Consider the following 72,089-nt stretch of genomic DNA (forward strand, 5'->3'; position numbering starts at 1 on the left):
ATCATTTATTATTTGGATATTTGTACATAAAGTTATGTTCGACTAACCGAATCCTGGTACTGCAGTTTTCACTACAATTTCTGGTTGGCAAGTTGAAGTAGGTCGCATTTTAAAGATGCGACCTATTTTGGTAGAAGCTATATTTTGGGGTTTCAGCCATTTTAACATATTTAGAGCTATGGAGCTCGGATTGAAGTAATGTTTGAGGCGAGTTTCACCATATGGATTGAGGTAAGTGTTCTATATCCAAAAGTGATTATATTTCATAAATCCATGGTTATATTCATCATTTATTTCGGATTTAAATGGAAGAAATCAAGTTTTTTGCAAAACTTTTCAAGAACGAAACATTTATATTTGGATGTTGAGTTGTTATCGGAATTTGATAAAATTAGTATGAGTGGACTAGTAATTGAATGGGTTGTCGGATTTTGTGAGTTTCGTCGGATTCCGAGATGTGGGCCCCACGGGCGATTTTTGAGTTAAATTTCAGATTTTGTTGGAAAATTAGTATTTTCATATGGAATTAATTCCTATAGTTAATATTCACTGAATTGAATTAATTTGGTTAGATTTGAGCTATCCGGAGGTCAATTCAAGCAAGAAGGCGATTTTTAAATATCGGCCTAACTTCAAAAAGGTAAGTATCTTGCCTAGCCTTGAGTGGGGGAAATTTTCCTTAGGCATTGAGTCTTTTGTACAATTTGGGTAATTGAAAATCATGTACACGAGGTGACAAGTACGTACTTGGTTTATATGTGCAAATTACATTGGTTAAAATCCTTAGACGCCCTTATGTATTAAATTCGAAATTATTGGAACTTATTAAATCCTTTAATTGTCTTACCTAAATTCTTGTTTTGTTGGATTTGTTTTTATATTATGATTTGGTGTGATTGTCACCTTGATTTTTATATGAAATATTATTTTGTTGAGTTGTTCACTTCCGGATATATTTGTTAAAATTTTGTGCACATTATGGTCGAGCCATGGGCTCCTTATTGTGGAAAAGAATGTATTGTTGAATTTGGTGGCGAGTTGTAATATTTGAGCACTTGATATGCAATCTGTGATAAATTATAATATTTGAGCACTTGATGTGCAATCTGTGATAAATTATAATATTTGAGCACTTGATGTACAAATCTGTGATATGTTGTAATATTTGATCACTTCAAGTGCAATTTATGAGATGTGATATTGGCACGTTATATTGTTGGAAAGTTTTGTTCGGGTGTTTGCACGAGGTTTCTGCCGTACTATTATTACTATTGATTTATGCACATGCGGTGTGACAAGGCAGGCTTTCTCTCTCTATATATATATGGGTTGCGCATGTGGCGAGATAAGGTAAAAATATTATTATGCGCATGCGGCGAGACAAGGCGGGCATTTACATTATTATTGCGCACGTGGCGAGACAAGGTGGGCTATATCGAGAATTGAATTGCGATGACTTGTGATAGGCTGGGGGCATTGTTGTTGTTGCATATTTACTTTGGGACAACGAGGCGGTACCTCGGGAGATCCCCCTGTCTTGCATATTTACTTTTGGGACTACGAGGCGGTACCTCGGGATCTTCTGTTGAGCATTTACTTTTGGGACTACGAGACAGTATCTCGGAAGTGCCTTTTTGTTGACATCTCTCAATGGTTGTACTTGCCTTTGGTTATTTTGTATTTCCATGATAGGAAAATCCTTGTGATCTGCCGTGATATATTATTTAATTTAACTACGTGTTTGTATTCCTTGTTGTATTCTGTTGGCTTGGGCTTTTTAGTATGAGACTCTGAAGATTTATATTCCTGATTTTTATCTATTTTTGATAACTGAGTTGTTTAAATAAAAGAAGTTACTATTATGTTTTGAATTAATAAGTTTTACATCCGAAGCAATAGATTATCTGATATTTTATTTAAATTGAAATGTCATTTTTCTTCACTCCAACTATTTCTAAAATAAACTCATTCCTTTATTGAATTCTTACTCAGTTTAAAAATGATAACCTTACTTTATTGAAAATAAATTAATCGTGCGGATTTTATGTATAGACATATTTGGCACGAGAATTATCTGTGCAGTTGTGATAGAGATATGTGCACGAGGTGCCATAAAAATATGAAAGTGGGCTGAGACCCGTATTTTTATGATTATGAGATGAGGTGTCACAAGGTGACTTTTATTTGAAAGGATTATATTCAAAATATTATTGGAAAGAATTATATTCGAAAGATATCTATTTGAAGGAATTATATTAGAAACAGATTTATTTGAAAGAATTTTATTCTGATGAGTATTATTTGAGAAGCATATAGGCGAAAAAATTATATTTGAAGGACTTGATTTAATTGGATGTACTTGTATTTATTATTTGTTGAGCAATATTAATGGTGTTCTTATTGCCCTGTTGTGCATATCACTGGTTGATTTGTGTTGCCCTTATTGTTATTTGTTTCCTATTATTTTGTATACTATATTACACAGGTTATTAGACTAGTGAGTGTCTTGACTGTACCTCGTCTCTACCCCACTGAGGCTAGTCTTGATACTTACTGGGTACCGACTGTGGTGTGCTCATACTAGACTTCTACACATTTTTGTGCAGAGTCAGGTATTGGAGATATCGAATTCAGACAGAGTTAGAGTGTGATCGCAAGAATTCAAGGTAGAGCTGCTTGGTCGTTAATTATTAATCAAACAGTATTGAGTATTCGATCCTTGAGATTATTTCATGTTTTCAGTTAGAGTTTGTGACTCAGTATTACCAGTCTTGGGAGGTTGATAGAATTATTTGAATTATTTCCGCTATTGGTTTTGACACTAGTATTTAATTATATGCTTTAAAAAAATAATTGGCTTGAATTATAATTATAATCGGCTTACTTAGTCTTAGAGACTAAGTGCCATCACGACGCCTGTGTTGGGATTTTGGGTCGTGACATCGACCTTGAAGTCATCCCCCGTGGAATAGCCCACGGGTATGATGTTTTTCATTGGAGGCTTAGGGTGCACCTCGGTAGCATCCACCTCGACATCTGCGGCCGGGTGAGAAGATGAAGGGGCCGCTTCTGTGGTACTTATTTGGAGATTTTGACCATCGTGAATCTGGAAATGTATGAAGGTTTGAAGAAGACATATGAAGATTTGAAGGTTAGAAGTAAATATATGAAGTTTTGGGTTGAAAATCCAAGAAAATATATGAAGGTTTGAAGGTTGAAGATGAAGATGTGAAGGTTCAAGAGGCGGGCTATGGAGATTTGAGAAAGTTGAAAGCCTTTGTAAAGTTCTAAGGTAAGAGCTAGGATCAGAAAGTGAAAGAAGTGAAGGGGGATGAAACTTTTATTGGGGGAAATATAACTAATAGGTGATGTTTCACATTCGAAGGCAACCAGCCTATGATCGACACGTGTCCGAAGTCAGAACGACGCGACTGATGGGACGTTTCAGCTTATCCGTCATCTCGGTTGTAACGTGTGAAGGAAGGAACCGGGGTTCATTTATCGTTTTCCATCGTTTCGGCAAACCTACTCTCTGGGAAACGAGGGGACTATCGGTATACGGGTGAAACTGAAGGTAACATATACCTCAATTTCCTGGCGGGTCAAACGGAGCAAGGACATGATTACATGGGATTGGAACTGAAGTTGAGAATTTCTTGTACTAGGGCCCGAACAAAATGCTCGCCATCGGACTCCGTGAAACGATGCACCACGGACCCGGGGTTGGTTCTGAGACTTCGGGAAGCGCATGAACGGTTGCACACGACTAACGTAGGGTCGTGATATCTGCATCCAACCAGATATCACAGCGCAGTTCTCGCCCGATGTCGGTAACGGATAAGTAATTAACGAGAAAGGAAGATTTTTACCTTTTTAGATTTGTACTAGGGGTGAAACTCTCCTACTATATAAATGAGAGCTTTTATTTCAATAGGACATATTGTAACACGCATACCAAGGCAATACAAAATTATTTCTCTGCTATCTAGCTACTGCAAAATCTTTACCTTAATTTTGTTCTTGATTTGGCTTCGAACCCAAAACCCAACCGAGAACGGAAACTATTGCCCAATCCAAGTTCAAACTAGGCCATAACGTTACGACTTGTTTAATTATTCATTGCGTCTTTAACTCGTTTATCTAACATTCTTGATTATTTGTGTTGAATCAATCAACATATCTTTAAAATCGCGTATAAATTCAATTGTTATCCATTTTAAGGGTAAACACATATATTATATATACATAAAAAAAAAATATATAAGGTAGGAATAAGGTCTGCGTACATACTACCCTCCCCAAACCTCACTTGTGTGATTAATATACTGGTTTTTTTTGTTGTTATTGTTGAAGGTGAAATAATAATTGACACCCTTGGAGCTATGTGCTCCACCACTGGCTCCATGTTCAAATTCACATTTCCATAACTATTTTCCAAAAAACCTACACATAAGCACAAATAGTGGGCTCATTGTGAGACGTGAATATTATTAAAAGGGGACGAATTAGTTACAAAATCTTACGACTCCCTGTAATATTGAAATCATATTTTGCCGGTACTATAATGACTAATGAATACGGAAACACTTATTATTATTATAATAATTGCTATTATATTATTGTTATTGTGAGCACCTAATTTTTTATTATATTTAACTTTTTCATCACTTTTTAGTATGTAAATATATTTTAAGTTATATGTACATATTTTAGCTCTTATTTCTCCTTTTATATATTTTACTTAAGAAAATTGAAAACAATAAAAAAAAAAAAGTCACATTTTAAATATAAGCTTTATCTTCATTTACAAAGAAAGGAAATATTTTCCAAAATATATATTAGTTTGATAAGTAAATTTTGGGTGATTACTATTTTATCTTGCTCTTCAAGTTTAGGAGTAGTATTTTTATTTTTTCATCTATTAATCAATAAAAGAAAATTAAAATCACAAAAAAAAAAGATTTAATTTGGATTAGTTCTCCTAAAGTCTTGCTTTGTTCAACTGTCCAAGTCATGGCCCAAATTGGGTCAAACCTCAGCCCAATAGCCAAAAACCCATCAAATTTTCCCCCCTAAAATAACCTATATCATTAAAAGGCTCTTACTCTCTCATTCAAGGGATCAGCCGTAACTCCCCTTCCCCTTAACCCTAAAGATAGATCAGATCCCTTCCCCACCAAAATAACCTTCAACCACCAACCCTCTTCTTTCTCCATAAAACTCCAGTTTAAAACCATAAAAAAATCTCCATTAAAATACCACCAAAAGCGCAGCTGAACCAGCTCATACACTATCTTCAAATCCAGCAAAATCAGCCACGTAACGGCCTTAAAACTAGCTGCAAATAGCCATGAAATAGCTGCTCCAAAAACAACCTGAAACAACAGCTCCAAACGCTGAAACAACCACCCAAAACTAGCTGAAACGCAGCACCAAACCACCCCAAAAATAGTCATCATCGCACCATGTCTGCCGACGAACAGAGGTTCGTTTTAACTGTGTAAGGCCACCCACGTTCAGTAGAGTTTTTGAGTTGGGTTCAAGGTTTTCGGTGCCGACGTAGGTCTCGATCGGATCGTGGTTTGTTTATAATGAACATGAAGTTTGCTTGGTTGAGCTCCAGTCGAAGGCGTGAGCAGATTTTCATTTTTTGTTCGAGTTCATTGTTAGGTTTTGCTTCGGGTTGTAATCAAAGGCTTATTTTTGAATAAAGGTTCAGAAGGAATTTTGGCTGCAAAAGGTCCATTCTATCTTTTTTTTCTTTGCCATTTTAGCGCGACATCATGCATTAGTTAATTTGTTAGTCTTTTACTACTTGTTTATTGATTGTTTGAGCTAATATTTCATTGTTATATTTTGTGGATTATTTTATTTACTTGGAGCTTCTCATGAATGTGGATGTTACTGTTGCACTGAGATAAAGGAAACAGATTGGAGTGCTTGTGTGTTTTGCATGATAACTTGATAGTTTATGACGTTTTCTTTTCTAGTCTATTTGGGCATTGCTAAGTTTGATTAATAGATTAGGCCAAAATTATGTTACTTTGGTATGCTGGACATATAATGGATTCCTTTGGGCTATTAGCTTTGATTGAACTATCAGAGTAAGTAGGCCATTGTTGAATTCGTTGATTTGATCGTGAGGTGGTCTAATAAATTATATGGATTTGAGAATAGAAGTTGACCCAATTTTATTTTCCATAACTCGTTGTCTCACAATAATCTCAAAATTAGTTTAGAAAAAATAATTAACAATATCGCTAGGCAACTAGTAGGCGCACTTTTATTTTTTTATTCACGGACTCGCTTGCGCAGCGTGGTATTTAATATTTAGTAAATTAATTCTATAATTTTCATAGCTTAATTATTTCCTAATTTAATTTATCTCTTATTCTAATCGCGGATTCGCTTGCGTAGCGCGATAGTGGCATTTAATAATTAACTAAAACTAATTTTCTTATACACAAATGTAGTAACTTCTCAGAAGTACTACAACTAATTGATTGTCAGGATTTCGGATTGGCTTGCGAGGCGCAATTATGATAAGTTAATAAATTTTATTATTCGATCACGCACTCGCTTACGTAGCGTGGTTATGACAACATTATGTTATCCCAATCATTTTTTTAATAATTCTAATAATCAAGAAATAAAAGCGGATAGGTAAAACATAAAAATCATATAAAATATAGTTTTGTCCAAAATTAATTTAAGCCAAGTTTAAGTCAATAAAGCGATTGTGCTAGAACAACGGGGCTCAGGGAATGCCTTACACCTTCTTCCCGGTCAACATAATTTCTTACCCGAACTTTATTTTTGCAGACCAATAATAATAGAGTCAAATATTCGTTTGACTAGGAATTCAAATTAAAAGTGACTTGGAACACCCAAAAATTCAATTCCAAGTGGCGACTCTATAAATAAAATAATCCCTATTCACGTTTGTCACTTTAATTGGAGAAACTCTTTAACCCACAATCCATAAAACACATATCATTTGAGGGGGTAAAAAGGGGTGTGACAGCTCTGTCGACTATGCTGGGACTCTCAAAATTCGAGCTTGTACATTGACTTTATTTGACTTTATTAATTTTTGTATATACTGTGATTTATTTGTGCCTAATGTGCTATTTGTCCATTTTTTACCACTTTGATACTGTTGAATTGTACATATAAACTATCTTCTCTCGCACCCCTCTGAGTCTTCTTGAATTTAAATTGGACATTTGCTTGACATAACCCGCTTTCCTTGAGATAGCCGAGGTGCTTGTCACCCGATGAAGGATTTTAGTCACACATATTTTAGGCGGGGAGTACCACTAACTAAGCCGGAAAGCAATGCTACCGGTACGCTGACCCTCTTCGGCTCGAGTTGTCCGCTCGAATAAGCCAGTCTAGATACCTTCTCCACCAGGATTTAAACCTAGAAGAACAAACCTCACGACGGATCCCTAGTATGTACGTTTGTTTGCATCACGTGCATTTGACTTTGGAGACTCAACACATGGGTTGGGTTCGTCTAGGACAGGTATACCCAATTCAAAAAATTATCCTGATACATTTAACGTGCTACCTGTGCACTTATTTATTTCGGTTTGCATGTTGACCATCTTCTAGAATAGGGAAAGAAAATCAAGAAAAATCAAGAGTGAGGAGAGAGAAACTTACCCGGTTCTGAAAAATTCAGGTATTTAAAAAATCCCAAAACTCTGCCGAAATTTTGAAAAAAAAAAAAAGAAGAGTCATTTAAAAAATAAGCCAAATATTTTCAAAAAAAAAACCAAAAAAAGAAAAACAAAAAAAGTCATGTTTTTCTGTTATGTCAACACCCACCGAACTACGCGGATCTGATTCTCACTGGATGTGAGATACGTATGAAAACCTCATCGGTTCCGGCCCCCAATTTTCAAAAATCTAAAAAGATATTTTTCTTTAATTCCTTCTTTAGAAATTTTTTTTTGAGACCAAAAATCCAAAAATATTTTCTTCCTTTTTTTTTCTTCAAAAAAACGCCTTTCTCCCAAAATTAAAAAAAAAACAAAATCAAATTCCAAAAAACTATTTTCTTTCTTTTGAAATTTACAAAAAAAAAAATCAAATTTCAAAAATATTTTTTTTTCTTCTTTAAAAGTCTTTCTTTAACCAATTCCAAAAAAAAAAAATTGAAAATATTTTCTTTGCTATGAGATTATGTTGGATTAATTGTATATGAAAAAAAGAGTTAGTTTATCTATTTTATTTCTGATCCACCGAACTATGCGAGTGTGAGTCTCACCGGGTGTAAGATACGTAGGCAAACCTCATCGGTTCCGGCCCTCAATTTTTAAAAATTCAAAAAAATATTTTCCTTTAATTCCTTCTTTAGAAATCTTTCCTTAGAGAATCCCAAATATTTTTTTTTTAAAAACTAAAAATATTTTCTTTCTTTTTAGAAGTCTTTCATTTGAAATCAAAATCCAAAAATATGTTTTTCCTTCTTTAGAAGTCTTTCTCCCAAAAACAATCCAAAAAAAAAAAATAATCAATCAAAATCCAAAAAATATTTTATTTCTCCTTTAAGAAGTCTTCTTTTCAAACATTCCCAAAGAAAAAAAAAGAGTTAGCTTATGTATTTTGTTTTCGGTATTCCTGAACTATGTAATGATCTGATTTATGCGGCGACATAATACGTAGGTAACCCCAAAAGGTTCGATCAAAGTATGTTTCAACGATTCTAAGATGATGGATCAAAATGAAGCGTGAGTAAAAAGAATGGTGATAATGTTAGGAGTGTGGCATATTATGTGTGATTCATATCTATAAAATGCATAACCCTAACGCATTTGTTGTCTCTTATATAGTAAGCTTAAGGTGATTGGTTTATGGTGAAACTGGCAACACATCATTACTTCACCAGATCGAAGGGAACAGTAGTAATGGATAACAATGATGAAATCGAGTTGGTCAGTGATAATCCTCAGGGTCCGTCAGTTGAGCAAGAGTCGGAGGAAATAAGAAAATTAAGACAACAACTGTCTGATGTATATCAAGCTTGGGTTTTCGGTCAGCGTCCACCCCAGGGTCCCTCAGAGGGAACTTCCACCGTACCCCGGGCTACTCAACTACCACTTCATGCAGTAAGCGATCACATTCTACCGCCAGGGTATGTGCCAAACTACAGCCTCCATGCTGCCTCTGGTACCTCTAATATGCGACTTTCACTCGCACCGATTAGGAACACCCCACTCGTCGTGTCTGGCGCACTGGTACATACAATCCCGCCACCACCTCTTATGACGAGGCCAAACAACGAGCCACCACCTCAGGCTTGTGATGACCAATACAACTCTCCAAATATGGTTTTCAGGGTCTCGGGTCCATATAATCAGATTCCTCAGAATGAGTCACTAATGGAGAATGAAAATCCTGCCAAGACAGGTGAGCCACATGAGATGGCCAGGAAAATGAGAAGTCTTGAACAAAGCATAAAGAACATACAAGGACTAAGTGGTCACAAAAGTGTTTCGTTCAGTGATCTATGCATGTTCCCTCACATCCATTTGCCACCAGGGTTCAAAACCCTAAAATTTGATAAGTATGATGGACACGGCGACCCTATCGCCCACTTGAAAAGGTATTGCAACCAGCTAAGGGGTGCAGGTGGAAAAGAAGAATTATTGATGGCTTATTTTGGGGAAAGTCTTGTAGGGGTAGCCTCTGAATGGTTCATTGACCAAGATATCTCTCACTGGCATGTCTGGGATGACATGGCCTAGGCCTTCGTCAAACAATTTCAATACAACATTGATATTGCGTCGGATAGCATATCCCTGTCCAATTTGAAGAAAAAGCCGACATAAAGCTTTAGGGAGTATGCCATCAAGTGGAGGGAGCAAACGGCTAGAGTTAAGCCACCCATGGATAATCATGAGTTGATCACTATTTTTCTAGAGGCTCAAGAGCCTGATTATTTCCAGAACATGATGTCTGCTATGGGTAGACCATTCGCCGAGGCTAACTGTCACGACCCAAAATTTCACCACAAGCGTCGTGATGACACCTAATCTCTAAGACTAGGTAAGCCGATTTTCATTACATTTTTGAAGCTAATTTTTTTTGAAACTAACAACGGAAATAATTATAATATACAACTTCCCAAGACTGATAGTACTGAATCACGAACTCTAACTGAATACATGGAATAATCATGAAGACCGAATATACAATACTGTTTGATTACAAATTAACAGTACAATGAAATGAAAAGACTCCAAGGGACTACGACGGCCAAACAGCTCTACCTTGAATCTTTAAGATCGCGCTTTAACTCTGCTCAAATCCGATACCTACAATACCTGGCTCTGCACAAAAATGTGCAAAAGTGTAGAGTGAGCACACCACAGCGGTGCCCAGTAATTATCAAGACTAACCTCAACGGAGTAGAGATGAGGTACAGTCAAGACACTCACTAGTCTAATAACCTGTGCAATATAATATACAAAATACTAGGAAACAATAACAATAAGGGCACAATAAAACAACCAGTGATATGTACAACAGACAACAAGAATACCATTAATATCCCTCAACAATTAATAAACACAATTACACCCAATTAAATCAAGTCCTTCAAATAAATGTCTTTCACATATAATTCTTTCATATAATTCTTTTTGAATAAAAATCCTTCCAAATAAATATTTTAAATATAATTCTTTCAATTAAAAAGTCACCACGTGATACCTCATTTCATAATCATAAAAATAATATGGGTCTCAACCCATTTTCATATTTTTCGTAAACACGGGTCTCAGCCCATTTTTATATTTCCACGGCACCTCGTGCCCATAATTAAATTATCATATTTTTGTGGCACCTCGTGCCCTCAATACAGCCCTCAATGTATATAAGATCCACATGATCAATCTATTTCCACTAAAGTGATTTTAAATTTTTTAAATCAAGTAAGAAATCAATAAAGAATTGAATTTATTTTTAGAATTCATTTGGGTGAAGAAAGTAACATTTCACTTAAATTAAGGCATCAAATAAACTACTGATTTGGTTGTAAAACTATTTAATTTAAAATAAAATAATAATTCCTTTTTATTTAAATAAACTCAATCATCGAAAATCAGTAAGAAAACCCAGAAATATACTTCTTTATAGTCACCTGCTAAAAAGCCAAATCCAACACAATATAACTAGGAAAACAAAACACATGATAATAAAGTCAACTAGTACATCACGGAAGAAGACAAGAATTTACATATTCAATGAAACAAAATCACCAAGACATGGACATAAATAAAGAAATATCAATATGGCACTCCCGAGGTACCGCCTCGTAGCCCCAAATTATAAATAAATTCACAATATCTCATTTTCTTATATCAGCGCGGGAGCCTTCACATTTAATTTTCAAAGAAATCATTTTTACCGAAATGGCATCCCACGTTTTAGCCATCCTTATCACACCGCATGGCTTCTAGTAGTTTCCCTACTAGCCACGTGTTTCAAGCCACCCTTATCTCACCGCATGCGTTTCAACACCCTGACCTTATATCACCGCATGACTTCTAGTAGTTTCCCTACTAGCCATGCGTTTCAAGCCACCCTTATCTCACCGCATGCGTGTCAATATCACAATATTTTACAAATCGCACCTCAAGTGCCCAAATATCACAGCATAATACAACTTGCACCTCAAGTGCCCAAATATTACAACATATCACAAATTGCACATCAAGTGCTCAAATCTTACAACATATCACAAATTGCACATTAAGTGCTCAAATATTACAACATATCATAAATTGCACATCAATTGCTCAAATATTATAACATATCACAAATTGCACATCAAGCGCTCAAATATTATAATTTGCCACAAAAATCAACAACACATTATTTTTCCACAATAAGGAGCCATGATTCGATCATAATGTGCAAAATATCTTAACAAAATGTTCGGGAGTGAATAACTCAACCGAATAAAATTTCACAATTTGGCACTTTGCCTCAATATGATTCACGGCCTTTATAATTCAATACCAAATTTTCCACAACGTGAACTGAAAAGTAATTCATCTTATTAACTAAATTTTCCATTTTAATTATTTGTAGGTAAAATCAATAATGAAAGTATTTTCCATAAAAATAAATGGCAACTCAAACAAACACAGAGTTCACATAAAAGTCAAGTGACAATCATACCAATTTATCCTATAAAAACAACCTCGGCAAACAAAGAATGAGGCATGACAAATAAGGGATTTAATAAGTTACAACAATATTCCAACTTAATACTTAAGGGCGTCTACAAATTTCAACCGATATAATTTGCACATATCAACCAAGTACGTACTCGTCACCTCGCGTACATGATTTTCAATTACACAATTTTTACATAAGACTCAATGCCTAAGGGATAATTACCCCACTCGAGATTAGGCAAGATACTTACCTTTTTGAAGTTATGCCAATATTCCATAATCGCCTTTTTGTTTGAATTTGACCTCCAAACACCTCGAATCTAGCCACAAATAATTCGATTCAATAAATAAAATTTATTGAAATTAATTCCATAAGAAAATACTAATTTTCCAACAAATAAAATTCGAAATTAGCTCAAAAATCGTCCATGGGGCCCACATATCGGAATCCGACAAAAGTTATAAAATTCGAAAGCCCATTCAACCACGATTCTAACCATACCAATTTTACCAAAATCTGACCTTAACTCAACCTCCAAATCTTCAAATCTTAATTTCAAATCCCTAAGTTCAAACCCCCGATTTATACCTCAAAAACATGTAATCTAGTCGGATTAGTATTATGGAGTAGAAATGATCACAAGTGACTTACCTCAAGTTTTCCTTGAATTCTCTCTCAAAATCGCCCCAAAAACCGTGCTTGAAGGCCCAAAAATGGCAAAACTCGGAACCTCTCTGTTTTTAACATTCTGTCCAGGATTTTTGCACCCGCAGTGATTTCTTCGCACCCGCGGTGATTTCTTCGCACCTGCGGTCTTCGCACCCGCGATGATTTCTTCGTGCCTGCGGTCTTCGCAACCGCGATGATATCTTCGTGCCTGCGGTCTTCGCACCCACAACGATTTGTTTCGCACCCGCATCCTCTATCTGGACGACACGTTGTAATAATAGTTGAGCAACCCTAGCTCTCTTATAACCCCTCTATAGTATCACGAACCGTTGACGCATAGTTGATACCGAGTGCGCAATTTCATACACGAGCGGATGCAAAAGAACATAAGATATATGCTTCAAGCTGAATAATGTCGCACGATGAGGAATGAAAGAAGTGAAAATTTTTCCTACTAGCTCTGTAGCCTCTTGAAAATAAGTACAGACGTCTCTGTACTGATCTGCAAGACCCTACTTAACTCGTTCGTGACTCGTAGAACCTATGAACCTAGAGCTCTGATACCAACTTGTCACGACCCAAAATCCCACCACAAGCGCCGTGATGGCACCTAGTCTCTAAGACTAGGTAAGCCGATTTCTATTACATTTTTGAAACTATTTCTTTTTTAAACTAACAACGGAAACAATTACAATATACAACCTCCCAAGACTGGTAGTACTGAGTCACGAACTCTAACTGAATACATGGAATAATCACGAAGACCGAATATACAATACTATTTGATTACAAATTAACAGTACAATGAAATGAAAAGACTCCAAGGGACTGCGACGGCCAAGCAGCTCTACCTTGAATCTTTACGATCGCGCTTTAAATCTGCTCAAGTCCGATACCTCCAATACTTGGCTCTGCACAAAAATGTGTAGAAATGTAGAGTGAGCACACCACAGCGGTGCCCAGTAAGTATCAATACTAACTTTAATGGAGTAGAGACGAGGTACAATCAAGACACTCACTAGTCTAATAACATGTGCAATATAATATACAAAATACTAGGAAAAAATAAAAATAAGGGCAGAATAAAACAACCAGTGATATGCACAACAGACAACAAGAATACCATTAATATCCCTTAACAATTAATAAACACAATTACACCCAATTAAATCAAGTCATTCAAATAAATGTCTTTCACATATAATACCTTCATATAATTCTTTTTGAATAAAAATCCTTCCAAATAAATATTTTGAATATAATTCTTTCAATTAAAAAGTCACCATGTGACACCACATTTTATAATCATAAAAAAAATACGGGTCTTATCCCATTTTCATATTTTTCGTAAACGCGGGTCTCAGCCCATTTTCATATTTCCACGGCACCTCATGCCCATTATTAAATTATCATATTTCCCGGCACCTCATGCCCTCAATTCATATCTCAACTGCACGAACAACTCACGTGCCAAATATTCTCAATGTATATAAGATCCACATGATCAATCTATTTCCACTAAAGTAAATTTTTAAATCAAGTAAGAAATCAACAAAGAATTGAATTTATTTTTAGAATTCATTTGGGTGAAGAAAGTAAGATTTCACTTAAATTAAGGTATCAGATAAACTACTGATTTGGTTGTAAAACTATTTAATTTAAAATAAAATAATAATTTTTTTTTATTTAAATCAACTCAATCATCGAAAATCAGTAAGAAAACCCAGAAATATACTTGTTCAGAGTAACGTGCTAAAAAGCCAAAGCTAACACAATATAACTAGGAACACAAAACACATGATAATAAATTCAACTAGTACATCAGGGAAGAAGACAAGAATTTACATATTCAATGAAACAAAATCACCAAGACATGAACATAAATATAGAAATATCAACAGGGCACTCCCAAGGTATCGCCTCGTAGTCCCAAATCATAAATAAATTCACAATATCTCATTTTTTTATATCACCGCGGGAGCCTTCACATTTAATTTTTAAAGAAACCATTTTTTTCCGAAATGGCATCCCGTGTTTTAGCCATCCTTATCACACCGCATGGCTTCTAGTAGTTCCCATACTAGCCACGCGTTTCAAGCCACCCTTATCTCACCGCATGCGTTTCAACACCATGACCTTATATCACCGCATGACTTCTAGTAGTTCCCCTACTAGCCATGCATTTCAAGCCACCCTTATCTCACCGCATGCGTGTCAATATCACAATATTTAACAAATCGCACCTCAAGTGCCCAAATATCACAGCATAATACAACTTGCACCTCAAGTGCCCAAATATTACAACATATTACAAATTGCACATCAAGTGCTCAAATATTACAACATATCATAAATTGCACATCAAGCGCTCAAATATTACAACTTGCCACAGAAGTCAACAACACATTATTTTTCCATAATAAGGAGCTATGACTCGATCATAATGTGCATAATATCTTAACAAAATATTCGGGAGCAAACAACTCAACCGAATAATATTTCACAATTTGGCACTTTACCTCAATATGATTCACGGCCTTTATAATTCAATACCAAATTTTCCACAACGTGAACTGAAAAGTAATTCATCTTATTAACTAAATTTTCCATTTTAATTATTTATAGGTAAAACCAATAATGAAAGTGTTTTCCATAAAATTAAATGGCAACTCAAACAAACATAGAGTTCACATAAAAGTCAAGTGACAATCACACCAATTTATCGTATAAAAACAACCTCGGCAAACAAAGAATGAGGCATGACATAAGGGATTTAATAAGTTACAACTATTTTCCAACTTAATACTTAAGGGCGTTTACGAATTTCAATCGATATAATTTGCACATATAAACCAAGTACGTACTCGTCACCTCGCGTACATGGTTTTCAATTACATAATTTCCATATAAGACTCAATGCCTAAGGGATAATTCTACCACTCGAGGTTAGGCAAGATACTTACCTTTTAGAAGTCATGCCAATATTCCATAATCGCCTTCTTGCTTGAATTTGACCTCCAAACACCTCGAATCTAGCCACAAATAATTCGATTCAGTCAATAAAATTTATTGGAATTAATTCCATAAGAAAATACTAATTTTCCAACAAATAAAATTTGAAATTAGCAAAAAGATCGTCCGTAGGGCCCACATATCGGAACCCAACAAAAGTTACAAAATTCGAAAGCGCATTCAATCATGAGTCTAACCATACCAATTTGACCAAAATCCGGCCTTAACTCGACCTCCAAATCTTCAAATCTTATTTTCTAATCCCTAAGTTCAAACCCCCGATTTACACCTCAAACACATGTAATCTAGTCGGATTAGTCGATGATAGTTCAATATTATGGAGTAGAAATAATCACAAGTGACTTACCTCAAGTTTTCCTTGAATTCTCTCTCAAAATCGCCCCAAAACCCGTGTTTGAAGGCCCAAAAATGGCAAAACTCGGAACCCCTATGTTTTTAACATTCTGTCCAGGATTATCGCACCCGTGGTGATTTCTTCGCACCTGCGGTCTTCGCACTCGCGATGATTTCTTTGCACCTGCGGTCTACGCACCTGCGATGATATCTTCGCGCCTGCAGTCTTCGCACCCGCGATGATTTTTTTCGCACCCGCAGTCTTTGCACCCGCGATGATTTTTTCGCACCTGCGGTACCTGGACAGCCCATGCATTTTCTCTTCTGTGAGTCATTCCTCGCATCTGCGAGCTCGCACCTGCGGCCCTTTTTCGCACAGGTGCGATCACATCAGCAGCCCAGCTGCTTCAGCTCCTCCTCCAAATCCAAATTCGATCCGTTAAGCACCCGAAACTCACCCGAGGCCCTCGGGACCCCGTCTGAATATATCAACAAGTTCCATAACATAACACGGACCTACTCGAGGCCTCACATCATATCAAACAACATCAAAACGATGAATGGTACCTCAAATCAAAATCTATGAACTTTGAACTTTCAAATTCTATATCTTGTGCCGAAATATATCAAATCAATCCGCAATGACTTCAAATTTTGTACACAAGTCATAAATAACATAACGAAGCTATTCGAATTTCCAGAATAAGATTTCGACCCCGATATAAGAAAGTCAACTCCCCGGTCAAACTTTCCAAAATTTATTTTTTCGCCATTTCAAGCTTACTTCTACTACGAACCTCCAAATAATTTTTTGAACACGTCCCTAAGTCCAAAATCACCATACGGAGATATTGACATCATCAAAATTCCATTCTGAAGTCGTTTACTCAAAAGTCAACTTTCCAGTCAACTCTTTCCATTTAAGCTTCTAAATAAGGATTGTTCTTTTAATTTAATTCTGAATCTTCAGTAAATCAAACTTGACCACACCCGCGCGTCATAATACATATTGCGAAGCTGCTCAAGACCTTAAGTCACTGAACGGGGCGTAAATTCTTAAAATGACAAGTCGGGTCGTTACACTATCTAAATTGAGGAGATAGTCGAAACTAGTTTGAAAACAGGCCAAATCTTGAGTCGAGCTGCTTTTAAGACCACATCACATGCCGTTCAGAATAGTACAGGGGATTTGATGAACAGAAATGGGAAAGAAGAGAGAGCCATGAACGTGCAATCTTACACGCGACCACAATATTATACACAAAATCGAGCTCCACCTCCCAGAAATGTCCGTCCCTACCAAGCTCCATATAATCCCCAACCAAATATTCCCCAATACAATCCTCGCCCAAAAGAGCCCATCAGAAGGAATCAGTTCACCCTTATTGGTGAATCATACTCAAGTTTGTTCCAAAAGCTAGTCAGGCTAGGTCTGCTGCATCTAGTGGCCCTGAACCATCCAAACCCCGAGTCTCCATCGCACCGAGCTGATGCTAGATGTGAATACCATTTCGGAGTGGTGGGACATGATACTGAAGATTGTTGGACTCTCAAAAAAGTAGTGGAAGACCTCATCGAAGTCAAGGCAATAGTTCTTCAGGACGAGGAGGTTCATGATGTGACAAACAATCCCTTGCCTGCTAACAACACTGGGCCAATGGTCGGAATGATTTGCAAAGATAAGGAATTTGATCCGGCACTGAAGGCTTTGCAGCCATTGTCGAGACAGTAGAAAAGTCAAAAAAGTTCGCCAAACCTAAAAGTTCCCAATCAGACGAGAGTCTCAGTAGCCGATCTTGCTATCTTTTTCTCTTTTGGATTATTTCAGGGTGTGATCTGGATGTTTAATTTTGTTGTCTTACTTTACAATGTAAACCCTTCTATCTGTAAAATTAAAAAAAATAGTTTTGTTACTTTTCTAGGAATGTCTCTTTTCTCAATCTTGTCACCTTTCTTATTCTCTTTTCAGTTATGTTAATGCAGATTTTAATGACATGACATGCTTGCAGACTTCATGCCCAGATCCTAAAATGCTGTCAAACCCCGAAATAATGAATCAACAAAAAAAAATATTTTGAAGACAAAGCTTGTAAGAAAAATTAGAACGAAGTTGAGATTCCATCTCTTCATATCATTGTTGAAGCCGAGATTGAGGATAAAGATTGAGTCAAGAATCGATTGGAATAATTGACACTGATTGATAAAAAATGATTGGTCGCAATTTGCCACAGGCAGTTTGTACCAATAAAGAATGGCTCGTGTCTACAACAAGAAAATGCGGCCCAAGAAATTTGAAATAGGACAACTCATTCTGAGACGTATCCTCCCACCTCATGAAGAAGCTAAAGGAAAATTGGCTTCAAATTGGAAAAGGTCCATACATTGTAACGAGAGTACTGCCAAAAGCGAGCATTGTACCTGTGAAGCATCGAAGGAAATGTCCCTGAAATAATTGTCAACGCGGATGCATTCAAAATGTATTATGTTTTACCCTCTATGTAGCATTAGTGTTCTCTGATTGGGATGACAAAGTCTTTCATTCTCGCTACCCAAACACCATTAACCTTTTTGACAACCCTTTGAGCCGGTTACCTTTCTTTGATTACCCTCTTTGGAAGTTGAAGATGTTACTAAAAAAAATAATAAAAAAAGAGAAGAAAACCAAAACAAAGAAGACAAAAAATGGTAGAAGAAAACAAAAAAGAAGAAAGAAAGAAAAGACAAAAGAAAATAAAAAAGTAGTTACATTGAACTACATTCGACTTGATTCCGAAAGGGTATGTAGGCAGCCTCTCTCTAGGGTTCAGTCACACCAAAAACAAAAATCCACATCCCCCAAATGTTGAAACTGGGGCAAATGTTACAATGGTTCGGTGATGGTCTCTCCTGAGAGGTTCCAAAGTTGTAATTCAATCCAAACCCTTTTTATCCAATTCCTTTTCAAGTCCTTCCGATCAATCAACGAGAATGTTCAAAATTGGAGGACACAGTCACTTGAATCTGGTGCAACCAAAATGAGAGAAATAAAATGAGAGAGTCTTATTGGTGAAAACCCTCAGGGGCGCCGTAAGGCAATGGTGAGTAAAGAAACTAAAATGAGAGAGTCTTTTTAGTAAAAACTCGCAAGGAGCACTATAAGGAGATGGTGAGAAGATAGAGGTCAACTGATGAAAACCCACAAAGGGCGCCACTGATCGAAAAGAGGATCCTCACAACCATTGGCATCGACAAAGTCCGGGGTAAGGTTTCTCGATTTCGAGACAAAAGTTTTGATGAATTTCTGAGAGTCGGACAGTTTACACAGATCATGCATCCAGCCCAAAAGGTATGTCATGTTCATTGAAGTCTGCATGTACTCCAGATAAGTCCTTATTTCCTTTCTCCGAAAGGGATACCTCTTGTCTAAATTCATTCTCCATTCTACTGTTTATTTTTGCTTGAATCCCTTTTGGTCTAACTCTGTTTTGAAACAAAGGCAAAGAAGGGATAGCAAGACTAATTTACAGGACTCCGGTTTGATACAAGCGAATATGCAAAAAAGGCACCCAGACTCGGCAGGAGCATCAAGTTGACCCCGACTGGCCATGGCGGCCAATGCTTCGAAATCAAAAACTCTTGTAAGGATGAAATCAAATTGAAAGTGCCTACAAGGGCAAAATAAAGTTGAAAAGGTTAAGTCCCAAGTGGCTAACCATTTTGGCAAAGTTTGAAAAGCCAAAGGTTCCCCAATACTCTGAAATTGAAAGTTGTGGAGGAAAGAAGTAGAAAGTGAGATGCCACAAAGGCAAAATAAAAGTTGAAAAGGTTAAGTCCCACGCGACCAACCGTCATGTAAAAGTTTGAAAAGTCAAAGGCTCTCCGGGGCCAGAAATGCAAGTGGTATTAACGAAATATCTAGTGGCAGATTGAAATCATCATCAAAAGAAGATGGGAACAAAGCCAAGCTGCCAAAGATATCAAGGCCACAAACCGACAACCACTTTTGAAAACTCACAATTTTTCTTTGTTTGCAGCAGGAACAAAGCAGTGCAGAATGACGATTCCTAAAGAACGAATGTCACCAAAGGTAAGTTTCACAAAATCTCTATCTTTTTTATTTTTAGCATGCATCACTATTACGGGTTATTTTACGTAGCTTAACCCAGGTAGAACCTTTTTGCCTAGGGGGATCCAGCTCATAGTTCTGGGTAGAAGTACTCTTCGCCCAGGCTTGTTTTTCGTAGCTTAACCCAGGTAGAACCTTTTCGCCTAGGGGGACCAGCTCATAGTTCCGGGTAGAAGTACTCTTCGCCTATGTTATTTTTACGTAGCTTAACCCAGGTAAAACCTTTTTCGCCTAGGGGGATCCATCTCATATTTCCGGGTAAAAGTACTCTTCGCTTAGGTTGTTTTACGTAGCTTAACCCAAGTAGAACCTTTTCGCCTAGGGGAATCTAGCTCATAGATCCGGGTAGAAGTACTCTTCGCCCATTCTTGCTTTATGTAGCTTAACCCAGGTAGATCTTTTTCGCCTAGGGGATCCAGCTCATATTTTAGGATAGAAGTACTTTTCACCAAGGTTGTTTTGCGTAGCTTAACCCAGGTAGAACCTTTTCCCCTAGGGGGATCCAGCTTATAGTTCTGGGTAGAAGTACTCTTCGCCCATGCTTACTTTATGTAACTTAACCCAGGTAGAACCTTTTCGCCTAGGGAGATCTAGCTCATAGTTCCGGGTAGAAGTACTATTCGCTCAGGATGTTTTATGTTGCTCAAACCAAGTAGAACCTTTTCGCCTAGGGTGATCCAGCTCATAATTCTGGGTAGAAATACTCTTCGCTCAGGATGTTTTATGTAGCTTAACCCAAGTAGAACCTTTTCGCCTAGGGGGATCCAACTCATATTTTCGGGTAGAAGTACTCTTCGCCTATGTTGTTTTTACGTAGCTTTATATAGGTAGAACCTTTTCGCCTAGGGGGATCCAACTTATATTTTTGGGTAGATTTACTCTTCGCTTAGGTTGTTTTACATAACTTAACCCAGGTAGAACCTTTTTGCCTAAGGGGATCCAGCTCATAGTTTCAGGTAGAAGTACTCTTCGCCCAGGCTTGCTTTATGTAGCATAACCCAGGTAGAACCTTTTCGCCTAGGGGGATCCGGCTCATAGTTCCGGGTAGAAGTAGTATTCGCTCAGGATGTTTTACGTAGCTTAACCCAGGTAGAACCTTTTCGCCTAGGGTAATCCAGCTCATAGTTTCGGGTAGAAGTACTCTTCGCTCAGGATGTTTTACATAGCTTAACCCAGTAGAACCTTTTCGGTTAGGGGAATCCAGCTCATAGTTCCGGGTACTCTTCGCCCAGGCTTGCTTTTCGTAGCTTAACCAGGTAGAACCTTTTCGCCTAGGGGGGAATGATGTTACACCCTATATTTTTTTGTACGTAAAACTGCGTCGTGAGCAAACTAATGTAGGACCCAAAAAAATGAGATTATCTTTGAAAATATATAAAGCAATTTAATCATGTTACCTCGGAAGTTACAAATATTGAATATCATGAACAACAAGTACAAAGAGGGTTGGAAGGTTTAGAAGCTAAAGGAATTGAAGAAAATAATGTTTCGTCGAAAGCCGACAAATTGGGAATGTTATAGCATGTACTTTTGGGATGAGACCAGGGTGTTTTACATGATAAGGAGGTTATGTTACGAGTTATGTTATTCGTATGATAGTCGTATGTTATGTTTTGAAGTCAAGCGAGTGGTGGAACAAAAGTCGATGAAAGTCATCACAAGTTACGTTCATAAATTTTACTGAAACTTTGGGTCAAATGTAACTGCGATTTTCTCCCAATATACTTAGAGTTATGGGGTGTTCCACCCATCAAATTAAATATCTATGAGTCTACTTTCCAACTCATTAAACCGTTTGTCAATACGATATCTGAGTAGAGAGATATGGACATTTTTGCTAGACTGCGCAGACTGTCACCTACTTGCTTAAACGAGAATCCAAAACTGGGCATGTTCGGGTCATCCAAAAATGGGCCAGTTCGGGACGTCCAAAGAGGCCTTTTTAAAGTCCTATCCCCTTCATATATTAGTCTGATAATAGGGCAAAATAACCAGACTTATTCTCTGCAAAACTCCTCCCAAATATTTCCCCCAAACCCCAATTGATTTTCTCCCCCTTTCAAGTTCTAATCGAAGGTAAAGCCTAGAGTTTGAAGAACCAAGATAGGAGTCGAGTTATCCAACAAATAAGGTAAGTTTACTTCTCTCTTTCATCCATTTTTTCTGTTGTAGATGTATAGTAAGTCATTCTATATTTGTAAGAAATCATGGGACGGTGATCGGAAGCCGTGAGTTCGAATTATTCACTTGTAGCGGACTGTTTTGTGGACTATTTTGTGGACTGTTTTGTGATGCTATTGGGCTGCGTGTTTTACTACTATTTTGTGGAGTTTTGGAGGAGGAAGTGTGTGGATAAACACCACATAAATGCAGGATGTTGGGCTGGTCGTTTGTCGTAACATTTTCGGGTTGTTGACACTACTACGGTAGTCGTTTTGTGTATGAAGAGATTGGGGTGTGTTGGGCTATTTTGTAGTATTGTGTGGTGTGCATAAGGTTGGAAAATAATGTATATATGTTGTTATTGTTGTTTTTGGTGTTGTTGGTGTTATCTTGAATTTGGAGGAAGTAAGAATTATAGGGGAAATGCTGTCCGTTTTAATACAAAATAAGCATGTCGTTCGTTGTGCGATAGTTATACGTTTCATAACTTAATGATAGTATTATTATCGTTGTTGTAGATTAAGGTGAGAAGAGGCGAGTTCAACTTGGTGATTGAAAAGAGTGTGATAAGGTATGTTAAGGCTAAGCCTTCCTTCATTTTGGCATGATCTCGTAGCTACATGTGTTAGTAATGAGACAAAAAGAGAAGTTCATATTCATGAATTTATTTACACTATTCTAGTCTCATAAGTTACAATATTATTCCTTATCGAGACTCTATATTCAATTTAGTATTGTCTTCAAGAGAGCAGCAAGCCTATATATACAGTATTACAGTATTTTCATTACCATCGAGTTATAATCGATGGGCAGGCCCCTATTGGGCAACCTCTGATCAGATGGAAAGTTATATACCGAGCCTACTGTGGCCGAGCGCCTATGAGCGAGCCCAGCATGGTCGAGATACATAGCCTAGTATGGCCGAGCGCCTATGAGCGAGCCTACTACGGCAGAGCAGTTATATATACCGAGCCTTATAAGGCCGGACAATTATTTTACTTACTATATTGAAGGAGTTGAGTCAGTATCAACAGGTAAGTATATCTCCAGATCATCTTTGACTCCCAATTACTTTCAGTTATTATATTATCAGTTCAGTTTCAACTTTCAATTATGTTATCACCTTATATACTCGGTACATTATTTTGTACTGACGTCCCTTTTCTGGGGACGCTGCATTTCATGCATGCAGGTTCAGATAGACAGACGGGTATACCTCCTCAGTAGGTATTTCCAGAGTTCAGCCTGATCGGTAAGCTCCACATCCTTCAGAGTTATTGGGTCTAGGTTTTCGTGTACATCTTCTGTGTGTATGTATATATATTATGGGTAGGTCGGGGCCCTGTTCCGATCACAATATATCTATCAGTAGAGGCTTGTAAACATATCTTATCAGTTAGTGCATTATGTTGGGCTTGTAGGCCTAGTATGTATATTTTGGTGGTTTGTCAGTTGTAGTAGTTATGACGGCTTCCCGGCCCAACTTTATATTGATGTTTAGTCAGCGCTAGTTTCCATTCAGTTTTATATTTTGCTTCGCAAATTGTCTTGCAAGGTGGCCCCTTGGCCAAATTATGACATTATATGTTCAGAGTCCCTTAGTCGCAATTTGCTACACTAGGTTAGTTGAGGCACCGGGTGCCAGTCTCGCTTCCAGGTCGGGGCGTGACAGATCCAGCTCATAGTTCCGGGTAGAAGTACTCTTCGCTCAGGTTGTTTTTCGTAGCTTAACCCAGGTAGAACCTTTTCGCCTAGGGGATCTAGCTCATAGTTCCGGGTAGAAGTACTCTTCGCTCAGGATGTTTTACGTAGCTTAACCCAGGTAGAACCTTTTCGCTTAGGGGGATCCAGCTCATATTTCCGGTTAGAAGTACTCTTCGCCCATGCTTGCTTTTCGTAGCTTAACCCAGGTAGAGCCTATTCGCCTAGGGGGATCCAGCTCATAGTTCCGGGTAGGAATACTCTTCGCTCAGGTTGTTTTTCGTAGCTTAACCCAGGTAGAACCTTTTCTCCTAGGGGGATCCAGCTCATAGTTTTGGATAGAAGTACTCTTCGCTTAGGTTGTTTTTTGTAGCTTAACCCGGGTAGAACTTTTTCTCATAGGGGGATCCAACTCATATTTTCGGGTGGAAGTACTCTTCGCTCAGGTTGTTTTAAGTAGCTTAACCCAGGTAGAACCGTTTCGCCTAGGGGGATCCAGCTCATATTTCCGAGTAGAAGTACTCTTCGCCCAGGTTTTCTTTTTGTAGTTTAACCCAGGTAGAACCTTTTCGCCCAGGGGATTTAGCATCTTTTCAGTAATACATGGATCTAATCCCTCGTTACTTTTCCTTTTCAGTAATATAGGGCGTCAACCCCTGGTTACATTTCCTTTTCAGTAATATAGGGCCCAGCCCCTGATTACATTTCCTTTTCAGTAATACAGGGCGTCAACCCCTGGTTATATTTCCTTTTCAGTAATACAGGGCGCCAACCCCTGGTTACATTTCCCTTTTCAGTAATACAGGGCGCCAACCCCTGATTACATTTCCTTTGCAGTAATACAGGGCGCCAACCCCTGTTTACATTTCCTTTTCAGTAATACAGGGTGACAACCCCTGGTTACATTTCCTATACCGTAATACATGGCGCCAACCCCTTGTTACATTTCCTTTTCAGTAATACAGGGCGCCAACCCCTGTTTACATTTTTCTTTCAGTAATACAGGGCGCCAACCCATGGTTACATATCCTTTCAGTAATATAGGGCGCCAACCCCTGGTTATATTTTCCTTTTCAGTAATACAGGGTGCCCACCCCTGGTTACATTTCCCTTTTTAGGATGTTTCACGTAGCTTAACCCATGTAGAATTTTGTTACAATAACTCACGAAATTTTTCTAGCGAAAATTGGGGCAGAAAAATTTCGTTTGTTTGTTTATTTTGATGTCTGAGCAGGTTTATCTCGAGGCAAAGGGTTCGAGATGAACAAAAGAAGAAGTGTCAATCCAAAATAAAGAAAGAAAAAGGAAAAGAAGTGAATCCAAATGCAGAAGCGGATGGAAAGGATATGGACTGCTCAAGACATGACAGAAGTTACGAGTTTCACATTTCCCGTTTTGCTCAGAAGAAGCCGTAGAAGAATGAACTAGCACCTACAGCTAGTAAGCATCAAGGTTCAGATTAGAGTCTGCATGAACAACCAGTTAAGACTCATGATCAAGCTTCAAAAGACTTATAGATAAGAATCTTGTAACTCAGAGTTGATAGGCTTGTTTAATTTCTTTCGATTTTGATGTAATAGCAGGACCACAGAGCCTCGACGGAACCTCACTCGACTCTCCAACTAATCATTCCATCACTTTTCTTGAACTACACGCTACCTGATTCTCTTATAACCCGGGATATGTAGGCTGTCCAAAATCAGGACTCGGTTGCACCTTTTTCTTTTATTTTCTTCCTCTTTTGAATAACGATATGGTAAAAAATTAGTCACACGGCATACTTTGTCTTTGCCTGAAAACTCTTCATGTTTCCAAGCAAAGAGGGGCAGCTATGAGCACCTAATTTTTGACTATATTTGAGTTTTTTTATCACTTTTTAGTTTGTAAATATATTTTTAGTTTAATCTACATATTTAAGCTCTTATTTCTCCTTTTATATATTTTACTTAAGAAAATTGAAAACAATAAAAGAAAAAAGTCACATTTTAAATATAAGCTTTATCTTCATTTCCAAAGAAAGAAAATATTTTCCAAAAATTATATTAGTTTGATAAGTAAATTTTGAGTGATTACTATTTTATCTTGCTATTCAAGTTTAGGAGTAGTATTTTTATTTTTTCATCTATTAATCAATAAAAGAAAATCAAAATCACAAAAAAAAAAGAAGATTTAATTTGGACTAGATCTCTTAATGTCTTGCTTTGTTCAATTGTCCAAGTCATGACCCAAATTGGGCCAAACCTGAGCCCAATAGCCAAAAAACCCATTAGATCCCCCCCCCCCCTAAAATAACCTACATCATTAAAAGGCTCTGACTCTCTCATTCAAGGGATCAGTCGTAACTCCCCTTCCCCTTAACCCTAAAGATAGATCAGATCCCTTCCCCACCAAAAATAACCTTCAGCCACCAACCCTCTTCTTTCTCCATAAAACTCCAGCTCAAAACCATCAAAAAACCTCCATTAAAATACCACCAAAAGCGCAGCTGAACCAGCTCATAAACTATCCTCAAATCCAGCAAAATCAGCCACGTAACAGCCTTAAAACTAGCTGCAAATTGCCATGAAATAGCTGCTCCAAAAACAACCCGAAACAGCAGCTCCAAACGCTGAAATAACCACCCAAAACTAGCTGAAATGTAGCACCAAATCACCCCAAAAATAGTCGTCGTCGCACCATGTTTGCCGACGAACAGAGGTTCGTTTTAACTATGTAAGGCCACCCACGTTCAGTGGAGTTTTTGAGTTAGGTTCAAGGTTTTCGGCACCGGCGCAGGTCTCGATCGGATCGTGGTTTGTTTATAATGAACATGAAGTTTGCTTGGCTGACCTCCAGTCAAAGGGGTGAGCAGATTTTCGTTTTTGGTTCGAGTTCGTTGTTAGATTTTGCTTCGTGTTGAAATCAAAAGCTTATTTTTGAATAAAGGTTCAGAAGGAATTTTGACTGCAAAAGGTCCATTCTATCTTCTTTTCTTTACCATTTTAGCTTGACATCATGCATTAGTTAATTTGTTAGTCTTTTACTGCTTATTTATTGATTGTTTGAGCGAGTATTTCATTGTTATATTTTATGGATTATTTTGTTTACTTGGAGCTTCTCATGAATGTGGATGTTACTGTTGCACTGAGATAAAGGAAACAGGTTGGAGTGCTTGTGTGTTTTGCATGATAACTTGATAGTTCATAAAATTTTCTTTTCTAGTCTATTTGGGTGTTGCTAAATTTGATTAGTAGATTAGGCCAAAATTATGTTACTTTGGTATGCTGGACATATAATGGATTCCTTTGGGCTATTTGATTTGATTGAACTATAAGAGTAAGCAGGCCATTGTTGAATTCGTTGATTTGATCGTGAGGTGGTCTAATAAATTATATGGATTTGAGATTAGAAGTTGACCCAATTTTGTTTTCCATAACTTGTGGTCTCCCAATAATCTCAAAATTAGTTTAGGAAAAATAATTAACAATATCGCTAGGCAACTAGTAGGCGCACTTTTATTTTTTTACTCACGGACTCACTTGCGTAGTGTGGTGTTTAATATTTAGTAAATTAATTCTATAATTTCCATAGCTTAATTATTTCCTAATTTAATTAATCTCTTATTCTAATTGCGGATTCGCTTGCGTAGCGTGATAGTGGCATTTAATAATTTCCTAAAACTAATTTTCTTAATCACAAATGTAGTAACTTTTCAAAAGTACTACAAATAATTAATTATCATTATTTCGGATCCGCTTGTGAGGCGCAATTATGATAAGTTAATAAATTTTATTTTTCGATCACGTACTCTTGCGTAGCGTGGTTATGACAACATAATGTTATCCCAATCATTTTCTTAATAATTCTAATAATCAAGAAATAAAAGCGGATAGGTAAAATATAAAAATCATATAAAATATAGTTTTGTCTAAAATTAATTTAAGTCAAGTTTAAGTCAATAAAATGACCGTGCTAAAAGCTATTTGGTTTGATTGAACTATAAGAGTAAGCAGACCATTGTTGAATTCGTTGATTTGATCATGAGGTGGTCTAATAAATTATATGGATTTGAGATTAGAAGTTGACCCAATTTTGTTTTCCATAACTCGTTGTCTCACAATAATCTGTAATTAGTTTAGGGAAAATAATTAACAATATCGCTAGGCAACTAGTAGGCGCACTACCATTTTTTTTTACTCACGGACTCACTTGCATAGTGTGGTGTTTAATATTTAGTAAATTAATTCTATAATTTTTATAGCTTAATTATTTCCTAATTTAATTAATCTCTTATTCTAATCGCGGACTCGCTTGCGTAGCGCGATATTGGCATTTAATAATTTCCTAAAACTAATTTTTTTAATCACAAATGTAGTAACTTTTCAAAAGTACTACAAATAACTGATTGTCATGATTTCGGATTCGCTTGCGAGATGCAATTATGATAAGTTAACAAATTTTGTTATTCGATCACACACTCTTGCGTAGCGTGGTTATGACAACATAATGTTATCCCAATCATTTTTTTAATAATTCTAATAATCAAGAAATAAAAGCGGATAGGTAAAACATAAAAATCATATAAAACATAGTTTTGTCTAAAATTAATTTAAGCTAAGTTTAAGTCAATAAAACGACCGTGCTAGAAGCTATTTGATTTGATTGAACTATAAGAGTAAGCAGGCCATTGTTGAATTCGTTGATTTGATCATGATGTGGTCTAATAAATTATATGGATTTGAGATTAGAAGTTGACCCAATTTTGTTTTCCATAACTCGTTGTCTCACAATAATCTCAAAATTAGTTTAGGAAAAATAATTATCAATATCTCTAGGAAACTAGTAGGCGCACTTTTATTTTTTTACTCACGGACTCACTTGTGTAGTGTGGTGTTTAATATTTAGTAAATTAATTCTATAATTTTTATAGCTTAATTATTTTCTAATTTAATTAGTCGCTTATTCTAATCGCGGATTCGCTTGCGTAGCGCGATAATGGCATTTAATAATTTCCTAAAACTAATTTTCTTAATCATAAATGTAGTAACTTTTCAAAAGTACTACAAATAACTGATTGTCATGATTTCGGATTCGCTTGCGAGGCGCAATTATGATAAGTTAATAAATTTTGTTATTCGATCACGCACTCTTGCGTAGCGTGGTTATGACAACCTAATGTTATCCCAATTATTTTTTTAATAATTCTAATAATCAAGAAATAAAAGCGGATAGGTAAAATATAAAAATTATATAAAATATAGTTTTGTCTAAAATTAATTTAAGCCAAGTTAAGTCAATAAAACGACCGTGCTAGAAGTTATTTGGTTTGATTGAACTATAAGAGTAAGCAGGCCATTGTTGAATTCGTTGATTTGATCATGAGGTGGTCTAATAAATTATATGGATTTGAGATTAGAAGTTGACCCAATTTTATTTTCCATAACTCGTTGTCTCACAATAATCTCAAAATTAGTTTAGGAAAAATAATTAACAATATCTCTAGGCAACTAGTAGGCGCACTTTTATTTTTTTACTCACGGACTCACTTGCGTAGTGTGGTGTTTAATATTTAGTAAATTAATTCTATAATTTCCATAGCTTAATTATTTTCTAATTTAATTAGTCTCTTATTCTAATCGCGGATTCGCTTGCGTAGCGCGATAGTGGCATTTAATAATTTCCTAAAACTAATTTTCTTAATCATAAATGTAGTAACTTTTCAAAAGTACTACAAATAACTGATTGTCATGATTTCGGATTCGCTTGCGAGGCGCAATTATGATAAGTTAATAAATTTTGTTATTCGATCACGCACTCTTGCGTAGCGTGGTTATGACAACATAATGTTATCCCAATCATTTTTTTTAATAATTCTAATAATCAAGAAATAAAAGCGGATAGGTAAAACATAAAAATCATATAAAATATAGTTTTGCCTAAAATTAATTTAAGCCAAGTTTAAGTCAATAAAACGACCGTGCTAGAAGCTATTTGGTTTGATTGAACTATAAGAGTAAGCAGGCCATTGTTGAATTCGTTGATTTGATCATGAGGTGGTCTAATAAATTATATGGATTTGAGATTAGAAGTTGACCCAATTTTGTTTTTCATAACTCGTTGTCTTACTCGAACTTTATTTTTGCAGACCAATAATAATAGAGTCAAATCTTCTTTTGAAGAGAAATTCAAATAAAAGATGACTTGAAAAACCCAAAAAATCAATTCCAAGTGACGACTTTGTAAATAAAATAATCCTTATTCAAATTTATCACTTTAATTGGAGAAACTCTTTAACCCACAACCAATAAAACACATATTATTTGATGGGGTAAAAAGGGGTGCCACAGTTATTATTATCATTATTGTCGTTAAAAGCAAGCAGGGGTCAATTTCCTGACTCATCAGCCACGGAAAAATATCCAATATACAAGTTGTATTTTGCTTTTGTGTTTTTGTGTGCTTTATTAACATTCCTCCTCCTTTGCGTCTTACTCGGTCAAAAAGACAAACATCATAGATAATAAATTATTCATCCAATAAGCACGGTCCCGCTATTTAATAAGACGGATTTAAAATTCGAATTTTATGAGTTTCTCTAATAATTTCGAGTTAATATACAATAATAATTGGTTCACTAAAATAAATATTTATAAATATTTAATTAACTTCTTAATACATATACTGAGTCTAAGCAAAATTTATTGAATTCAAATAAACTCATAACTTATAAACTAATCAGCTCAGTTTTGTAATTGATTCCTAGGGGTGCATGGATATGTTGGGTCATGTTAGTGGGCAAGATTTAGTTTAGGTTTAGATTTCTTAAAAAATAAAATTTTGGTCGGCAGTGTGGAATAAGAAGTCCATGAAAATGACTTATAGTTTAGGTTAAGATTTCCCAAAAAAAAAAAAGGTAACAAACGCGTGGCTCTTTCGATGCACCTTTCGATTGTTCGTTGGCTTTTTCAAGTAACAAACGCACTTTCGGACTTATTGAGTTTAATTTCATTATTTTCACCTCCACTACAATGTTTATATAATTTTCTAATCGGCCGTCGGCGGTCAATTCAAGATTTGAATTATTCGGGTTCGGAATTTTATCCTACCCAGTCTAATTTATTAGTTTCAGAATCTATTATTTATATTTATCAAGAGAACTAAAAATCATATACCGGACATAAGTCAAAGTTATTGGGTCCAAATATAGCGATAACTTATTTACTACAAGGGAATATATCTTTACACATATAGTCGATCAGTTTTATATTTATTTTTTTTAGCCGGTGTGATATATAATTATATTATATATTAATTATACATAATTATATATATATAACACATAAATTATATATTATATTGTACATTCACCTGTTATTTTTAGTTAAAGTAATTGAAATGGGCTGCTATTAGTGAGATGAACTTCGGCACAAGTCACATTTCATGAGACTGAATAATAGGAAAGGATAGCTTAAGGCAGCATCCAATTTTTTTCCCATTATTTCAATCTCAATATTTTGAAGGCAACCAGAAGTACCTTATAGACAATTTTGTTAATTGAATAACAAACATCACATTATTTGCTCTTTTTATTATTCTTACAAAGTTGAATTAGCTTTTCAGCAGTTGCATCGATCTCTTCACCTCTTATAGATTTCAAATTCTTGCTAATATCTCTAACTTTGGTACTCAAATTTTCCCCTATTTTGCCAGATATAACACTTTCAAGAACTTGCAAAATTTCTTCTCTGTGAATCTTGCTATCATCATCTCTAACAATCTCAAGTTCTACCATCAACCTAGCATTCATTGGCTGATCAAGATGTATAGGCATGGCTATTATAGGAACCCCAAAATCTAAACATTTTATTATAGAACTCCAATCACAATAACTTATAAATCCACCAATACTTGTATGATTGAGAATTCTTGATTTTGGTCCCCATTTTTGCAAAACTTTTCCCCTTTCTCCAATTCTTTCAAGAAAACCTTGTGGTAATGCCTCTTCAAGATTTTGTTCTTCTCCCTTTGAAAATCTTACAACCCATATGAAATTAACATTACTAATCTTCAATCCAAAAGCTCTCTCTTCCATATCTTCTTTTGTCAAAAAATACTCACTCCCAAAGTTGACAAAAAGAGTTGAATTCTCATCTTTCTTTTCTAGCCAATCAATGAGCTCCACGTCATCCGCGTCATTAATCATGGGATCTTTGATTGGTAGACTTGGCTGGATTTATCAGAAACAAGGAGAGATTAGGACAAAATAAAAAGTGAAGTTTCCTTGATTTCAATGTATATTTTGCTGATTTGGACTAAGATTAGAAGAGGAAAAAAGAAATGTTGTCGTCGATTTCAAGGCCAAGCTCATGAAAATGACTGATAGTGTGATTATATTGTTCCTAGGATTTTCCATTAATGTAGATTTTTAGCTAAATTTTATGGAGAGTGACTAGTTGCGCAAGTGAGAGGCGGAGTTAGAGATCGAAGTACAATTTACCTTTGGTCCAAACTCTGTATTTGTCTTTAGAAATTCATTCAATATGATCAAATTATTAATTTATAACTCATCAACTTAAAAAAATTAAAATCTTGAACTCATAAATTTTAAATTCTGGCTCTGCCCTACGTGCATAATTGTTTGTTTGAAGTATAGCTATGTTTGAGAGCTGGATCCACTATAGCTGGCTTGTTTAAAATATTACGCCAGTAATTCGGTTTTTCCAAGATATAACAATAATATTCAAGACATATATTACACAGATTTTCCCCCTACTGAAGAACTGAAGAAACTTGATTATACAAGAAACAAATTATACTTCACTCCAATATTTGATAATGGCTTTAGATATTTTAACGACGGTTTAAAAGGCAAATTTTAGTCTTAACAAACTTTCTGGTCGAGTCTAAAGATGCATGCGATTGATTAAAGAATTGAGAACTCATATAGAAAATAATAACAATAATATATTTTGTGTTTTCTCATAGTATGAGGTTTGAGAAAAGTAATATAGATGCGGTATAACACATATTTTGTGAAGGTAGAGATACTGTTTCCGATAGACATTCGGCTCAAAAAAATATTTCTAAACAGGTTTAAACAAGAAAAAGTATTCATATCGAAGCTAAACAAAATTATACTTTAAGAAGATGAATAATAGGGTAAATTTATAGGTCGCATCCTATTTTTTCTCATTATTTCAACCTCAAATATTTTGAAGATAACCAGACCTAACAGACAATTTTGTAAACGGAATAACAACATCACATTATTTGCACTTAATTACTATATATTCTCACAAAGTTGAATTAGGATAAATTTAAGCTGGATCCTATATTTCTCATTATTTCAATCTCACTTCCAAACAACTTTGTAAACTGAATTACAGCATCACATTATTTGCACTTATTACTATTCTTACAAAATTGAATTAGCTCTTCAGCAACTGTATCCATCTCTTCACCCCTTATACATTTCAAATTCTTGCTTACATCTTTAACTTTTTTCCTCAGATTTTCTCCAATTTCCCCAGCTATGACACTTTCAAGAACTTGCGCAATTTCTTCCCTATAAATTTTACCGTCATCATCTCTAACAATCTCAACCGCGACCCCTAATTCTACCATCAACCTAGCATTTAGTGGTTGATCAAGATGAATAGGCATAGCTATAATTGGAACCCCAAAATCTACGCTTTCCATTACAGAATTCCAACCACAATGACTTATAAATCCTCCGATATTGGGATGATTGAGAATTCTTGGTTGTGGTGCCCATTTCTTCAAAACTCTTCCCCTTTCCCCAATTCTTTCAAGAAAACCTTGTGGTAGAGCATTTTCAAGATTTTGTTCTTCCCCCTTTGGAAATCTTACAACCCATATAAAATTAACATTACTAATCTCCAATCCAAAAGCTATTTCTTCCATATCTTCTTTTGTCAAAAAATACTCACTTCCAAAAGAGACAAAAACAGTTGAATTCTCATCTTTTTTTCCTAGCCAATCAAAAAGCTCCACGTCATCCGCGTCACTAGCCATTGAATCTTGGACTGGTGGACCAACTGGAATAACTTTCCAATTGCTCAAATCAGAAAAATAATCTATGTATTTTGCCTCTATAATTCTAGAGGTACTCATTAACATAATTTGCATATTTCCTTCAGTAAAAAGATCCACATCATCAGATTCTTTTTGTTTAGCTGATTTTGCCATCACTTCACCCAATTTTACTAACTCAATGTTCCTAAGATAAATAGCTGGGAAAGGGAATTCAATCCCTGGTATCTTTACTAAGTTAAAATAGTATGAAAACACAGCTGCACCAGAAGTTAAGAGCTTGACTGCAGGAATGTTATGTTCATTTGCTACGCCTTCAGCCCATTGCTGTAAAACATCGTAAACTACCAAATCAGGTTTCAGATTTTTCAAGATTTTGGAGAAGTTTGGTTTGGACAATTTCGAGGCCTTTTGAAGGGTGTAATTGAGATGGGGTGGGAGTCCATTGGTTGTATGGTAATGAGGAGGAAGTTCAGGCGATTCGGGTAAATGATATTCAATAAGCTGTATTGAAACAGAATATTTTTCGGGTATTTTCTTGACTATAGATTTAAGATTGATAGGTGTAGAACAGAGGTAAATCAAGAATCCCCTGTCCGCGAGTTTCTTGGATACGTTTAGAAATGGAGATATGTGTCCATATGCTAACCATGGAAACATTATTACCCTCAAATTAGTGTTACCGCGTTCTGTTACTTGTGTATCCATGTAATTTTTTGTGATGACCGGCTATTTGTGTAAAAACTTCCTTTTCTATAGATTGAAAAAAGGATGAGAAATCAGAGATGGGGTATTTGTGGAGTAGTGGAATTGGCTGGTTTTATTAGAAGAAAAGAGAGGTGAGGAGTGAGGACAAAAGTAATAGCATGGGAAGTCTTATGCATTACATTGTATATATTGACAATTTGGAGTAAGCTTCTAGAAATACGAAAAACAAAATGCTTATGTCAATGCTTAGCTAAAGATGACTGTTTCTAGGGAACTTGAATGTAAGATTTTTAGCCAAGTTTTATGCAAGTGACTAATTGTGTTACTTTTGGTTTGAAATTTCAAAGGTGGAATTTTAGCCAAGTTTTAAGGAAGATGACTACTCGTGTGATTCAATTTCTAGCCAATTACGCGAGGAATGTACATTTTTAGCCGCTTTAAAAAAATAGCCGATAATATATATATATATATATATATATATATATATATATATATATATATATATATATATATATATGGGGCTATTTATTTGTTTATTTTAGCCAACCGGCCAATTTTATATTTTTCCCTAATTCTATTGATAGAAGAAGAAGAAGAAGAAGAAGAAGTGTCACGTGATATTTATTACTTTCTCAAATTAAAAGAGTATAATCAAACTTTTTTATAATAGTCTTGTCGATATTTTTTTGCTACTATAATGAAGTGATGTTATAGAGAACATTTATTAGTTGTCTTAACTATTTGATTAACTTGTTATAAAAGATGTTGTTATAAAAGATGTTGTTAACTTGTTATAGACTATCTTGGCCATACAACAACATTTTTATTAGTTGCCTTAACTATTTGATTAGCTGAACTGTGACATATTTCAAACCCATTAATTTCCCGTTTTCAAACTTTGAAAACATTCTTTTTCTTTTTCCCGAAAGAGGTTCACAGTCCTATTTTTTCTGCTGAACTAACTTTTTCAAATATTATACGTATGGAAAATGAACATATCGAAAAAAACGGATGTAGTATTTGTTTGGACGTCCAAATGTGCAGCAAAGTTTTTTGACTTTTTTCTTTGTCAGAATTTTGTTAAGTAATATTCTCAAATCGAATGAATAAAATTCATCAACCATCTCTATCTTCTAGATACATCACTACGTATATAGCTGCCGCCTCCCACATTAGCAATAAAAGATACATATTCTGAATCGGAAAATTCCAAGCCTATATTTTAGATGGGATCTTTACGTAATTAACCGGCCATAATATTCATTGTTTACTTTTTCTAACCATATGCATAAATTATACATTGATTATACAGAATTATATACATATAATACATAAATTATATATTTACTAGTTTCTATGAACGTGCGTTGCACGTTAATAATGGCGCCTAAGGGTTTAGTCAATTATATATGTATATATACATAACAATTGTTATAAAGCAGTTTTTGTAAAGTAATTAACCTGTAAAAATGCAGCAATCATTTATACCAAAAGTTAATGTTATTACATTAGTATAACACTTAATTAATTGGATATTTTCTGAATCTGCATAAATGATCAATATAGTTAAGCTAAATAATATTATAATGTACTTATATATCACAAATATTATGTAGTTATAGTTTAGAAATATGTAATGTGATCATATTTTACCTGGGACTTCTTTTTAAACGATATTTTTTTGTTTTGTGTATGTTCACTTTTGACTCTTTGGCTGCTCTTTCATGATCAGAACCTGGTCATTGATATTGATATCTCTTTTAAAAGTGTAATATATAGTTATTTGTGCGATAGAACATGTTTCACCAAATACAATCCAATAAAATTATTTGACCTTGAGCTTTACTTATTATCAATGCAAAACACAAGAGTATTGAATTATTATTGGATGAATTTAAGAAGATATTCTTTATTTTCTGAAGGTGAAAGATAAATTCAGGGATAAACACAAGCTTAGAAGCATCTTGACCCATCATAATTTTTGCATGTATGACATTATAGTCAATACCTCTCCATACCATCATTGTACCATTACATAGGCTATTCAACGGGTTTAAACGTATGGGCATGTTTTTCTTGTAAAAAGAAACTACCATGCATGACAATGGAAGATCCTTTGTTTGTTATATACTTTCATGACACTAACATATATAAGATATGATGAACTTGACAATGTACCTATATGGTGAAAGGCCATTTACTGAGTATTTAAGTATTTTTAGTGGTAATAATTATGTTGTTGGTATCATTTTTTAATGAGTTAAGATTGGGTCATATTTTACTTTCATCAAGAAACTTGAAAATTAATATCTCTTGTAGTCGAGCAACATATTAATTTCTGTTAGCTAAGATAAATTTTTCTGTCATATACTTTACACAACTTTTATTTTCCTTTTATGACCACAATTATTTCCTTATTAAGAGATCTTCGCCACTACGATTACTATTGGCTTGAAAACCAATTATTCTGGAAGAAGGATCAAATTATCTTTTATTGTATGCTCTTCTCCATCTCTGACTCGAAGCAATAAATTACTAAATGTTAGATCTGTTCTTGCTCTTATATGTTTTTTAGTTAAATCTTTTTCAATTAAGGCCATAACTATGAGTTTACCAAGCTAGCTGTAACGATCCGACTTGTCGTTTTAAGAATTAACGTCCCGTTCAGTGACTTAAGGTCTCGAACAGTTTCGCAATATGTATTATGACCCGTGGGTGTAGTTGAGTTTGATTTTCGGAAGTTTCGAAATTAAATTAAAAGAACAATTCTTATTAAGAAGTTTAAATGGAAAGAGTCGACCAGAGAGTTGACTTTTGAATAAACAACTCCGAAATACAATTTTGATGATGTCAATAGCTCCGTATGGTGAATTTGGACTTAGGAGCATGTCCGAAAAATTATTTGGAGGTCTATGGAGGAATTTGGCTTGAAATGGAAAAAGATGAATTTTTGGGAAATTTGACCGGGGGGGGGGGGGTTGACTTTTTGATGTCGGGGTCGAAATCTGATTCTGGAGATTTGAATAGCTTCGTTATGTCAATTATGACTTGTGTACATAATTTGAAGTCATTCCGTATTAATTTGATGTATTTCGGCACAAGATATAGAATTTGAAAGTTTAAAGTTCATAGATTTTGATTTGGGGTGCGATTCGTTGTTTTGATGTTGTTTGAGGTGATTTAAAAATTCTACTAAGCTCGTATGATATTTTAGGACTTGTTGGTATATTTGGTTGAGGTCCCGAGGGGCTCGGGTGAGTTTCAGATTGTTAACGGATCAAAAATTTGGACTTGAATAGCTGCTGGAATTTTCTGATATCTGATCCTGTTTTCCTTCTACGCGATCGCGTGAATGTGTCTGTGATCGTGTAGGCTTAGTTGGGCAGTGGAATTTTGTTCTCTGCGATCGCGTAGGGTTAATTGGGGGCTGCTGAGTTTTGTTCTACGCGATCGCATAAAGAGGGATGCGATCGCGTAGCTCTGGGAAGTTGTGACTCGCGAACGCGTAGCTATGGTTGCGATCGTGTAGAGTAACAGAGTAGAAGTGGTGGTCACGCGCTTGCTCTTTGCGATCGCGTAGAGCTGGGAACTCTGTGCATCGTGATCGCGTGGCATTGTTTGCGATCACGTAGAGTTAATTTTGGCAGTATTGAAATTGTGGTTCGTGATCGCGTGAGGAAGTTCGCGATCGCGTAGAAGAAATCACTGGGCAAAGAGTTTAAGTTGTGAAACCCATTTTCCATTTTTGACGAATTGGAGCTCGGTAAGAGGCGATTTTCGGGAGATTTTCAGAGAAAATAATGGAGTAAGTGTTCTTAACTCAATATTGATTAAATTAATCGAATCCATGGTTGTTTTTAACATTTAATCGGTGAATTTAGTTGGAAAAATTGTGAAAACCCTCTTGGTTTAAATTTAAGATTTGGAGGTCGATTTATTATTGAAATTCGATAAAATTGATATGGTTGAACTCGTCTCGGAATAAATGTTTGGATTTCATGAAAATTATGTCGGGTCCCGAGAGGCGGGCCCCACGTTGACTTTTGTTGACTTTTTGGAATAAATTTTTAAGTCGACGTATTATTATCCAGAATTATTTTCGATGAATTTTAATGAAGTTGTATAATTAATTTGGATAGATTTGAGCTGTCCGGAGGTCAATTCAAGCAAGAAGGCTATTTTGGAATATTGGCCTAACTTCAAAAAGGTAAGTGTCTTGCTTAACCTCGAGTGGAGGAATTACCCCTTAGGCATCGAGTCTTATGTGCCATTTGTGAAATGTGAAAATGCGTGTACGCGAGATGACGAGTACGTACTCGGGCTTATATGTGCAAAATATATTGGGTTTAAGTTTTAGGCATATTGTGTAGTAAATTGGATAATTGTTGGCATTTATTTAATCATCTATTTGCCATGCCTAAATCCTTGTTGGTTGAACTTGTTTTTATATGACAATTTGATGTGATTGTTATTTGAATATTTATGTAATTCTGTGAGTTTATTGGTTTGATATTTCTTGAAATTTAATCTCATTATGGATTTTTCCTCTGCAAATAATTAATTAAGAAAGTTTAAGAAGATGTGTTAATATAATTATCTAAATTTAGATTAATAAAGGCTTTGCTTTATGTTGAATAATTTCTATCTCGGTTGATTATTTTGTGGTGATATACACATTGTGTGGAGCCTTCGACTATTATTGTGAAATTAATTAATTTGGTTGTATCTTTGGAACTTTGATTGTGGCCATTGGGCAAATTGTGATATGAATTGATTTTGTGGTGTTGTCGTGATAATTTTTCGTATAAATTGGTGTGTTGTGTGAGTTATTATTTTTGAGGATATAAGGGTGGCATTTTACCGTTGATATTATGTGGGTATAAGGGTGGCATTTCACTGTTGTTGTATTTGTTAGAATATTGTCTGGGCGGAGCGATAATGATGGTTATTGATATTATCTGGGCGGAGCGATAAGGGTGGTTATAGGAGTGATAAGGGTAGCAATAAGAGCGATAAGGGTGGCTATTGTCAGGGACGATATGTGATGATGTGGAGTTGTGGTGTTGGTGATTTTCATGTGATGTTGTGATTTTCTTGTGTTTATTTTTATACCTTGTGCAATTTGTCTTGTTATTAGTAAATTGATAACAATCTGATTTATGTTAAAATTGGGAGCCTGTGGCTATTGCCAGACGGATTATAAAATAAAATGTCGGCACGAGGTGCCGTGAGTAAATAATGAGGATATTGGCACGTGAATGGTCCGTGCAGTTGTGATATGAAATGAGGGCACGAGGTGCTGTGATTAAATGATAATGATATTTGGCACGTGAATTGTCCGTGCAGATGTGATATGAAAAATGGGCACGAGGTACCGGAAAAATATGATAATTTAATTATGGGCACAAAGTGCCATGAAAATATGAAAAGGGCCGAGACCCGTATTTTTATGATTATGAAATAAGGTGTCACATGGTGACTTTTAATTGAAAGAATTATATTCAAAATATTTATTTGGAAGGATTTTATTTTAAAAGTAGTATTTGAAGGAATTGTATTTGAAAGATATTATTTGAGGAAATTATATTTGAAAAAGAGTTATTAAAAGAATTATATTTGAAACAAATTTATTTGAGAAAATTATATTTGGAAGAGAGTTATATGGAAGAGATTATATGTGAAAGATATTTATTTGAAGAACTTGATTTACTTGGTTGTACTTGTATTTATTATTTGTTGAGTAATATTAATAGGGTTCTTTTTGCCATGCCGACATATCATTGGTTGATTTGTTTTACTCGTATTGTTATTTGTTTCCTATTATCTTGTATATTATATTGCACAGGTTATTAGACTAGTGAGTGTCTTGACTGTACCTCGTCTCTACTCCACTAAGGTTAGTCTTGATACTTACTGGGTACCGACCGTGGTGTACTCATACTATACTTTTGTACATTTTTGTGCAGAGCAAGGTATTGGAGATATCGGACTTGAGCAGAGTTAAAGCGGGATCGTAAGGATTCAAGGTAGAGCTGCTTGGTCGTCGCAGTCCCTTGGAGTCTTTTTATTTTATTGTACTGTTAATTTTTAATCAAACAGTATTGTATATTCGATTTTCGTGATCATTCCATGTATTTAGTTAGAGTTCGTGACTCAGTACTACTAGTCTTGTGAGGTTGTATATTCATATTTGTCCCGCTGTTAGTTTTGATTACTTATTTAATTAAAAAAAAGGCATCAAAATATAACTAAAATCGGCTTACCTAGTCTTAGAGACTAGGTGCCATCACGACGCCTGTGGTGAGATTTTGGGTCGTGGCAAGTTGGTATCAGAGCTCTAGGTTCATAGGTTCTACGAGTCACGAACGAGTCTAGTAGAGTCTTGCGGATCAGTACAGAGACGTCTGTACTTATCTTCGAGAGGCTACAGAACTGTTAGGAAATTTCCACTTCTTTCATTCCTGTCGTGCGGAATTTGTTGAATTTGGAATTTGAGCCTTTGTATCTCTATTCTCTCACAGATGGTGAGGACATATACTACCGGGTTAGCTGATCAGGCATCCGCACATACTACTAGGGCTGCAAGAGGCCGGGGCCGAGGTAGAGGTCAAGGAAGGGCACGTGTTGCGACTAGAGCACCTGTCAGAACAACAGTTGAGGAGCCACCAGTAGCTCCAGTTGGGGGACATGTACCAGAAACACCTATTGTTACCCCCGGACTTCAGGAGACTTTAGCACGGTTTCTGAGTATATTTGGTACATTAACTCAGACGGGATTGATCTCTGTTGCACCAAATATTTCTCATATTGGGGGAGTAGCTCGGACTCCTACCATAACTCCAGAGCAGCAGGTTCACGTTGGTCAGGTTCCGGGTGCAATACCGGTAAAACCTGTTATTCTGGTTCGGCCTGAGGTAAGGCCAGAGGTATCAGAAGAAGAACAAAAGAGACTTGAAAGGTTTAAGAGGTATAGTCCACCTACTTTTAGTGGCACAACTAAAGAGGATGCACAAAGATTTCTAAAAAAATGTCACTGTATTCTCCGCACCATGAATATTGTGGAAGTGAGCGGAGTTGCTGATAACTAGGGGTTTTAGCCTATTATTTGCTCTCTTTTGCTTAGGTTTTGGGTCAAAAATGCGTAAAGGTATTCCCGAAAACTAACTTAATGTGCTTGCTTGCAGGGTTTGGTCAAAATGAGGCAAATAAGCCATAATCAACTTATGAAGGAGTCAAACCTGCACGAATCCAAGGCTGAGACTGGAGCGCTGAGAGCGGCAGAAAAGCGCGGCCGCATAAGGACCACCGCTGAGGCGGCCACTATTACGCGGTCCGCGAAAGTAGATTAAGAGAAGCTGCTTTGAGTACTAAAATCACCATTGACCGCGTTAGAAAGGCGCGACCGCGAAGGGAATTCCGCTGAGAGCGTATCTTGAGGTTCAGAGACCCTGCAAGTCGGCTTAACTGAAGAACGCGGTCCACGTCCAAATTACACGGCCACAATAGAAGCACACGCGGACGCGGTTGAAATTACGTGGTCCACGAAACTAAGCCCAATCCAAGCCCAGTATTGAAGAAATGCAGACCACGCTCATTATTACGCGGCCGCGAAAGCTCAAGTGCGGACGCGGTCAGAATTACGCGTCCGCGAATCCTCCATAGGGGTATTTTTGTCTGGAAATTTCAGCCTAGTATAAATAGATCCTTTTTTCAATTTTAGGTTACGTTTTGTTTAGCAGAGCACGTGAACGACTAGTTTTTCCCTTTTTGGGCATTTTTAGAGTAGATTTACCTTCAAACTTTAGATTTTCATCTTGTACTTTAATATTATGGCTTATATTTTATCTTTATCTTTGATTTCTGCTATTATTATGAGTAGCTAGACCCCATAGCTAGAGTTGTGACCCAACCCTAATGTGGGTATTTAATGGGTCTTAAATTTTAGGGCTTAATTGTTATTGGGTTAGTGATATTTAGCCTAATTCATGCTAAAATTGTAGAATTAGTGGTTGCAAACACTGACTCATGCCTTTATGACTTATGCTCTTCTTGAGAAAGAGGGACTAAGTCTAGGAAAATTATGCTAACAAGGAATTGAGGTGAACTCAAGAGATTTATAGCCCCAATTAAAGGGTTAAACCTAGAGATAGTAATACCCAACTTGAGCCAATTTCACTTGTATTGTATGAACACCCATTTAGGTTTGAGAAAGTCAAATCTGGCAAAGTCACTCAAAATACAGAGAGGTATAGAGTGAGCACTTATGTGTGATGGTTATATCATGACCCCAATCATAACAAGCTTGTCCTATATTCTTGATACCTATTAGATACTCACCTAGGCGGAAGTCACTTCCCTATTGCCTTTTAACACTTGAAAACTTTCACCAAAAATATTGTACTTAGTTAACACTCAGCATACAATAGTAAAAAATTAGAATAGAATCAATCGCAATAATGTTTGGAAGTGCAATTAGGAACAACACACACATCTAGATTAGTTAGATACCCAACTCCAAGCCAAATTAACTCCCTGTGGAAATCAATCCCGACCTCGTTGGGTAAACCTGTATCAACCATCCTCGCTACTCTATAGTAGTGTAGGTTTGGCCACGATCACTTTTTGGCCCCATTGCCGGGGAGTTAGATGGTGTTGGCTATCTATCTAACTATTCGTGTGTCTTGTTTTCTTTCCTTCTATTTTTCTAACTTTTGTGTATCAATCGCTTTAGGTACCAAATGGCTCGTAATGATGCTCTCAGACATGTTCTTCTGGGGGAGGAGGTAGATGACAATTGTGAGGATGAGGTTAATCTAGAACCTCAAGTCCAAAGAAGAGGCCGCCAGTCTAATGACAACATTCCAAATCCTCCCTGGCAGCACACCAGGTGCTACCCAATGAAGGTTACGCAAGTGCAATTGTCCCGCCCTGGATTCGGGCGGCCAATTTTCAAATTACAAATGTCATGCTGACCCTATTGGAGCAAAGGGGTTTTTTCACTGGAGCTCCTCATCAGAACACATACAAGCATCTAAAGGGTTTTGTAGACACATGCTGAGGGAGCAAGCAGACGAACCTGTCGGAGGATGTCTGAGATTGAGACTTTTCCCATTTTCATTTAGAGGGAAAGCTTTGGACTAGCTCGAGAGGCTATCCAACCACTCCATACACACATGGGATGAGTTAGCAGAGAAGTTTATAGCCAAGTTTTTCTCACCGGGTCATATGGCAGCATTGAGGGATGAGATCTTAGCCTTTAAACAAGAACCTAATGAACCCCTATATGAAATCTAGGAGCGATACCGGACAATGGTCAAGGAATGCCCAAACAATGATATGACTGAAGCAATGATTCAACAGACATTCTATAGGGGCATCGACACGACCAACCAGTGTGTGGTGAATTAGCTAGCTGGGGGAAATTTTATGAAAATGCCTTATGCCGATGCTTGTGACATACTTGATGAGATGGCTGACACATCCTCATCTTGGCAGAGTCGGGAAAATGTTCCTCAGGGTGACCCTAATGTCATCCATCTTCACAAGGAACTTCATGATCACAGACAAGCCATAGCCGAGTTGACAACTACTATGAATCAGTTAGCAAAGGCCCAACTTCAGCAAGTTCAAGGGACAAAGCAAGTAAATGCCCTGGAAGGGGTAAATGTCATGGTCAACAAAAGGAGCCAGCGTGGTCAAAAAGTGAAAAACAATCAAGATCAATATGAGCAAAATGGTAGTGGTTACAATCAAGACGATTCTTATGATGATCAAAGTGAGGAAGTGTTATATGCCAATAACTACCAAGTTCAACGGAGCAATGCTCCAAATCAACAATGGAGATCGCAAGGGAACAATCACAATTGGGGAAACTAAGGCCAAGGTAATTGGAACAATGGCAACAATAACAACTAGAACAATTGGGGGAAAAACAATCAAAATTGGGGCGGCAATGGAAACCAAGGGGGTTAGAATAATAATAATCAAGGAAAACGGGGATTGGGCTTTCAAAGGCCCCCGATGTATCAACAACCCAACAATCCGCCTCCATATTCATCTCAAGGGCAAAGTTCTTCAAACAATGAGATGGGGCGGATAGAGAGTATGTTCAAACAAATGATGGAAAGGAATGCTGACTCCGATGCCCAAATAGCCTCCCATACTACCTCTATTCGGAACTTGGAAGTACAAATAGGTCAAATTTCTCAAGCATTGAATACTCGCCCTAAGGGGGAACTACCAAGTGATACGGTAGTAAACCCGAAGGGTGGGAACAATACAGGCCATGCTATGGCGGTGACCACAAGAAGCGGTAGAGGTGGAGATACAAGTACCTCTAATCCAAAGAAGATTGTGAGTGACGATGTTGTGTTGCAATAAGATGATGAGATTCAAGCCAATGATGAGAATGTGAATAATGAAGTGACGATCATTATTGATGACAACATGGAGGAGACTCAAAATGATGTGAACCCATCTAGGGAACACGTGATAGACATACCGGAAACAGTAGTGCCTAAAGCCAAGGCCCCTTTGCCAAGGCCTCCTCCACCATATCCTCAAAGGCTTGCAAAACAAAATAATGAAAACCAATTCAAAAAGTTTATTGAGATGATGAAAAGTTTGTCAATCAATGTGCCCTTGGTGGAAGCTCTCGAACAAATGCTGGGATATGCCAAGTTCATGAAGGACTTGGTAACTAAGAAGAGGTCTATGAATTATGAGACCATCAAAATGACTCATCAAGTGAGTGACATTGTGCACTCGATGGCTCCAAAGCTTGAAGATCCCGGTGCCTTTACAATTCCATGCACCATTGGTAGCGCCAATTTTGCAAAAGCCTTGTGTGATTTGGGAGCAAGTATTAATTTGATGCCATATTCCGTGTTCAAGACACTAGGTATTGGGCAACCAAGAGCTACTTCCATGAGATTACAAATGGTGGATCAGACATTGAAAAGGCCGCTTGGTATTATCGATAATGTTCTAGTTCGGGTTGACAAATTTATTTTGCCTGCTGATTTTGTGATTCTCGACTGCGAAGTCGAATATGAGGTACCTATAATAATGGGGAGACCTGTCCTAGCAACATGGAAGGCATTGATTGATGTGGAAGCAGGGGAGCTCACCTTCCGAGTGGGCGATGAAAAAGTTGTATTCCATGTGTGCAAATCAATTAGGCAACCAAATAGCAATGAAGTTTGCTCTTTTGTGGATCTTGTGACGGAGGTGATAGTTGATGACATGAGTGCCATGATCAATGTGGAATACCCTTTGGAAGCTGTGTTGTTAAACCATGAGGATGATGAAAAGGAAGGCTTGGTTGAATGTGCAAATGCATTGCAAGGAGTGGGATCCTACTCATATGGGCCCCGTAAACTTTCCTTGGACTTGGAAAACCGGAAAACTCCACCAACAAAGCCCTCAATCAAGGAGCCACCAACATTGGAGTTGAAGCCTTTGCCTTCACACCTCAGGTATGAATTGTTAGGCCCTTCTTCCATATTACCTGTTATTCTTTCTGCTTGCCTAACTAACGTGCAGGTAGACTCTACCCTTGCGGTGCTTCAAAGAAGGAAAAAGGCAATTGGATGGACTTTGGCTGACATTCGGGGTATAAGCCCTGTCTTTTGCATGCACAAAATGATACTAGATGATGATGCCAAACCCTCCGTGGAACATCAAAGGAGGTTGAACGAGGCTATGTAAGAGGTCGTCAAGAAGGAAAAATCAAGTGGCTTGATGCAGGGGTTGTGTACCCTATTTCGGATAGTTCATGGACTTCATCGGTACAATGTGTGCCAAAGAAGGGGGTATGACTGTGGTCACAAATGAGAAAAATGAGTTGATCCCTACTCGAACTGTCACCGGATGAAGGGTATGTATGGACTACATAAAGCTAAACAAAGCAACCCGTAAAGACAACTTTCTATTGCCCTTTCTTGATCAAATGTTGGACAGACTTGCCGGGCGTGCCTACTATTGCTTTTTGGATGGGGTACTCAGGGTACAACCAGATTCTCATTGCACCAGAAGACCAATAGAAAACCACCTTCACATGTGCGTATGTCATATTTTCATTCTCACAGATGCCGTTTGGTTTGTGTAATGCACCGACTACCTTTCAGCGGTGTATGATGGCAATATTTATGGATATGGTGGAGGACTTCCTCGAAGTGTTCATGGATGATTTTAGTGTTGTGGGGGACTCATTTGAAGAATTCTTGGATAATCTTGACAAAGTGTTGGCCCGATGTGAAGAGACCAACCTAGTGCTTAATTGGGAAAAATGCCACTTTATGGTCGAGGAGGGCATTGTCCTCGGCCATAAAGAACGGTGTTGAAGTGGATAAAGAGAAGATTGAAGTTATTTCAAAACTCCCTCCTCCTACTTCCGTCAAGGGAGTTAGGAGCTTTTTTGGCACGCGGGGTTCTACCGAATGTTCATCAAGGATTTCTCAAAAGTGGTGAACCCCTTGTGTAAGCTGCTAGAAAAGGATGCAAAGTTTGTGTTCAATGAAGATTGCATGAAAGCTTTTGAGCTTCTCAAGTATAAATTGACAACCACACCTATCATTACCGCACCCAATTGGAGCTTACCATTTGAGCTCATGTGCGATGCTAGTGACGTTGCGGTAGGAGCGGTTTTGGGGCAAAGGGTCAACAAGATATTTCATCCGGTCTATTATGCAAGCAAAATTATGAATGATGCCCAAGTCAATTATACGGTGACCGAGAAATAGTTATTAGCCATTATCTTCACCATGGAAAAGTTCAGGCCATATCTCATGGGTGCCAAAGTGATTGTGCACACCAATCATGCGGCACTCCGTTACTTGATGACCAAAAAGGACTCGAAGGCTAGGTTGATGAGATGGGTTCTTCTACTTCAAGAGTTTGACCTTGAAATCATTGATAGAAAAGGAAGTGATAATCAAGTGGTGGAGTACTTGTCCCGCTTAGAAGAGGAGGGGAGGCCCCATGATGGCCTCAAAATTAATGATTCGTTCCCGAATGAACAACTCCTCTCTATGTCTTTGAATGGTATGCCTTGGTTCGCCGATGTGGCTTACTTTCTTGTGACCGGCATTGTCCCGAGTGAGCTCTCTTCTAACCAAAGGAAGAAACTCAAACGTGACAACTTGGATTATTATTGGGATGAGCCATATCTTTTCAAGATTTGCAATGATGGTGTGATCCGGAGATGTGTCCCGGAAGAGGAGCAAATGAATATTCTTGATGATTGCCATTCCTCGCCCTATGATGGTCATCATGGTGGGGCAAGAACTGCTTCAAAGGTTCTTAGCTGTGGATTTTATTGGCCTACCATGTATAAAGATACAAGTGAGCTTGTTAAGAGGTGTGATGAATGCCAAAGAGCTGGTGGAATTTCCAAGAAGGATGAAATGCCTCTCACCACTATTCTTGAGATCGATATTTTTGACGTGTAGGGCATAGACTTCATGGGGCCTTTTGTGAGTTCGTGTGGTAACACTTACATTCTGGTTACTGTTGAATATGTTTCCAAGTGGGTTGAAGCTGTAGCTTTGCCCAACAATGAGGCACAGAGTGTGGTGGCATTTTTAAAGAAAAATATCTTCACAAGGTTTGGCACTCCTAGGGCGATCATCAGTGATGGGGTTTCTCATTTCTGCAACAAGGCCTTCGACACTTTACTTTCCAAGTATGGTGTCAATCATAAGGTGTCAACCCCTTATCATCCCCAGGCTAGTGGACAAGTTGAGGTCTCCAACACGGAGATAAAAAGCATATTATCAAAAACTGTCAATGCAAACCGGACGGATTGGTCAAGGAAACTTGATGATTCTTTGTGGGCTTATAAAACTGCGTACAAGACTCCAATTGGTATATCTTCGTACCGATTGGTATTTGGGAAAGCATGCCATCTTCCGGTTGAGTTATAGCACAAGGCCATGTGGGCGCTCAAGAAGTTAAACCTTGAATGAGATATAGCAGCCAATCACCAGGTAGAGCAACTCAATGAACTTGATGAATTCCAGTTTCATGCCTATTCCAGCTCGTCCTTGTATAAGGACAAGATGAAGTACTTACATGACAAATATGCCCGGAATAAAGAATTCAAGGAGGGTGACTTGGTTCTTCTGTTCAACTCTCGGTTACGATTGTTTCCGGGAAAGCTCAAGTCAAAATGGAGTGGCCCTTTTGAGGTGGTGCACGTGACTCCGTTTGGTGCTCTTGACTTGTAAAACAAAAATAGTGAAATCGCACCGAGTGAAGCATTACCTTGGCAAGTTTGATGACAACCATGTGGTGGCCTTGATCAATTTCCAATGATGTTGGTAACATACGTCGTGCCGCGACATTAAATTAGGAGCTTTTTTTTAAAGCAACTATACCACTCGGCAACACTTGCATAGTGACTAATATACAAATAAAATCCCAAAATAGGTCCAAAGCTTACAAGATGTCCAAACCAAAATAGAAGTTGTATGAAGCTACTAGCTATTAAAAAGATAGAAAAACTAAAATCTAATGAACTAGCTATTACAACATGATAAGTTGAATGCTTCCTTCTCCTATTAGTGTATGCGAATCCAATTGTCATTGGCAAATACCAACCAGCACCTATCAAGCTCTCACCAGGCGCCAGGGTATATTTTCCATAGGCTAAATTGAATTCCAAACATCTCCACCACAGAGTTGAAGCCAGCATAGTCTTCCAAGTACTATATGATCTCCATATGCAGTGGACTAATTTTGTTCTAGTATTAATCATGTGCTCACTCATCAAAATTAATGTGTAGAAGAAGAGCCTGGCTTTATGCAGGCTTTGCAAGGCAAAAGCCAGGCTTGAGCTGGCTTTAGGCAGGCTTTGCAAGGCAAAGGCCAGCCATGAGTTAGCTTTAGGCAGGCTTTGTAAGGCAAAAGCCAGGCTTGAGCTGGCTTTAGGCAGGCTTTGCAGGGCAAAAGCCAGGCTAGAGCTGGCTTTAGGCAGGCTTTACAAGGCAAAAGCCAGGCATGAGCTGGCTTTAGGCTGGCTTTGCAAGGCAAAAGCTAGGAATTAAGCAGGCTTTGCAAGGCAAAGGCCAGCCTTTGAAATTGTGCCTTTATGTGATCTTGTAAGCTCAAATCCTTCCCTACTAGAACCTTTAATGTAGACATCATTCTAAACATTGCTAAACCATCCTCAGATTGAGCATTAAAGCATGCTAATACCATTGATAAATGATTCAACAATCTCTAAAAATACCATATGATGGGTTCAACATTTTCCTTAGCATTTGGACATATCAGTTTGTGCAGAGTCCAATCCTGTGAAGCCATCAATCTGGGGTTCTTCTCTTTGCTATCCTAACCCTAAGGTTAGGTGATTGAGATTTGTCTAGATTGATCAATCTCCTCCCTGCACTAGGCAGTTCAGAGAATGAATGAAACTCAGATGTACTTGCAAAAGAGAACACAATGTTAGCTATAAAATCCGCCACTGAGTTGCCTTCTCTGAACACATGTTGAAAGATCACATTGAATTTGTCCTTCGTCTCTATAATTTTCTTCACATCCTATGCAATTACCCAAGGAGGATCCCATTCCCCTTCTATCGCCTTCTTTATCACCAATAAATCAGTCTCCCGTATGAGAGGGTAAAGATCATGCTCCATACAATATTCTAACCCTTGAAAAATAGCCTTAGCTTCAGCCACCACATTAGTTGTCACTCCCAAGTCTATTGCCCTAGCATACACCACATCACCTTTATCATCCCTCACACAAAAGCCTGGGGAGCTAGGTCCAGGATTGCCCTTTGAAGCTCCATCAGTATTACATTTGTACCAACCATGAAAAGGAAGCTACCATGTTACTCTTGTAGTGATCAATATAGGTTTATATCCTTCAAAGTATTGAATCATGTCTGGCCATAACAATGGAATATTAGGGATCCAAGCATACCTCACCCTTTCCAGTTGATGCAATGTCCTATTTATCTCATGAATCACCCTATTTGTGGACACTGAACCACCATGTTTACCTGCATTTCTTCTCTTCCAAAGCTCCCAAGTGATGATAGTTGGTACTACTTGAAATAATGGCTTTAACTTTGGACAACACTGAGCATACCACCAATGACTTATAATCTGCTTCAATTGAATCAATTGCACAGAAATTCCAGCAGCCCCCATGAACAAGTTCCATACCTTAGAGGCAGTAGGACTTGTGACAAATATATGCTCAATGGATTCCTCTTGAGGCTGCTGACAACACCAACACCTAGACATCACCATTTGCCCTTGCCTCCTCCACATGTCATCGGTGGATAATTTCTGCCTCCACAATCTCCACAAGAAGAAGGATATCTTGAATGGCAAACCTTTAATCCATATTAACTTGAATTCCTGATTAGGATCAGCCCTATGCCTTAATATTTTCCAAGCACTGCTAACACTGAACTTGCCTGAAGGAGTTGGCATCCAGTATGGCCTATCCCAATATCCCTCACTGCCTTTATAGTGCACATTTAGCCTTATATGTTCTGCAATTTCCTCACTGAAAATTTGATCTAGCAGTTGATCATCCCATGCTTCCCCTTGCCGCAGTTCTGCCATCTCCTGAAGACCTTCATTGATTGGAAAATCTTCAGGTAATACGTGATAAAGTGCACCCAATCCAGTCCAATTTTCATGCCAAATATTAGTTGTTCCACTCTTCAATTCCCATACGATCTCATGTTCTACTTCTTCCCTAGTATTCAGCATTTGTCTCCAAATACGAGACCCTCCCCTAAAATGCACCACTGTTGGTAGCTCCTTCTTGCAATACTTATTCCACATGAAATTAGACCACAAAGATTTTGTGGTCCTAAACCTCCACCATAGTTTAGCAAACAGTGCCCTTGAGACATCATTTAAGGACCTAAAACTTAGCCCCCCTTCCTCTTTAGGAAGGCAAAGATTTTTCCATGAAGCCCAGTGTCTGCTTCTCCCTTCTTCCTTTATGCTCCAAAAGAACCTAGAAAAAGTCTTAAGTAGATGCCCCAAGATGCTGTTTGGTAGATCAAGGACTGATAACATGTGAACTGACATACTTTGCAACACACTAGAGATGAGTGTTGCCTTTCCTCCAAATGACAACAACTTTCCTTTCTATGAATGCAATTTAGTCTTCACCTTCTTGATAAGATCCTCATAATAGTCCTTCCTCCTTCTAGTGTAAAAAATAGGACACCCTAGATATGTGAAGGGGAATTTATCTCTTGCAAATCCTGTAATAGCTCAAACTGCCTGAAACAATCCATTAGCAACCTTTGAATGCATGTAGTATGAACTCTTATCTTTGTTGATCATCTGACCTGATATCTTCTCATAGTTCCCCAACACTGCCATAATCTTGCTCAAAGAGGGAGGATGAGCAGATACAAAGATTATCGTATCATCAGCATATGCCAAGTGGTTTAAAGGATTAGACCACTTAGGCATTCCAAATCCCACAAATGACTTTTCTTCAAAAAGCTTATTCAAAGACCTGGAAAGTACCTCGCTGACAAAATGAAAAATGCTAGGGATAGGGGGTCCCATTGTTTCACACCCCTTGTCGACTTAAAGAACACTGAGGACTGCCCATTCACCAATACTGAATACCAGTTATTTAACATCAAGTTTTACACCATATTGATGAAGTGTTCAGAAAATCCCATCTTCCTTAGCACATGTAATAAGTACTTCCATGAAACCCTATCATAGGCCTTAGCCATATCAAGCTTGGTCACCACATTAGCTGGCTTTCCCCTTAACCTTATGTCAGTGACAATTTCTTGAGTCAATAAGATGTTCTCAAATATACTCCTACCCTTTACAAATCCGGATTGATTAGGAGCTATTAGAGATGGCAAAAAAATCTCCAATCTGTCATGTAACACCCTAGACAAAACCTTGTTAATGAAGTTGCTCAAACTAATAGGTCTTAAGTCAGAGAAGGTCTCAACTCTAGGTTTCTTGGGCAGCAACACTAGATTGGTGTGAGTGATAGATTTAGGCAATGCAGCTCCTCCATAGAAGTGTAGCACCATGTTGTGTATATCAGCACCAATAACATCCCAGCATGTTTGATAAAACAAGGCCAGTGAATCCATCAGGACCACTAGCACTCTCCCCACTAAGCTCAAAAACTGTTGCCCTTACTTCTTCAATTGTTGGTAATCTGCTAAGTTCCAAATTTTGATCCATAGTGACCATTGAAGGTACATTATTGAGCAAGGAAAATTCAGAAGCATCACCTTCATTTGTTAACTTTTTTTGATAGAAGTCCACTGCAGCTGTAGCCAATTGCACCAGGTCTTCAATCCATACCCCACTGCCACTTTTGATCCTCTTCAGTTGAAATTTCTTTCTTTTGCCATTGACATGATTGTGAAAGAAACTTGTATTCCTATCTCCTTCAGCAAACCAATTCATCCTAGCTTTTTGCTTCTAATACTGCTCCTCAATACTCAAGTATTTCTTCAATTCAGATTGAGCTTTTTGAAGCACAATCCTATTCTCAGTTGTAGGCTCTTCTTCAAACAACATCTCCTTCACCCTTACAATGTCCTCCAAAATAGTCAATTGCTTGAAGATATCACCAAATGTTTCCCTACTCCATTTTGAGAGTGTTGCCTTCACCCTCTTGATATTCTGCTTGAACATCAAAAATAGATCCCCTATGAAATCAGCTTCCCAATTCTGCCTCACCACATCCATAAATGTAGCATGCTTTGTCCAAAAGTTCAAGAATCTGAAAGGCTTGAAAAAATTTGTTGTCTTCACCCCACATGTCATTAGCAATGGTGCATGATCTGATCCAGTTCTAATTAGATGCTCAACTTCAATAGTTGGCAACATGTTCTGAAATGGAAAATTCACAAAAATCCTATCCAATCTCTTGAATATACACTCAACATTGGATCTCCCATTCCACCATGTGAATGGAGTTCCTTTGTACCCTTGCTCAAACAAACCACAAGAGTTTACACAAAATGCAAATTCCTCGTATTCAGGGGGGTGTATTGGAAGTCCCCCTATTTTCTCATCTTCATGAAATATCACATTAAAATCCCCTCCTACCAACCATGGTAATTCCATATCACTTTCTAAGTAACACAAGTGATCCCACAAATCCAACCTCTCCACTGTTGAACATTTTGCATAAACAAATGTCATCATCATGTGCTGCCCCAGGTCATGGTGAAACACTCTCAAAGTCACCTGTTGCTCAGTATCCTCCACTAATTCCCATTCCACCACTGCATCGAAGAACAACCATATTTGCCCATTAATATTTGCATAAGCAGTCTCCATATTCAACCTCCTTTTATATCTATCAATGAGTCCCTTTTTTTGAAAAGGCTCCATCAATGCAACTACACAAAAATTATGCTCCCTATTCATTTTGATCACTCTAGGAAAGGCCTGTTGTGTATTCACAGACCTTATGTTCCATATTAATATTTTGATCATCATCATTTAGATAGAGAGGCTGCCCTCCTGGGCATTATTATTGAAGGTTGTGGTGGATCTTTACTCTAATTCTTCTTAGTTTTATTACCTCCTTTAGCACTAGCTGTGGGTGATAAATCCCCTTCCCTAGCCACTTGTTTGATGTTTTCTGCAGTTGATTCATCTTCTCCTTCATTGGATTTTGTCTCAATAAGTCTTCATCAATTGGTGTCACATTGTGTGTAACTAAATCATATAACTGTTGTAGAGGAGTCTTAATTGGAACATTAAGATGTAGTTGCATAATTTGATCAGTGCCAGATTCCATAGGCACTTCCTCTATTTCCCCAGATGCTCTTGGAACAATTGCCCGCTCATCAGCCTGTTCATACTCCTTGAGTTGTAGCTCATAGACACTGCTTAGCCCAACAGTTACTGTAGCAGTCTGCTCTGAAAGCACTGTTCTAGTGAGATCAACACACTCCCATTGCCTGAAATTTAGTATGAACCCACTATATCATCCCTAATCTTCATTTCAACATCTCCATCAAGTTTGTTCTCTGATGCATACACCGGAACACCATCTACATAGGCCAAAATCTCTCCAGTGGCTCTAAGGTTGGGGTTTACTGAAGCTGCCTCATCAGGTGAACCTGGCTTTAGGCATGGCATCGCCAGCCTAACGCATGGGGAGCCTGGCTTTAGGCCTGGCATCGCCAGCCTAATGCTTGGGGAGCCTGGCTTTAGGCCTGGCATCGCCAGCCTATTGCCAGGTGAGCCTGGCTTTAGGCCTGGCATTGCCAGCCTATCGCCAGGTGAGCTTGGCTTGTTGTCCTTCTTCACCTTTTCTTCTGTTGTCTTTGTTTTTCCCAGTTGATCATCCTTAACCTCAACTGCATCGCTCCATAAGACCTTTGTAGAGTTTACCTCATCAAGATCCTCAATCTGCCCAGAATCTTTAAATGTTTGAGATGGAATCGCATGACAAGATTAGTTTGTGATCATATTGAGTCGTTTTAGCTCCTGTTTGCTAGTCCCAAACCTTCTATGAACCCAGTCGATTGTGGACTGAATCCCAGAAGGAGTAGGACCATCTTTAGAACTGAAGACTGGTTTTCCCCCCACCAAAACCAGTTGGTTGTATATCACTTTTTTCCTCCTCTAATATTGCAAATTTAGTCCTTGTTTGAACCTTGATTGTCTGATCTTCTTCGGCCTCCACCAGTGCAAAGTTATTGTGCACCTACTGTACACCAACATTCACTGGCATGATTGCATTGCCAGTTTGCCCTTGTACCTGGGTTTTGTTATTTTTGTTGGTTCCCCGATTATCCCGAACTTCCTTCCACTGTTCACCTACGTTCCAGACTACTTTTCCATTCTTGAGAATCATTAAAGGGGTAGTGTGATTTTTGGTTTTTCCTTGGTCATCATCAGCAGTATTCCAGTTGTTCAACTCAACAAGATCTTTCCTTTTCTTGCTGCTTCGATTCTCAATAAGCTCGGGGTGCAAACGCCAATATTCAATTTCATCATGTCCTTGTAATTTACACTCCTTACAATATTTTGGTAGCATATCATACTGAACTCTCACCCATTCTGTTCGAATACCACCAGAAGCTTCATCATCAATATCCAATCGCACCTTTTTAGGTAGTTCAGCCAACAAATTGACTAGAACTTTTACTCTTGCGCAACTCGGCCTAGTTTTGTTTATAGTTGCTGTGTCAAGACACACTGGCCTTCCCACAGATGTAGCCAAAGAAAATAGAGTTTTCTTTACAAAAAGGGTAGGCAGCAGTCCAGGAAAAGAAATCCACGCCATCGCCATCGGAGTTTCTTCACCCGCCTTAAATTTTGCATTATAGATAAGAGTACACAATTGGTATTCGTACCCATCTTTGGCTTTGATGTAGTACATACTCTTTGATGTGAAATCAAGGAAGTCTTTCCATAGAGTTAATATAATTAACACATGATGATCTCTAAGGAATCCGATATTACACTCATCTTTGATACCATATTGAGTTGGAATTATTCGGCGAAGCTCGTGAATCTCCGGAGATCCATATGAAAGCTTGCCAATGACAGCATATTGGAGGCCTTCAATCACGTTCATTCGATCTACTTCTGCCTCTGTGAATTTAACCACTGGTTGGCCATTCAAATACACTACTCGTCGTAGTGGAATGGGTTGAATTGAAGCTGTAGCAGTAGCCATCGCTGGAGGATTTAAAGAATTTGGTTTCAAAATCTTAGAGTAATCTAGAGGAGCTGGGATCGAGTTAGTTGTTGTATGTTGTTGTGCAACGCTGGGGGAGTGCAGACCAGCTGGAAAAGATGGCTGGTCGCCGGCCATTGTGGCCATTGAAGCCTAATGCTCCAGCTTGTCCGTGATGAACAGTACGAAGTCACTGTTCACAGTACTGTTTGGCACTGTTCACTGCTACAGTGACGGCAGAAATTTGAGATAAAAATTCTAGAGAGAGAAGTTTTTCATTTATCTTCTTTGCCTTGTAGAAATCAGGCGCTTCTTGAGAGGCAACCCATGTGTTTTTCTTTCTTTTTTGCTTTTCTTCTTAGATCAGGCTTTATTTTGAACTAACTAGTTATGAGCTTTGTGTAGGAATTGTTTGTGCAGTACATGACTGTTGCTGGAAATATTTGCCTAAGTGTGGGGAATTACGCGGACCGTGCTCAAAATTTTGCGGTCAGCGAGAGCTTTTTGCAGGGGCGCAAATTGTGAGCGGATGCGGACTTGAAAAGTCCAGAATATCAACTCTCTGAAGTTATATTCGCGTCTGCATTCGTAGTTTCGCGGTCCTCATTGATCTTACGCGGCCGCGCCCATTAATCTGCTCTTAGCGGACTCTTTCTAAAAAGGCTCTTTGACCGCGGTGGAATTCCGAGGACTGCGCTCAGGTAAGTCGGTGGGACCTCTGGGGTTGGTATAAATAAAAAGTCCTTAGGACTTTTACACTTTTTGAACCCCACACTCTCACCGAAATAGACCACTGTTCATCTTCTCCTTCTTACACTTTCAATTTCATATCTCATTAATCAAGAAGCAATTTCCTACTACAAATACACATCTGGTATGCTCAAATCTTTACATTAATTTCATCTTTTGATTTTCTTTTCTTCTAGTTTTACCTTTTCTTTTTTAGGGTTTAACACATGTCATGATTTCAAAATGATGCTTGATTGATGCTAAAATTGCATGTGGGTAATGTTTAATGCCTAATGGGGGGATAGGGTCATTCACTATGCCTGTTAATCACCTAAATATTTGCACTAAGTGAAACCTTAGGTCTTAAATAATTCATTAGTGCCAGTATGATTTGAATTTCGCGGACCGCGGTCCAAATTACGCGGTCCGCGTTCATGCTTTTGTGCGAACTGGGTAGGCTTATATGTTCGCGGATGCGGTGATTATTTCGCGGTCAGCGGTTGACTTTACGCGGCTGTGTCCATAATTTCGCGAACCATGTTCATGAGCTTCAAAGAAATAACAAATTGATTCCGCGGCCGCGTTCATTTTTATGCAGTCCTCGTCTATCGTTTCGCGGCTGCGCCCATTATTTCGCGGTCAACAGAAACTAATGTTCAGAGAGTTGGTAGTCTGGTCCCAACTATTTCGCGGCCGTGCTCCTTTTTACGCAGACTGCGCTGACCCTTCCACGGCCGCGCTCCTTTTTACGCCGTCAGCGGACCCTTGCTTTAAGAAACAATGTGATCATTTCATGTGTTTCCCTTTGCTGATTCATTGAACCACAATACTAATGAGCTTTCACTGATTGTATATGCAGATAATGGTGCGATCTCGTGGTGGTCCTGAGAAATCACAAGGGAGGGGAAAATCCTCCCGAGGTCGGGGCAGAGGGAAACAAACTGCACCCTTAGCACCTAAAAGAGTCATTGGCAAGAAGCAAACCCACCGAAGACCCACTCCCGACTCTTCTGAGACTAGTGAATATGTCCCCTCCCGGGAGATTTCTAAAGGGGAAGCTGCACAACCCCAACAAGAGGCTCAATCACAGCTCTACCGCCTCGTCAATGAATCTACCTCCTTGTCTTGGTCGTCTGATGGCTCAGGAGGAGGTAGTGAGACTTACACACCACCTTCCCTACCTGCTGCAACTCCTGCCTCAACAGCGGCCCCAATTAATATTGATGATGAAGAGGATGTCCCGGATGACAGGAGACGTGGTGATACCCGGGTTGGAGGTTTGGTGAGATAACGAAAGCCCGCAGTATGGCAAGATAGATTTGTCAGTGATAAAGCTTACCACAAGTTCCGGGAATGGTGGCCACAAAGGTCGCTCACCCTCGAGAGGGATTTCATAGAAAGAGATCTTCTACCCCACAATCCCAATGTGAAGAGACAATTTGATGAATGAGTGGGGTGGAAATTCTTCACTAGCATGTTGCCAGAAGCAAATGAGTACCTAGTCAAGGAATTCTACACCAATGTCGCCCACATAAAAAAGGGCACCTATGTGACTAAGGTACGGAACCAAAAGATCAGATTTGATGGCAAGACACTGAACACAAATGCCGAGATCGATGATTTAGATGAATCCATGTACTTGGAGAAGGTGGCATTAGATGAGGCAGCCCGTCCATGGCTTGCAGAGGTGATAGCCATCCCTGGGACAACACTGGCTTGGCTTATACCGAGAGTCTCAATTGTCAGAAACACCCTTAGCTTTGAAGCCAAAGTGTGGTGCACCTTCATCTGCAGCCGCCTTGATCCGTGCCAGCATGACAGTGACATTCCACTCTCCCGGGAAATCCTCATAGCATCCATCATGGCGGGGTACCCAATAAATGTGGGAAACCTCATGGCCCCAAATATATCTAAGGCAATCGGGAAGGAAGAAAGTTCCTACCCTTACCCCAATTTCATCACTATGTACCTAGAGGACCAGGGGGTTGAGGGGAGACACTTTGACACGAAGGTGAAGCCGAAAAGGCCCTTCTATTGGTACAACCTTCAGGGAGCAGACAACCCAAAGTACAAAGGCAAAGCCACTACCTCTACTGGCCAGTCTGAAGAGCCAAAGGTAGTGGCCACTGGTTCCGAGCCTTCCACAATGGAGGGTTCTTCGGTTGCTATGCCGCCTCCCTCATCCGGGCCATCTGTCACAGCCCCATTATCTGTGCCCTCATCTTCCGCATATCCTCAGACTTTACTGCGGGTCTCTCAAATGCTATCCAGTATCAACAACTCGTTGCAGGCAGCTACATCAAAGTTGTCTGTCTTATCCAGTGCAGTCGCAACACAGCTTCAGGTACCTCCATCAGGGGAGGATTCATTGAAGGAGATTCTGGGCAACCAGAAGAAGCTCCTGGACAACCAAAAGAAAATCCTGAAGACATTAGATACTCATAGGAAGGTGATCAAGGAGCTGGGCAAGCAGGTCAAAAAGATGAAGAAGACTCAAGCTTCAAAAGAGTCAGTGGAGCTGCTGAAGAAGAAGGTAGAGAAGTTCACTTCTACTGGAGATATTCCACTGGACCTGCTTATGGAGGAAACTGCCCCTGCAGCACAGACTACACATGCATTAGAGCAGGAGGCTGACAGAGAGCCGGTGAGAAGATTTGTGGTACCCCAGACCGAGGACTTGGAGATTCAGTTAGAGGATCCTGATGGAACTGATGAGCCTACACAGTCTGAGGACCCTACTAGAGTACCTGATCCCATGCAGACAGAGACCACATAGGGAGTTTTCTTTACTCTCTATCCCTCCACTGATCTTATTTTTACTTTTAGCATTGAGGACAATGCTAACTTCTATTTGAGGGGGTGGTCTTATTTTGATTTGATGACTGGCATGTAATAATTATGATACTATTTTTTTTATACTTATCGTTATTTTCATTTTCGTTATTTTCATTCTCGTTATTTTTCACTTTTGGTATGTATATAACTTTACCATTCCATGTATATATTCATCTCCATTTTGTGTATATTCGTTTCACTCTCCTATTGTACATATTCATTTTACTTTCCGTATTTTACTTTATAACTTCTTTTGTAATTTTCCTTAATAGCTTAGCTTTTTATTTCCTTTAGTAGCTTCTTTTTTGAGTTTGTAGCCTCTTTTTACATTTCTGCTTGATCAATAAGCCTTTGGTTTTCTTAATGCCACGGTTCTTTCCAAAGGTGGATGTTGTGTGAACCGGGTGGCTCTTCCCAACGATGGATGGCGTGACAACCTTCTTAAGGGATTGAGTCTGTTTTTGTTTTTGTTTTGATATATAGTAGTAATGAATAAAAGTGTCTCAAGTAGGCTTTACTTGGCACTAACACACTTACCTTCGACCTCATGGTTAGAGACAAATTTGTTGACGAGATTAGCTCTAGTTGTGACCTTTAGACTCTTGAGTTGACTAAAACTATCATCAAGTGGTTTCTATGAGCCATATGTGATCTTCAATCTTAGCTGGGGTTGTTGTGGGCCCTCGACTCTATTCTCTTTAACAATCCAGTAGCTTGAGAGGTGAGGTATTGAATTGCAAGTCCAAGTCCCGTGCCAACAAGTCTAGAACTTACCCTGAATGTTTTTCTATGCAAAATTCTAAGTGTAGGCTCTCCTTGGTCCCATTTAAACATTTGAAAACTTCTGTAGCCTACCATTATGATATCCTTAGTCAACACCTTTGAGCCTAAGCCTTTTTCATTCAATAACCACATTACAAGCCCTCATCCGTTTTATATTGACCCTCTCTTGGCACCCAATCTTTCCTTAGAATTCATGATGAACATTTGGCAAAAACATAAGTTTGGGGGAGAGATGAGGAATTTCAAAGTGATGAAAGGTTCAAAGAACAAAAAGAATTGATGAAAAGGAAAGGCAAAGAAAAGATGAAAAACCAAAAAGAAGCATGTCAAAAAGAAAGTAAAGGTTGAAAGGATTCAAGAAAACAATGTTGAAAGGCATGGATTGACTCAAAAGACTCAAAGGAGAAAAATGATTGTCATGAAGAAGAAAGAGTGACAATGTATCTCTCTAGTTCCCCTAAGGAAGAAGAAAATGACTCAAAAGAGTCAAGAAAGTATGAGCCGAAATGAAAAAATGGAGTGCTTAAGGAAAGATGATACCATCATAGTTCATTATGTCCTACCTTGATCCAAAAAGCCTTCATTACATCCCGCTAAAGCCCTATATGATTTCAAGTTGAGTGAGCTTACATTAGTCGTGATTTACATGAGGGACAAGCTTATGGTACTTAGAGTCGGACTTGTGACATTCTTTTGAGAGTGATGAGCGCACTTATTTACATTCCCTATTTTTAGTGTCACATTCTATAAGGTGAGATTAGCTAATGGAGAGTAGAGGAGGAGGAGTCTGGGATCCACAAAGACCTACGTGAGAGAGCGAGATTCCTTGATGAATTGAGTCAACTCTTGATGCTTTTGTGTCACATTAGAACTATGGAACTCAAGAAGTCATAGCATGATGTTGTTGATAATGCATTTGTGTTGAGGGTAATTGATGCTTGATGAAGTCACCTTAGGAAAGCTAAAATTTTCCTTTCTTTTTCTTGTGGAGGTGGCAATTACCTTGTTTGCTTGAGGACAAGCAAAAACTTAAGTTTGGGGAGTTGATAACTAGGGGTTTTAGCCTATTATTTGCTCTCTTTTGCTTAGGTTTTGGGTCAAAAATGCGTAAAGGTATTCCCGAAAACTAACTTAATGTGCTTGCTTGCAGGGTTTGGTCAAAATGAGGCAAAAAAGCCATAATCAACTCATGAAAGAGTCAAATCTGCACGAATCCAAGGCTGAGACTGGAGCGCTGAGAGCGGAAGAAAAGCGTGACCGTGTAAGGACCACCGCTGAGGCGGCCACTATTACGCGGTCCGCGAAAGTAGATTCAGAGAAGTTGCTTTGATTACTAAAATCACCGCTGACCGCGTTGGAAAGGCGCGACCGCGAAGGGAATTCCGCTGAGAGCGTATATTGAGATTCAAAGACCCTGCAAGTTGGCTTAACTGAAGAACGCGATCCACGTCCAAATTACGCGGCCGCGATAGAAGCACACGCGGACGCGGTTGAAATTACGCGGTCCATGAAACTAAGCCCAATCCAAGCCCAATATTTAAGAAACGCGGACCACACTCATTATTACGTGTCCGCGAAAGCTCAAGCGCGGACGCGGTCAGAATTACGTGTCCGCGAATGCTCCGCAAGGGTATTTTTGTCCGAAAATTTTAGCCTAGTATAAATAGATCCTTTTATCAATTTTAGGTTATGTTTTGTTTAGCAGAGCACGTGAACGGCTGGTTTCTCCCTTTTTGGGTAATTTTAGAGTAGATTTACCTTCAAACTTTAGATTTTCATTTTGTACTTTAATATTATGGCTTATATTTCATCTTTATCTTTGATTTCTGCTATTATTATGAGTAGCTAGACCCCATATCTAGGGTTGTGACCCAACACTAGTGTGGGTAATTAATGGGTCTTGAATTTTAGGGCTTAACTTGTAACGACCCGACCGGTCGTTTCGAGAGTTATAGCCCCGTTTTCCCTATTTCTACTTCTTTTTGTGTTATTCAGCTATATTATATTATATCGGGTTAGTAGGTTCAGGACCGGAGCGGTTTCAGAGTAAATTGAGACACTTAGTCTCTTAAGTGGAAACTTAAGTTGGAAAAGTCAACCGGATATTGACCTATATGTAAACGACCTCGGATTTGAATTCGGATGGTTCCGTTAGCTCTGTTAGGTAATTTTGGACTTAGGAGTGCGTCTGGAATGTGATTTGGAGGTCCGTGGTAGAATTAGGCTTGAATTGGCAAAATTGGAAATTTGGCAATTTCGGTCGGCAATGAAAAATTTGATATCGGGGTCGGAATGGAATTCCAGAAGAGTGAGTAGGTTCGTAGTGTCATTTGTGACGTGTGTGCAAAATTTGAGGTCATTCGGACGTGGTTTGGTTAGTTTCGGCATCGGCTGCCGAATTTATAAATTTAGAAGTTCTTAGGCTTGAATCCGAGGGTAATTTGGTGCTTGGATGTTGTTTTGAGTGATTCGAAGGTTTGACTAAGTTTGTATGTTGATATATGACTTGTTGGTATTTTTGGTTGAAGTCTCGAGGGCCTCGGGGTGAAGCTGCTGTTACTGCTATTTTCGCACCAGCGGAAGGAGTAGTCGCAGGTGTGACGTAGCAGGCACGGGGCAGTGTGCGCAGATGCGGGAGTTGGAAGGCTGGGCATCGAGCATAGGTGTGCAAGCCTGGCCGCACCTGGGTCGCGAGTGCGGAAGCTGAGGGAGTAAGTGATTTCCGCAGGTGCAACTATTTGAACCGTAGGTGCGGTCGCGTGGGTGCGAGAAAAGAGGCCGCAAGTGCGAGATGCCTGGGCAGAAGGTAATTAGGAACACATCGCGAATTTTTGGGCATTCTTCACAATTTCTATTCGGATTAGGAGCTTTTTGGAGAGTTTTGAAGAGGGAATCAAGGGGGTTTTCATTGAGGTAAGTTACTTGAGCCTAATACTCGTATATATGGTGATTTTCCCGTTGTTTAATCATGTAATTAGTAAAAATGAGGGGTTAGGGCTTGGAATTTTTGGAGAGTATATTAAGGATTTGAAGGACCAAACGATGTCATATTTCGATAAATTTGGTATGGTTAGACTCGTGAGTGAATGAGCTTTCTAGTTTTGTGAATTTTGTCAGATTTCGAGATGTGGGCCCGGGGGCCGACTTTGATACCAATATGTCACGACCCAAACTAACCCCTGTCATGATGGCGCCTATCGTGGAACTAGGCAAGCTGACTCATTTCCAAAACAAACCGATGTTTTCATTTCAAAGATAATTTCAATGTTATTTAACATAAAAATCTTCGTAAAGGATTTCAAATCAAATAAAAGTGCGGAAGGAAAAACTCGACATCGGGGTGTCACTTGTCATGAACATCTACTACAATCTGTCTAACATTATCAAGGTTAACTCAGCCTGAAAAATAGTTAAATACAACTAGAGGAAGATAAGAGGGAGAAGAGCAGGGGCTGCAATTGCCAAATAGCTACCTTGCTATCTCCAAGAAAATCTGCAACCAGAATACTCAATGACCACTACCGTATCTAGCTACACCTGAATCTGCACACAAAGTGCATGGAGTAACGTGAGTACGCCAACTCAGTAAGTAACAACAATAAATAAAGACTGAGCAATAGTGATGAGCAATAAAGCATATAACATTCATATCGGGAAAATCTCAGTAAAATACCACATTCTTTTAAAATCAGGATTTGAATCAAAACATCTCGTTTAACCCAGTTCCAGTAAAAATAATTTAAAGATATTTTTCAATAATTTTCAGACAGAGGAAAAATGCAAAGGTGAGCAAAATGATGAAATCATAAATAGCCCCTTGAGAAAACCTCACAGTCACTCGTGCCACTCGGGCATACCTCACAATCACTCTTGCCACTCGGGCATACCTCACAATCACTCATGCCTCCCTGTCACTCAGCACTCGGCACTTGGCACTCGCACTCATTAGGTACCTATCCAAAAATTCCTGAGCATCCTCCCTCTCTGTGCCGATGAACGGTGGTGGTTGGAGTCTCCCAAAACTCTCCAACCTACGCTGATCATCCTCAGGCATAACAAGAACCACATAATCCTGAGCAACTGCAACCGGCTTGGCTGGTGGTGCCTCCGGTGTCTGAAGTCCCTAAATAACCTGCTCGGGTGTGCGAGCGAAAGGGGGTCTGAGTGCCTCCCCTGGCCTGAGAAGTGGTTGCGGCTGTCAAAATAGAGACCGCCTGAGCAAGGCTAGTACACGCTGTCATAATCTGAGCTAGGGCCTCCTGAAGGCCTGGAATCACAATAGGCACAGGTGGTGCCTGAGATGGTGCATCAACAACTAGAACCTGGTCTTGATCTGGTATAACTGGTGGATCTACAGGTACTGCCCAACAGATATCCACGCCTATTAGAGATTCCAAGTATGTTTCTAGACCCGTTCGAGGACGAACGGATGTTTAAGAGGGGGAGGATGTAACGACCCGGTCGGTTATTTCGAGAATTATAGCCCTGTTTTCCCCATTTCTACTTCTTTTTGTGTTATTCAGCTATATTATGTTATATCGGGTTAGTTGGTTCGGTACTAGAGTGATTTCAGAGTGAATTGAGACACTTAGTCTCTTAAGTAGAAACTTAAGTTGGAAAAGTCAACCGGATATTGACCTATGTGTACAAATCTCAGATTTGAATTCAGATGATTCCGTTAGCTCTGTTAGGTGATTTTGGACTTAGGAGTGCGTCCGAAATGTGGTTTCGAGGTCCGTGGTAGAATTAGGCTTGAATTGGCGAAATTAGAAATTTGGCGATTTTGGTCGGCAGTGGAAAATTTGATATTAGGGTCGAAATGAAATTTCGGAAGTTGGAGTAGGTTCGTAGTGTCATTTGTGACGTGTGTGCAAAATTCGAGGTCATTCAGACGTGGTTTGGTTGGTTTCGGCATCGGTTGCCGAATTTGGAAATTTAGAAGTTCTTAGGCTTGAATCCGAGGGTAATTTGGTGCTTGGATGTTGTTTTAAGTGATTCGAAGGTTGGACTAAGTTTGGATGTTGATATATGACTTGTTTGTATTTTTAGTTGAGGCCCCGAGGGCCTCTGGGTGATTCCGGGTGGTTAACGGATTTGTCAAGGTTGGAAAATGCAGCTGAAGCTGCTGCTACTACTATTTCCGCACCTGCGGAAGGAGGAGTCGCAGGCACGGGGCAGTGTGCGCATATGCGGGAGTTGGAAGGCTGGGCACTGAGCGCAGGTGCGCAAGCCTGGCCGCACCTGTGAGCCCGCAAGTGCTATGCATGGGTCGCGGGTGCGGAAGCTCAGGGAGTAAGTGATTTCCGCAGGTGCGGCTGTTTGGACCGCAGGTGCAGTCGCGCGAGTGTGAGAAAAGGGGCCGCAAGTGCGAGATGCCTGGGCAGAAGGTATATAAGAACACTTCGCGAATTTTTGGGCATTCTTCACAATTTCTATTCGGATTTGGAGCTTTTTGGAGAGTTTTGAAAAGGGAGTCAAGGGGGTTTTCATTGAGGTAAGTTACTTGAGCCTAATACTCGTATATATGGTGATTTTCCCATTGTTTAATCATGTAATTAGTGAAAATGAGGGGTTAGGGCTTGGAATTGTTGGAGAGTAATTTAAGTATTTGAAGGACCAAACGATGTCAGATTTTGATGAATTTGGTATGGTTAGACTCGTGAGTGAATGAGATTTCTAGTTTTGTGAATTTTGTCGGATTTTGAGACATGGGCCCAGGGGCAGGCTTTGAGTCAATTTCGGGTTTTGGTCTAATTTTATAGCTTTTCTTGTGAAATTCATTCCATTAGCGTATATTGATGGTATCAGAGTCTAGGTTACATAGGTCTCACGAGTCATGAGCGGGTTTAGTAGAGTTTTGCAGATCGGTACGGAGACATTTGTACTTATCTTCGAGAGGCTGCAGAACCTTTAGGAAACTCCACATTCTTGAATTCATGTCGTGCGAATCTGTTGAATCTAGTAACTAAACATCTGTTGTTTCATTCTCTCACAGATGGTGAGGACTCGTGCTACCAGTCAGGAGGGATAGTCACCAGTACCACCAGCCAGGGCCGCGAGAGGCCGAGGCCGCGGTAGAGGCCATGGTAGGGAAAGATGTGCAGCCTGTACAGCAGCTGGGGCAGTACCTGCAGATCCACCGGTTGTCCCAGATCAGGACCCGGTTCCAGTTGTTGATGCACCAGCTCAGGCACCACCTGTGCCTATTGTGATTCCACGCCTTCAGTAGGCCCCAGCTCAGATTCTGACAGCGTGTACTGGCCTTGCTCAGGCGGTCTCTATTTCAACAGCCGCAGCCACTTCTCAGGCCAGGGGAGGCACTCAGACTCCCGTCGCTCGCACACCCGAGCAGGTTATTCAGGGACTTCAAGCACCGGAGGCACCACCAGCCCAGCCGGTTGTAGTTGCTCAGGATTATGTGGTTCCTGCTATGCCTGAGGATGATCAGCGTAGGTTGAAGAGGTTTGGGAGACTCCAGCCACCACCTTTCAGTGGCACAGAGAGAGAGAATGCTCAGGACTTTTTGGACAGGTACCTACTGAGTGCGAGTGCCTAGTGCCGAGTGCTGAGTGACTGGGAGACATGAGTGATTGTGAGGTATGCCCAAGTGGCAAGAGTGATTGTGAGGTATGCCCGAGTGTCAAGAGTGATTGTGAGGTATGCTCGAGTGGCACGAGTGACTGTGAGGTTTGCCCGAGGGGCTGTTTATGATTTCATCATTTTGCTCACCTTTGCATTTTTCCTCTGTCTAAAAACTATTGAAAAATAGCTTTAAATGATTTTTACTGGAACTAGGTTAAACGAGATGTTTTGGTTCAAATCCTGATTTTAAAAGCATGTGGTATTTTACTGAGATTTTCCCGATATGAATGTTATATGCTTTATTACTCGTCACTACTGCTCAGTCTTTATTTATTATTGTTACTTACTAAGTTGGCATACCCACGTTACTCCCTGCACCTTGTGTGCAGATTCAGGTGTAGCTGGACATGGTAGCGGTCATTGAGTGTTCTGGTTGCAGATTTTCTTGGAGATAGCAAGGTAGCTGTTTGGCGATCGCAGCCCCTGCTCTTCTCCCTCTTATCTTCCTCTAGTTGTATTTAGCTATTTTCCAGGCTGAGTTAGCCTTGATATTGTTAGACAGATTGTAGTAGATGCTCATGACTAGTGACACCACGATGTCGGGCTTTTTCTTCCGCAATTTTATTTGATTTGAACTCATTTATGAAGGTTTTTATTAAATAACATTGAAATTATCTTTGAAATGAAAACATCGGTTTGTTTTGGAAATGAGTCGGCTTGCCTAGTTCCACGATAGGCGCCATCACGACAGGGGTTAGTTTGGGTCGTGACATAACTGTTTATGGGTTAGTGATATTTAGCCTAATTCATGCTAAAATTGTAGAATTAGTGGTTGCAAACACTGACTCATGCCTTTATGACTTAGGCTCTTCTTGAGAAAGAGGGACTAAGTCTAGGAAAATTAGGCTAACAAGGAATTGGGGTGAACTCAAGAGATTGATAGCTCCAATTAAAGGGTTAAACCTAGAGATAGTAATACCCGACTTGAGCCAATTTCACTAATATTGTATGAACACCCATTTGGGTTTGAGAAAGCCAAATCAGACAAAGTCACTCAAACTACCGAGAGGTATAGAGTGAGCACTTATGTGTGATGGTTATATCACGACCCCAATTATAACAAGCTTGTCCTAGATTCTTGATACCCATTAGATACTCACCTAGGCGGAAGTCACTTCCCTAGTGCCTTTTAACACTTGAAAACTTTCACCAAAAATATTGTACTTAGCTTACACTCAGCATACAATAGTATAAAATTAGAATAGAATCAATCGCAACAATGTTTGGAAGTGTAATTAGGAACAACACGCACATCTAGATTAGTTAGATACCCAATTCCAAGCCAAATTAACTCCCTGTAAAAATCGATCCCGACCTCGTTGGGTAAAACTACATCAACAATCCTTGCTACCCTATAGTGGTGTTGGTTTGTCCACGATCAGTTTCCTTTACTACATTTCAACTGTCAGGCGCAACGTATCGGTGGTGGCAAATCTATGAAAAAGGTAGATCAGCCGATGCAACACCATCAACTTGGGCTCTATTTTCGGAAATGTTCTTGAAAGAGTTTGTTCCTCAGACTCTCCGAGATGCGTGGCGCACAGAGTTTGAACGGTTGCGTCAGGGAACTATGACAATGTCAGAATATGCAATCAGGTTCAGTGAGTTAGCCCGTCATGCACATATCTTGGTTCCTACAATCAAAGAGCGGGTTCGCAGATTCATTGAGGGGCTCGATTATGATATTAAAATATGCATGGCTCGAGAGTTGCAAACTGATACTCCGTTTCAACAAGTAGTGGATATTGCAAGAAAGATTGAGGGTATTTTAGGTGAGGAGAGGGAGTCTAAGGAGGCTAAAAGGTCTCGAAAATCTGAAGGGTTCAGTGGATTTTATTCTTCAGCTAGGACCTATTATAGCGGAGGTTCGAGCAGTTGTCCAACTCAGTTGGCACATCAGATTACTCGGAGTGCTCCAGTAAGTTCTTACGATGTACCACCGGCACGGGATTCCTATAATGGTTATTCCAGTTATCCAGCATAGACTCAGTACGAGCAACCGCGACCTCAGAGGGGTTGTTATGAATGTGGTGATACTAGGCACATCATGAGAGATTGTCCCAGACTTGGGAGGGGTGGATTTCATCAGAGCACTCAAGCTACAAGCTTTATTCCAGTTAATACTCCACGTACACAGTCAGTTAGAGGTGGAGGATAGACGGGTAGAGGGCGCCTAAGAGGTGGAGGCCTGACTAGTTGATATGATCACTATGATTTGGCTGAGGCTAATACACCAGATGGTGTCGTTACAGGTGCAATCCTGATTCTGTTATAAAAGGATATTTTCCTTTAATTTGATTCGGTTCTGAATATTGAGGTGAGTCCTCCTATTATGCTCTGCTTATGGGTGAGCTTCGTAAATTTTGTGACCCACTTACATGTTTATCCCTGTTGGGAGATTTGAAGATATGAGCCTGTGTCTGTCATTTTATTTTTGTACACCATTAAGGGCTATAAGTTCAAAAGTAACTTTTATTATTCACTACAGTGGGTTTTGATGTAATTTTGGGATATTTGATTTCAATTTTATGAATTATATGCCCTACCGGTATGGGGGTTCATTATGTGTTGTGAAAATTATTTTACGAAATTTATTGAAAAGAAGAAAGAAAGGAAATTGAAATTTCAGTTGGCACAATGTGCAAAATACTTGTGATTCGGAGTTGAGGACGAGATCCTCGCATTTTTATGTGATGTGAAATATTTAAACTGGGCTACAAGCCGCGGTGGAAGTTATATAAGGACGAGATCCTTGTGGTGAAATAATTATGAGTTTAAAATTCTCCCTGTGTGAAATTTAATTTGTACAATAATATTAATAGGGAGCCATGCCTGTTAGGCTTATTTGATAATTCTTGTATATTTTCTGTGCATATTCAGCCATTTTCATACTGTAAAGATTTAGTTTTAGCCTATAAGATGAGTGCCCAGGTGGCGTTAAATGTGACTCATTAATCCGAGTAAGTAATCATGATGTCTTTATGCCTCACATTCTATTGTCAGTGTTGGAAATTTTTTGAAATGAGGTGGTGGTTAATATGAGATTAATTGATGACGTTGGAATTAATTATGAACGGCTTTTAAGATCAGAGATGTGGTGATGAGCATACATATGATGTGTTTCATGTCCTGATATCATTATGATAATGCAGTGCTTGTAATGCTGAGATTAGTTTTATTGATATATTCCTTGTGGTATTTTGTTGGGTTGTAGAGGTGTTGTTAGGAGTTGTTTTGGTGTTACTCTGGCAGGTGGATAGGCCCCAACTACAGGGGAGACTCTGCCAAAATTTCTGAAAAATTTGGGAGTTAGTAAAATTTGGGGGAGTGAGATTTGCAAAAGAGGAGATAAGTTATGTTATGTATTTGGGGGATGAATGATCCTAAGCGAGGGAGAATGTAACACCCCGGAGTACGTCAAAACTATCAAGAAATTTGATGTGTGCATAGGCACGAGTTGCTATAGCCAGTTGAGACTAATACCGTGCGTCGAAGTGAAAATCAGGCATTTTGGAGATGATTGGAGAGTTAGGGATTTTGCTTTAAAGCTTATAAGAATGGGAAAAGAAATAATCTCAATTGAGATGGTGTTGTCGGACGCGTGTTAAATTGCGGGAATGTAGAATCACCTACAAGTATGTGTGTAAGAATACACTCAGTAATTTAAAGTCCTCAGAAAGATTCCTAGCACGTTCGAAGACGAACGTTTGTTTAAGAGGTGGAGAGTGTAACGACCCGACTTGTCATTTTAAGAATTAATGCCCCATTTAATGACTTAAGGTCTCGAGCAATTTCGCAATATGTATTATGACCCGCGGGTGTGGTCGAGTTTGATTTTCAGAAGATTCAGAATTAAATTAAAAGAACAATTCTTATTAAAAAATTTTAATGGAAAGAGTCGACCGGAGAGTTGACTTTTGAGTAAACGACTCCGGAATAGAATTTTGATGACGTCAATAGCTCCGTATGGTGAATTTGGACTTAGGAGCATGTCCGGAAAATTATTTGGAGGTTTGTAGAGGAATTTGGCTTGAAATGGCGAAAGATGCATTTTTGGGAAGTTTGACCAGGAGGTTGACTTTTTGATATCGGGGTCGGAATCCGATTCTGGAGATTTGAATAGCTTTGTTATGTCAATTATGACGTGTATGCAAAATTTGAAGTCATTCTGGATTAATTTGATGTGTTTCGGCACAAGATATAGAATTTGAAAGTTCAAAGTTTATAGATTTTGATTTGGGGTGCGATTCGTCGTTTTGATGTTGTTTGAGGTGATTTGAGAATTCAACTAAGCTCGTATGATGTTTTAGGACTTGTTGGTATATTTGGTTGAGGTCCTGAGAGACTCGGGTGAGTTTCGTATGGTTAACGGATCAAAATTTGGACTTGAACAACAACTGAAATTTTCTGATATCTAATCTTGTTTTCCTTCTACGCAATCGCGTGAATGTGTCTGCGATTGCGTAGGCTTAGTTGGGCAGTGGAATTTTGT

General features: G+C 38.5%; 1 protein-coding gene across 1 annotated transcript; it reads right to left on the bottom strand.

The window, feature by feature from the left end:
• Positions 1–31,736: 31,736 nt before the first annotated feature.
• Positions 31,737–35,255, bottom strand: LOC107820493 (beta-D-glucosyl crocetin beta-1,6-glucosyltransferase). The gene is made up of 3 exons (XM_075228419.1): positions 33,640–35,255; positions 33,571–33,587; positions 31,737–32,405 (listed from the first exon to the last, which is right to left on the bottom strand). The coding sequence occupies exons 1-3, from the start codon at positions 34,937–34,939 to the stop codon at positions 31,752–31,754; spliced, it is 1,971 nt and encodes a 656-aa protein (XP_075084520.1). The 5' UTR covers positions 34,940–35,255; the 3' UTR covers positions 31,737–31,751.
• Positions 35,256–72,089: the final 36,834 nt, after the last annotated feature.

This window comes from Nicotiana tabacum, chromosome 13 (assembly GCF_000715075.1).
Source record: "Nicotiana tabacum cultivar K326 chromosome 13, ASM71507v2, whole genome shotgun sequence".
NCBI classification, from domain to species: Eukaryota; Viridiplantae; Streptophyta; class Magnoliopsida; order Solanales; family Solanaceae; genus Nicotiana; species Nicotiana tabacum.

Coding starts and splice junctions, on each gene's coding strand:
- LOC107820493 (XM_075228419.1), bottom strand. CDS start 34,939: ATGGATACACAAGTAACAGAACGCGGTAACACTAATTTGAGGGTAATA.